Below are 72,089 nucleotides of genomic sequence, written 5' to 3' on the forward strand. Positions count from 1 at the left end.
TTTTGCTTAACTGTTTTGTTTGTTTATGTTTTTGTGTATGCATATATGTGTATGTTTTGATCCTTTCCCCTATTGCATTTGACCAACACCAAACCCTCTAGCTCATTAGTGTGGAATCTTCCACTCTGAAGAAATAGAACACCTTGCTCCCCTTAGCCTTTCTAGGCATTCTCAGGTGACTGAGAATCACATGAGGGTGTCTGGGAGAAATGCTCCCTAAGATGTGCAGTGGCTCTAAATAAGTTTCCCCCTCAGAAGAACATACTTAGGGTCTAATCTCAGCTGGCAGGTGCATGCAAGGAACTAATGCCTCCTGCACCTTGAGCCCCTGACACATTGTGCCTGGTAGCTGCAATATGTGTGGACCAAACCAGTTCAGGGTGTAATGGCCCTGAAAAGCTAGGTTTGCAAGCAGCATATTTTGGGTGTGACACATGTCCTGACTTGATCAAATCCAAAGAGGAACTCTAAATTATGGAGAACGAGGCCTCTAAGACCCCAGCAGCTGTGGAAGATAAACTTCCCCCATTAGAAACTCTGGCTGGGTATATGCAAAATACTTATGGTGAATCATCATGCAAATATTTAACCAAGTGGACCACTATAATTAAAGCAGATTCTAAATTACAGTGGCTTAAATGGGAATCTTTTGAGATGCCCAAATTAGTGTACTTGCAAACCAAGATGGAAAACGCAGGGACAAAAACTAAACAACCAGAATGGGAGAGCCATTTTTAGTGGTATCTGGAAAGTAGCAAAACTGGGGAAGGCCACCTCATCTCCCTACAGGAGGTGAACAAACAAGTTAGAAATGCTAGTCAAGAACTCTCTAATCTTTTATCTCCCTTAAATAAATCCTTGGGATCTCTTGCTTCCCCCTAGGCACCTCCCCCACCTCCACCTCCAACCCCACTCTACCCTGACCTCTCTGAAATTCCGGGACCAGATCTGTCCCCACCTTCTCCTGCATGTTTAACACTCACTTAACAGAAGGCAGTTGGGAATCTGACTTCAAAGACCCCACCCACGGATGATTACCCAACAGCCCCAATGCAGCATCTCATCTGGAAGTTGTGGAAAAGGGGAACTCCTCAGGGACTTCCCTCATGATAACCCCATTTTGGGAACAACCAATAACAGGTAGGGGAACCCCAGTGATTGTCTATGGACCCTATTCAAAGGCCGAATTACAAGGCATAAAGAATTTCCTGACCCTCATAAATATCCAATTGGGTTTGCCTGAGAATTTGAGCTCATTATATGAGCCAGGTTATTCAGACCTTTATCAGCTAGTCTACATCTTGATCTCAGAAGCTAAAGCTAAGGAATGGCTGGAAAAAGCATAATGGTCAGATCCTATAGCAGATTTGACCCCTGAAGGCCCAACAGAGTCACAAGAACCAGCCCCACCGAATTCAGAAGACAGGCATAAAAACATGCTGGAAAGAGTCACTGCTCTGTTAAATAGCATTCCTTCAGTGTTCCAAAGGGTTATGGATTGGAATAAAATCCAACAATGCTGCTAGAACCCAAATGAATCAGTTTTAGATTATTTCACACATTCTAATAAAACTTTAAGACAGTGTTGCAGTATGTCAGCTGATTGCTTTAAAAACAATAAAAATGATACATTATTAGATGCAAATTTCTTTATTAATTTTTTTTTTGAGACGGAGTCTCGCTGTGTCACCCTGGCTAGAGTGCAGTGGTGCCATCTCGGTTCACTGTAACCTCTGACTCCCTGGTTCAAGCGATTCTTCTGCCTCAGCCTCCTGAGTAGCTGGGAAGACAGTCACGCGCCACCATGCCTAGCTCATTTTTGTGCTTTTAGTAGAGACGGGATTTCACCATGTTGGCCAGATGGTCTCGATTTCCTGACCTTGTGATCCGCCTGCCTTGGCCTCCCAAAGTGCTGGAATTACAGGCGTGAGCCACTGCGCCCAGACAAAAAATTTTTCAATTAAATGGACTAGATCGTGATTTAGCCACCCTTGTAAAACACCACATGACAAGTTGGGCCATAGCCAGAACTAATGAACGAGTTAACCTAGCTGACAAATTAGCCCACACTATGATAAAAAAGGAAAAACAGAAGATTGCCCAAGTTATGCATTTACAGCTAAAGCAATTAACTTCTCTTGGCCCCAGGAAGAATCTAAGCTTCCTCAGTCTGAGAACTCTTCACTTCTAGTCTGTTACTACTATAAAAGACCGGGACACCTTAAGAGGGATTACCTTAGGCTGAAAGAAAAGGCAGGAAAATGCAACTCTGGAAGATGAGGGATGCTCCAAGGAAATGCAGGGGTTTCACCTCTCCAAATATTCTACCCTGACAAACAAATTGGAAGAGACTAATATAATAAACCGTAAGCTTACAACTGCCTTATTTGATGCAGGTGTGACCATATTGCTGATAACTCCTGTCTTAATTAGAAACCCCATTCTCTGGAGTAATGAAAGAATTTACATGGTGGGTGTGTCTAATAAAACAATCTTATGTTTTAAGTCCAAATCTGTACCTTACCGGTTCATCAGGTTCAGCTCCCCCGCTGAGAAGTCTCTAAGTGTGACATGCTCAGTAGGTCCCATATGTTTCTTACATGCCCTGGGTCCCCTGTCAATCTTTTGGGCTGTGACCTCCTCCACATCCATAATGTCTATATCTCTTTTTCATAAAAAAGTGAACCTTTTTTAGAATTGGAGCCAGGGTACCAAAAATACCAAATTAAAAAATGTCCTGACAATGTACCACAATTTACTACTAGTAATGTTAAAACATAAGCTTGTGACTGGGAAAATAAAATGGAGACAGAGAAGGAAATATTGGGGGGAAGAGAAAACACTGGAATAAAAAGCAGGAAACATTACAACTCTTTCTAGCTTCCCCAGTCTTCCTGTTAATGCCAGAAGCAGAGCACTTACTCAAGGATGTCCCCTCCCATTTATGGTCTCAGTCAAATACAGATATAGGAAAAATATTCTCAGCCACTCCAATAAAGGTGGAGATGAACCCAAAGAAACCCCTACCCAACCTTAAACAATATTCTCTACGACAGGAAGCCATAGATGGAATTGCCCCTATCATACACGATTATCTGAAAAAGGGGCTTATTATTCCCTGCACAAGCCCCTGCAACAGCCCTGTATTCCCTGTAAAGAAACTAAGCAGGAGAGGATGGAGAGTTGTGCAGGACTTGAGGGCAATAAGCAATACTGTAATACCCAGGCACCCAGTAGTCCCAACCCACATGCCCTTCTATCAGCTATACCCACTACCAGTCAGTATTTCTCAGTTGTGAATCTCTGTAATGCCTTCTTTAGTATTCCTGTAGATCCAAACAGTCAGTATTTGTTTGCTTTTGCTTGGAAAGAACAGCAATATATGTGGACTGTAATTTCCCAAAGGGTATACAGAAAGTCCCACTTACTTTTCCCAAATATTAAAAGCTGATTTAGAGTATTTAATTTTTCCCCAGGACTCAATACTCATTCAGTATGTGGATGACTTTCTCCTTTGTCCAGACACACTATCTATCCTTTCAGGAAGATAGTCTATATTTACTCAAACAGCCACCAAGGGACATAAAGTGTCCAAAGACAAACTTCTGCTATGCTTACTGCAAGTTAAGTATTTGGGGCATATTATCTTAGTCAAAAGACTGAGTATTAACCCCGACAGAGTGAGAGGAATTTTAGCTTTCCCAATGCCCATTGCTAAGAAAAAACTTAGAGGATTTTTAAGCCTGGATGGCTATTGTAGAAACTGGATACCATATTTCTCCCTTATATCTCAACCTCTGTATGCATACCTAAAAAATAAACAACCTGATCCCATCAGGTGGACTCCAGAGGCACAATCAGCTGTACAACAAATAAAGGAAATTCTAACTAATGCCCCAGCCTTAAGGTACCCAAACCACAAATTGCCTTTCTCCCTTTTCGTACATGAAACTGGAGGTACTGCATCCAGGGTACTGACCCAGAGACATGGTGATCATCAGAGACCTATAAGCTATTATAGTCAACACCTGTATCCTGTGGCTCAAGGGTTGCTTCCTTGTGTGACAGCAATAGCGGCCACGAACCTTCTGTACAAATCTTGAAGATACAATTATAGGTTCCCCTCTTACCATTTTTGTGCCATATTCTCTTGAAGCCCTTCTAAACTCTCATCATACTCAACATCTGTCTGTCAACTGGTTAGCCTCTTATGAAATTTTGCTTTTATCATCTCCCAATATTACCATTTCCTGCTGTAATAATCTTAATCCAGCCACTCTCTTGCCAGGCCCTTCCAACAAAACCCCCCATGACTGTGCTCTGATGACTGACTGACTTCTCTCTCCCAGGACAGACCTACAGGAGATGCCACTGGATAATGCTGAGACAGAATGGTATACAGATGGGTCTTATTTAAGAGGAGAGGATGAAAATTTTAGAGCAGGATATGCTGTGGTTTCCTTACTAGAGGTAATTAAAGCCAGTCCTCTTCTCCAGGCCAGATCAGCTCAAGTAGCCAAATTGATTGCCCTGACCCGAGCTTGCCAACTGGCAAAAAGACAAGGCTGCAACCATTTACACTGACTGCTGCTTTTGAGGTTGCTCATGACTTTGTTATGTTATGGAAAGAGAGAGGATATTTAACCTCCTTGGGGCAACCCATAAAAAATGGACAACAAGTATCAGAGCTGTTAGAAGCTATTCTAAAACCAAAATGTTTGGCAACTATGAAAATCCCAGGTCATTCAAAATTAGACACCATAGAAAGTTAGGGTAACCAACTGGCTGAAGCTACAGCTAAAAGAGCAGCATCCGAGCCACCAGTCCCCATCTGGGAAATGGCCATAAAACCCCAAATACTTAAAAACATGTTGAAAGAAACCCAGAGCATAGCTCCTACAGAAGAGAAATCTACTTGGAAACAGGCAGGGAGGTACTTGTCTCTTGAAAGTGAAATATGATGTGGACCTAATAATAAACCCATTATTCCAATGGGATGTCAGGTGTCCCTTATGGAATATGTTCATAATCTAACCCATTGGAATCTAGATAAAATAATATGCTGGTGTAAACAATATTACTGGAAACCATCCTTCACAGTGGCACAAAAAGGTTACTCTCGATGTGCTATTTGTCCCAAACAAAACTTAGGAAAGACCCTCCATGGGGCCCACAGTCATTTTTTCCTTCCGGCTGGACCCTTTGAGGTATGGCAGCTTGATTTTATCTGGCTGCCATCATCTCAAGGTTGTTAAGTATGTTTTTGTAATGGTCTGCATGTTTTCCCATTGGGTTGAAGCTTTTCCCTGCAGGCAAGCAACAGCCATGGCAGTTGGAAAATTCTTCTACAAAAAATTATCCCACTGTGGGGAGTCCCTTGTGAACTTCACAGTGACAGGGGAGCTCACTTTACCGGCCAGGTTATTCAAAATGTTTGTGAAATTTGGCCCATATTTCAACATTTCCATTGTGCCTACCACCCCCAGTCCTCAGGCCTGGTGGAAAGGACCAATGGAATAATTAAAACACAATTGGCTAAGTTCACAGAGGCATTTCACCTCCCCTGGTCCAAAGCTGCTTACGGTCTGATCCACCCCTTTTGGAAAACATCAACTTTCCCCTTATGAAATTATAACAGGAAGGCCATGTGTATGGGAATGAACATAACCAATCCAACTCTTCTCAAGGGAGATATATTGCAATATTGTGAGGGACTCATTTATTACCATAAAAAAATCAAGATTTGGGCCAGGCACAGTGGCTCATGCCTGTAATCCCAGCACTTTGGGAGGCCGAGGCAGGTGGATCATGAGGTCAGGAGTTCGAGACCAGCCTGGCCAATATGCTGAAAACTGTCCCTACTAAAAATACAAAAATTAGCTGGGTGTAGTGGCATGCACCTCTAGTTCCAGCTACTTGGGAGGGTGAGGCAGAAGAATCCCTTGAACCTGGGAGGCGGAGGTTGCAGTGAGCTGAGATCATGCCACTGCACTCCAGCCTGGGTGACAGAGTGAGACTCTGTCTCAAAAAAAAAAAAAAAAAAATTAAGATTTGGTAAATAATTCCTTTCACAGTATGCTCCCTGAAGATAAGGTGCCTGGCCATGATCTGCAACTAAGAGATTTTGTCTACTGGGAAGGACATCTAATAAAGGACTTCCTTCAACCCCAGTGGAAGGGGTACTATACCAGGTATTATTGACTAATCCATGTGCCACAAAATTAGAGGGTATAGACTCATGGATTCACATCTCTCATCTTAAAAAGGCACAATGTCCTGAGTAGACTGTAACTCCCACCAAAGACCTTTGCCTCCAGTTCATTAAACATCAACCTTTAATGCAGGATTAGAAGCAGACAACAGCTGTTGTGGACTGCTTAAACCCAAGACACAGAACCAGGCCTGTATACAAAGGAATGCCTATGCTTATTGTACAATAACCATTATAATTATTGTCCTAGATATGCTGTCAACAGCAGTCTTATAAAGAACAGAGCACTTACCTTGTCTGATTTAACACCCTTTAGTAACTAAATAAATTTCACAACCTTGAAATGAGACTTGTCTCATCATTTTCCTCCACTGACAACACTTCTTTGTTTTTACAAACAATATGACAATGAACATCTTTGTATAAATATCTTTGTACACATGACAATTTCTATAGAATAGACTCTGAGATACATAATTGTGTCAAAGGATACATGCATTTAAAATTATGCACGATATTGCCAAATTGCCCCCAAATGCATTTAATATCATTTTGATTCCACAATGACCACTTTCCTCCCCTAATGGCCTGGAATATGTCCCTTTGAGTCCTTTTATGTCTTGATATTATAGTATGGCTTTTGCAGAGGAGCATTTTGCTAACATGGATTCTCCTTTGCTGCCGGCATTTAAGATTAGCTCCTATTTCTAATCTCATATTGCACTCGCTCCTTCTCTGTTTACTAATCTGGCTATAACTCTAATAAGAAGCATACTCTTTATAAAGGCTGCTTATACGTCCACAAAAATGAATGTCTGAAATTAAAAAAAACACATAGTTAAGTAGTATAAGTTTTACTCTGTAGGAAAATTTGCTCAATAATAGAGGCTGATCTCATATTTTTCCTTTTGGCTTAAAATATTTAGGTCCACTTTAAAATGTCTAACAAAGTTTTTGTTTTTCAGAGAAAGAATTAAATGCAGTCTTCTTTCATTTTTAATCAAAGTGCTCTCAAGTTAGAATATTTTAAAATAATAATGTATTCTATCTCATGAGGGACAGGACAACTCTAAAAGATGTTGTTTTTCTCAGTTGTTTACAGCCCCCATGTGAAACTTCCTAAATTGGGAAGCAGTGATTGAGACAGCGACACTGAGGGTAGGAGAACATAAGAAGCTCTTCATTTTTATCTCCTCTTACTATGACTGCTTCTGAGAATGGCATCACCCACAAATTATTCTTGGGGAAGCAGGGAGACAGGGGTAGAGGGACTAAATGGTGGTAAGGGGACCAGGGAAGCCAGGTAGCACTAACCTAGGGAAGAAATTAAATGAGTCTAAACTAGCCAGTGAGGAAGAAGGGAGGGTAAGAGACAGATGAGTCTGTGAGATATTAATAGTTACCTTTAGGTAAGCACTGACCACATGCCAGGCACTGGCCTAATGCTTTACATGGATTATCTTCATTAATTCTCCGTTACAGCAATGCTAAAGTGTTACTTCCATATTTTATAGATAAAGGAACTGAAGTTAGAAGACATTAAATAACTAGCCCAAGGTTGTGCAGCAAAGTAGGATTCAACCCGGGCCATCTGACTCTACAGCCCATATGTTTGCACTCAGTACCACAGTGGTCTTTGCTCTGTGTTAGAGACACACTTGATAAGGCTCATAGGCTGTTGGATATGAGGTATGAGGGTTAGAGTGTCAAAGGTGATGTGTTTCAGTGGAAACATACCTATTGGTAAATGGTGTTGCTATTCCTTGGAAGAGTTAAAAGATAATTTTCAAAGAAGGTAGAATTGTGATTCATACAAATGTAAGATAGACACGTATTAGAGATTTTATTTCACTTGTTATTAAAAAGGAAATTGGTAAGATGTTACAATCAGTTCAAAAGAAAATTTAAAGATAAAATACACATGTATAAATCAGGAATGTTGAAATGAATGTGCAAATGGAGGCAAAACTAGTTTTTCGCACAGTGGGGAAGGGACGCCAATTAGACTTCTGCTGGACATTATCTACGTGTCTATAGACAAGAATTATTTTGCACTGCTATTAGTTATCTATAATTTACTGAGTTATAAAATAGTTACCATAGAATAAAAATCGAATAACCTCATTAATGTCCTTAGTCGATGTGTAATTATTCACGGAAATTGTTCATTTCCCTACAGAGGATAAGGATGATGACATTAGCAGTTAAGTAAGGACTGTTGGGGAAAATAAGGACTGTCGGGAAATGAGTTTAATTTTGAGCATACTGCGTTTGAGAGGCCTGTGACATACTGTGGTGTCAATGCCCTATGAGGAGCTAGGTCTATGGCCTAGAAAAAATAAATCAGGCGATAAAACATACATCTTGCTTAGGTAACATAGTAATAATAGCTATCATTTATTGAACACATATCTTGTACAGTATTTATGCTAAGTACTTTATGTGGATCATGCCATTTAATCCTCATAACATCCTTATGAGGCAAAATAAATTCTCAGAAGATAACTTCTATGTTATAGAAGGGAAAACTGTAGCTTAGGAAAAGTAAGTGACTTGCTCAAGGTCACACAGCTAGTAAGTGGCAGGGCCCTTGCTGGTTCTCCAAGCATCTCCACACGATGGGACATGTTGAAAGACCCAGAGCATTGGTACATGAGAAGATAGGTAACTTTACTTAAGACTGGTCTAGCAGGGGGTACTATTAATAGACATTAAAAATATTTTCAGAAAACATAAAATTACTCTTGGTGATGAAATGCCTCAGAAGCTCTTCTGATTTAAATAGTGTGCAAGAAACAGGAAATGCCTCAGAAGCTCTTCTGGTTTAAATAGTGTGCAAGAAACAGTAAGTAATGTAATGTCAAAATGTTTTAGGTATTTCCTATTTTGCTAGATTTATGAGAATTCACTCAACTTTTTTTTCTGAACAGAAAAAAATGATACTTTTTTCAGGAGTGTGCATGGAATAATTTCTAGACTAGAAATGAGTCTGTTCTATAACACAGTCTTAGAGACTTGTAGACTTTTGAGTCTGTTCTATAATATAGTCATAGAGTAGGCCTAGCACAGCCATAGTCAGGAAAAAAAAGGAATACACAGGGAAAAAGATGCATGTGGAGATTCAAACCCATGGATTCAGAAATTAAAGATATATATAAAGGGAAAGATATGAAATTCTAGGCACAGCATGAACGATTGACAATTGACAGGCAGACAGGTCCACACACACTCATAGGGAGAGTGGGAAAGGGAGAGAGACCTACAGATACTTTCATGGAGTAACATTCTTGTAATATGGCTTTTGCAATATCACTATTAAGGCTTCTGGAGTCATTTGAACATTGGAGACAGTGGGCTTAAATGGTAAAGAGCCTGTGATGTATGTTCTGGATTCTCATGTTCTGACTCAGCCACATTTTACCTGTTACCTGGGACAAATCAATTGACATCTCCTTATCTGAGTTTTCTTACTTGTCAAATTGTGTATGTAGTACAGTCGTCTTCCCAATCACATCATTATTGTGTGGATTAAGTGAGATAACAGTTGGCATTTTATTAATTTTAAAGTAGTATAAAATGTGCAGCATTATAATTACTGCTGTAGTCTTTACATAATATATGTTTTTTTTTGCTGGCACCACCACTAATGTTTGGCACAGATTCAAAGGCAGCAGGGGAGGTTTTGTGTGTGTGTGTGTGTGTGTGTGTGTGTGTTTATAGTGAAAGAAAGGGAAGGCTTCAGGTACTCTCACTGATGGTTGTTGGCATAGGGAAGGTGGAGGTAGGTTAACTAGAAGCAAGACATCAGATGGGACTGGTTTGAGAAGCTTATTTGGCTTTCTTTCGTCACTCCTGAGTTGGAAGCAGGGGCAACAAGTAGAGAAGCTGGCACTCATTAAACAAGTCCTGACTGTTCTGAGCTGATTGCTGCAGGGGTTGTAGGTTATAAATCTATTGCTGTAAATGGTCTGGTCATTGACCATATGTATATTCAGTCTCCCAGTGCAGTAGATATGATCAGGTTCAGGTGGCTGCTTGTGTCATGATTTGCCACTGTGGCCTGAGGAGTTTATCCTTCCTTGTTTCACCTTGGGCACTAAACTTCTCCCCAGCCAGCTTCATGAGGAAAGTTAAAATATCAGCTTTGTTTCAATGGAAAGAAAAGCATTTCCAGGAGTAATCTAGATTGTATGCAGTGGGGGCAATTCTTCATCATGTGTTTCTATGGTAAGAGTGAAACAGGTCACAAGGAAAAGTAAGAAATGGAACAATACTGAAGAGTTGGCAGAGCCAAACAAAGTTGGGGAGAAATGATCTGTATCTGTACTGGCCCTACAGAGATCACTCTTTTCCTGACGCCACAGTTTTTGAATCTTGTCCCTGCATCCAAACTGTGGACCTCTCTGTGAGGTGAGGTTTACCCACAGGGTTTTCCATATAAGCCACCAGATGAAGTGAAGCAAAGCCTTTCCTGATTATGAGTCATATCTTCATCAGCTGTAACTGTGAGATAGGCCGGGTCTAGTTTCATTGAAACTGCTGCTTTTGACACGATGTTTGCTTTTGTTCCTCTTTTTCTTTCCCTTTTTTCCTCTCCCTGCTTTCTCTCCATTAAAAGCTTCTTGGCTGTGCTCTTTATCTAATGAATTCCAATTGAATTTGGTTGGTTCTCATTGACTCTTTAAAAGGAGGCAGCTCCATTTGCCTCTTACAGCAGGGTTGTGAAGGAGGATCTAAGCAGGTAGGCTTTTTCCTTTGGCTGCTGGAGGCTGGTTCTAAGAGCCCATGGAGGTGGTGGTTTTCTATGGAATCTGATTTGGGTCTTTGGGAGGCCAGCTGGAGTAACAGCTTTGTTATAAAGAGTGTTCTGGAGAAATGAGCAGTCCCAGGCAGGTACAGTCCTTTGGGAAGCTCTCAAAGTAACTCATTGAACCCCCTATCCTTTTATGAGCTTTATTCATGGAATCCTCATCTTTTTCTCCCTTTTCCCAATCTTTAATAAGAGAACAAAAGATCACTTAAAACAATCAATTTTTAGGTTTATTTTTTACTTTTAATAAGCCAGTACTATAAGAGCACCATTTCAGCACAACACAATCATTTGTGAAGTAAGGGGTTTTAGTTGAGATCTGTGAAAATAGTTTATATGGGAAAGAGATATGATGGCTGAGTGCTGTCAAGAACAGCTTTCTTTCTAAAATGAACCTGTAACTTTCCAACAACCTTCAAATGCACAAAAATCTTAGTTATCATTCTTTAGCATTAGAAGTGGAGCTGGGAGAGGCTCAGGAATACCAGTGGTAGCCCTGGGGCCAGCCAGGGAAGCGAGAGGGTGGCCTTTACTATTTGAATACAGTTTATAACTGTGAAGGCAATATTGCTGTAAGAGAGGAATTGGAGCATTGTAAATCTACTCTGTGCATCTTCCATTTAGGAGATCTTTTACTTATAGGAAAATCAGAAAAATAGCCACAAGCAAAGCCAGAAAGCTAAAGACTTTAAGAAAACTTTCAAAGGGAGATGGAGACTCTTGTACAACTCGAGCTTTGATGACCTTGAATGTTCGGTCCCACTGGGTCATGATGGCATTTCTGGCTCCTTCCCATTTTCCTGGGCCAGTCAAGCGGAACTGGTATGGTGAGCATGGGCCAAAGAAGACAGTCAGAGCCAGATGTGGATCCGTTAGGAGCATAGAGAACAGGTTGGGTTTTGCATTGATATAGGTCAGGAGTTCATCTATGTATGTGATATAATCTGATTGTAAAGCCTTGCAGTAGCACAAGCCAAACCTTTATAAAAGGAAGATTGGGGAAAAAGGTGAAGACAAAAAAACTGATAATCTTAGAACAAGTACAAGTGCCCAAAGCAAACAAATACTGCTGCAGAATTTGGGATGGTTTCTGCATTTTCCCCTTTATTTCCCTACCTATCTAACGGTCTCCTTCTGTTTCTTAAATCAAGATGAGTCCCTTCAAAAGATACTTTATACATATGGCTTTTAATGGGTGCTCTGAGTGCTCATAATGCATCTTAGTTCTTTTGTGAAATAATTAGCAATTTCTAGAGGAAAATATATTTTAAAATTTCTAAATCTTTATAAAATTCCATTATTCAGTAATAACAAATCCAATGATTTATATAATGTGAAAAGCCACAAAAATCTATAGGGTAAAATTCCCTGAAATGCTGGTATTAGGCTTTAATTAATTAATTAATTTTTCTTTTCCTTTTCTTTTTTTTTTTTTACAAGGTCTTGCTCTGTCACCTAGGCTGGAGTGCAGTGGCATGATCATAGCTCACTGCAACCTTGAACTCCTTGGCTCAAGCGATCCTCCTGGTTTAGGAATAGGTGGGACTACAAGCATAAGCCACCATGCCTAAATAACTTTTATTTTTTTTGTAGGGATGGGGGCTTGCTATGTCGTCCAGGCTGGTCTCAAAGTCCTGAGCTCAAATGATCCTCTTGCCTTAGCCTCCCAAAGTGCTGGGATTACAGGCATGATCCACTGCACCTGGCCCCTAAAATTGTTTGCTGACATGCGTGACAAGAAGATTTTCATTTTATAGCAGTTCTAATTAGTTATGTATTTCACTGGAGTTCCATAATGAAGATCAAATCATATCCCAGGTTGAGGATAAAGAAGAGACACCTAAAATGCTATTATTGTTTTGGAATTTGGTACCTTGACAAGGATAGATCAACCCTTGAAGTTTGGGAATATATATGAACAAGAGAGTGATAATAAGTTCCTTAGATGCAATGATTTTAAAACTTGCTGTTTTTTTTTTTTTGCCACAGAACCTTTATTTCAAGTGAAAATGTATATCAAATGCAGAAACAGATGAACAGATAAAACAAAGTGGTTTTATCAAACCACAAAACAATCAGAAATGTTTTGGTTGGATTGAGAGTGAGAGGGGAGGGCCAAGACTCTTTACTTTGCTGGCCATCAGTCTTCCATTGTCTCTAGCCTTGAGTGGTAGCCACAGAGCACAGCATAAGTGAAAACCTTTCCCATAGAGAAGTGCTCAATAAACTTTATTCTGAAAAAGGCCAGACAGTAAATGCTCAGGCTTTGAGAGCCACATTACAGTTTCTATCTCAACTGCTAAACAACTTTGGTACTGTAACACAAAAACAGCCATTGACAATATGTAAATGAATAAACATGGCTGTGTTCTAATAAAATTTTATTTATGGCCAGTATGGTTTCCATTTCATATGATTTTTCACATACTACAAAATTTTGTTTTTCTTCTTCCTTTTTTCCAGCCAATTATAAATGAAGAGCAAAAGCCACACTCCGAATAAAAACAATAGAGCTGATAGAGACTTGTTCAGTGAATGAATGAGCAGACACTTCTAGTGTCAGAGTAAATAGGTACAACTGCTTGCCTGTTGATTATGGATAAGATATGGAATAATGTACCTGGTAGATTAGGGTTAATTATGTAGTACTTGATTTGGAATCCAAACTCTATGTGATACTAGAAAACCATGGGCTGAAGTGATGACTTTGGGGACATTAAAAATTCTAAATTCCCCTTTCCCTTCTCTCTTCTTAAATAGGCTCTCCTAGTATTTTTCTTGTAAGTCTCAGATGCTTCTTTTTTTCTCAAATGTAACTTTCATCTCTCTGCTATTGTTTTTTTTTTCTTTTTCGTTTCCTTTTTTTTTTTTTTTTTTTTTACCAATTTCAGTTATAATTTAAAAAGGGTGCAGTAAGTAGTTAACTTACCAACTGGGCTTGTTTTCTTTCCTTGCATTAATTTCCTCTATCATGACACTTGGTGGTGGTAACTTATTTACACCTGTAGGATTAAAATAAAAACCTCAAATGCAACTTAAGTTTAGATCTAGCTGTTGACTTATGGATAAAGATGCTTTACTATGGCTCTCCTTTCACGTCTAGTACCAGCTACTCATTGATCCTTATGGCAAAAATGTTAGCAGCCTGAGCTGACTGGTTGTATGCTCCTGGTAATAATGCCATCAGCTGAAAAGATAAGCATCTGGTCATTTCACTAATTATTTGATATAGCAGAATCTCACAACTAGTTTGGCTGAATGTTGTCACTCATTTGCTTGAGTTTAAAAATTTTAATTGAGCCAGTTGATTCAGTCAACTGACAGAACTGTTAACTGTCATTTTGTTTTAGTCAAAATAACAGGTAGCTGTGTGCAGTGTGCATGTCTGTAGTCTCCACTACTCAGGAGGCTGAGGTAGGAGGATTGCTTGAGACCAGGAGTTTGAGGCTGCAGTAATCTATGATCATGCCTATAAATAGCCACTGCGCACTAGTCTGGATGAGATAGTGAGACCCTGTGTCTTAAAAATAAAAAAGAAAAAATATCACAGTTGACATAGATACAGCCTATGTCAACTGTTATATTTTTGGTATATCAAAAAATATATATATTTTTGACCCCGATATACCATTTATGCAGTAATGGAACAAATCATTATGACAGTATAATTCAGCAAACAATAGAATGCATCCTGCTTTTAAAGATTCTGTTATTTTAAATAGAAGCAGGAGGAATAATAGTCTCAACATTTCCAGTATCCAGAATCACATGGCAAACCAAAAACACATGCCCTGCTATTTCTTACACTTACCTTTCAGGACTCGAACAGCCCACCGAGCTTGTGTTTCTCCTGTAGGTATCATGGAGCCCAAGGGTTTGATGAGGCCAATAATGGCCAGGGTTGGCTTTTGCAGATGTGCAGGGAAGATATACTTGTACAGTGAGGCCTGGCCATCTTCAACTTTCACTACAGACTCATCAAGGAAGGGGAAAGCAAATGTGTATCCAGTGGCAAAGACAATGATGTCAATAGGCTCTTCCTTTGAAGTATTGTTAAATATGACAGAGTTTTCCTTTACCTCTTTTATGCTTGGCCTGATGAACACTTTCCCAGTGATGATGCGTCCTGGGAGCTCATCATTTAGCACAAACTCTTTCAGTTGAGTCCTAAACAAAAACATGAACAGGGAGGAGACTTGTCAGTGAACAATTCAGCCAGCTCTCCCTTCTCTTTACCTTCCTCTCTCATTCTGGGGCTCTCTCCTTGGTTGGACAAGAATTGCTGCAAGTCTTGGGAGATGTTACTTCAGTGGAAGGGGATTCATGAATGTTCAAGAAGGATTATAAAATATGCTTGCCATTTACTAGAGTTTGGAAGCCTGAAGAGGAAGCCAGCACCTTCTCTAGCTTCTGTTTCTCTTGCTGATTTTTAGCATTCATCTATCACTGTCATTCTAGAGTGGGGCTGAGAGCTGAAGGGCTACAAGGGAAACCAGGGACTTCTAGAGTGGATGAGAACTTCTGAAAGCTCTAGTCTCTTCCTAGGAAAAACTTTTATAAGGGAAACATGCATGTATTTAAAGGAACAAGGGCAGAATTGTCTTTTTCTGGCTATACCTTTGGAATCACACGACAAACACTTTGTGAGCTGATCTTGTATAAGCTGAGCCATTTTTTGGGCCAAGGTCAATCTTGACAACGGGAAGAAGGCTCTACCATTAGAGAGATGGTGAGGGGCAACTATGGGATTCAGTTTTTCCCACACAGTGAAACTGGGCAAGTGTGTTTCTTTTATCAACAAAGTCATAGACAAATCATTCTCTTTTGGTTGCTACAGCTGAGGATCAAGTAACTTGCCAAGGTCACAGAGTTCACTTACTACTCAGTGAGCTTGGGTAAATGGCTGAATTTTGCTGTTTCAGTTTCTCCATAATAAAAGGATTATTATAATAATACGTAAAGTGTTGCTGACAAGGTGAAATACATAATTTCACTTTCTGAGTACTTAAGAACAGTTAGCTGTTATTATCAAGCAAATTTGTATCAAGTGTTCCCACACATTCAGCCATGTTGCTGTGGTACTGCCTGGCTCGTATAGGCTGCTGGACAGGCAGAGGCTCCTTCTTCCTAAAAGCCCTTGGCAGTCACATTATATTTACCTGTCTTCTGGTATTAAGCCGTAATTTGCATGATTGAGCCAGTTGTTTATCTTTCGCTCCATCAACCAAGTCACAATTGGAGTTGGGAGGGAATTTCTCAACATGTTCTGAAAGCGTGTCATGAACACCATGTCCCATGGGTAGCCCGAGTCAAAGATTCGGCTGATCACCCATCCCCCTCCGGTGGTGCTGAGGAACACCTGGAAGCAATCAAAGACATCCCTTCATTTGACACTGTGAACACGGCTGGCTGGTTCTGCCAGAGATTCAAGAAGTGTCATGAATGGAAAGGCACTGAAAAGTCTGCCACTCTCAAAATACACCCCTGACAAGATAGTCTTGGTTCTTCTAACTTCTATTTTAAAGTTAATCCTTTTGAGATTAGGATTCAGAGCATCTAGAGTATTAAAATGCCTTAAGACATATTATTGAATACTTATTATCTGCCAGCCTTTAGTAAACCATAGGGACCTAAAGTCTATGTAAGAAAACAATGAACAGGTGATTGCTACTTGGTGTGCTCACTATCATTGTAGGCAGTAAGAACAGGGAATGGCAGTATCAGAGTTGTCTACAGAGTTTCAGTGCAAACCATTGGCTTAAATGACAGCAAAATTCAGTACTACAATTACTTTTGGTATTTGTTCTTTTTAACATTGGCTGTTTGAATTTACCAGTTGACCGAATTCACAAAGCTAATAGTTTTAGTACTTACACAATAAGGAGTTTCCTGTACAATTGTTTACAAAGAAAATAATTAGTTAAGCAATCTGTTGCTTTGCTGATACAAAACAGCTGATTTAACAGATTGTTTCTTCCCCCACCAAACTGGGGAGCCAGCAACTAGTATATATTAGTTAGCTGAATGGCCCTCAATGAGTTTACAGCATAGTTGAAAAGAAGATATATATGATGAAAGGTAATTTGCAATATTAAGAATTTAAAAGTGAAAACTGAGGGGTGCAAATTACAATATTACTTACATTCTGAATAGGGAGAGATCACTTCGTGTTGGAGTGAGATATCTGGGAAGGTAAAGGTAGATTGTAATAGAAGAGAAAGGGGCTCTGAAGAAGAGAGAGGGGTAGCGTGAGCAAAGGGGAACTAAAGACAGGAACTGGAAAATGCTACAGTTGATTATCATGCAAGAAACAGAAGTTAAAATTAAAATGGCAGATTTGGTTCAGATTATAGAAAACTCTCTGATGCAGAGCTACTACATCTGCAATTTATTTTTTTCAGGTAAAGAGAATAATTAGAGGTTTTTCAGCATGAGAATGCTATAATGAGAGCAGGCTCTTCTGAGGATTTGTTTGTTGGTAGTTGGGGTCTAGATGGCTTGTTGTGGGTGGCAGTGACCTGTGGGTAGTGGTACAAGGCAAAAGTAAAGTGCAGGGCAAAACCCTTGAGAACCCTGAAGGTAGGAGGTAGAAGAGGATAGTTAGGAACGTAGGCTTTGAGTCAAAGAGACTTGGGTTTGAGAACTGGCTCTGCCACATGCTAGTGGTAAGATTTTAGGCAGGTTCTTTAACTTCTCTAAGCCTTGGTTTCCTCATGTGCAGTCAAGGATACTAACAGTACCTACTTCAGTGGCTTGTTTTGATGACTGGATAAAGTAGTGCAGTAAAAACACATTTAGTGCAGTGCCGGCCACAAAATAATCCTAATAAATATTAACTATTTCTACAACTATTATTAGGAGGACAATGCAATATCCTCAGTGTGAGGTAGCATGGACCTGATGAGGGTGTTGGTAATTAATAAGGAGAGGAATGGGCAAATGGGAGATAGTAGCAGGAAAAAGTTGGTAGAATTTTCTGACCTATGGGACTGAGTAGGGAAGAAATATGTCCTGTAGCTCTTGTTGAATGGCTGGGAAAATGACACAAAAAAAAAAAAAAAAAAAAAAAGTAAAAAGAAGTCAGAGAAGTTGGTTTTGGAGGGAAGATGACAACTGTAATTCATAGAAAAATTTGTGAACATTCAGTAAAAATTAAATTCCTTAGTAATCTGTTGTTTGCATGTGAGGCATTTTATTCCTTTAACATTTATCATGGTGTCAAACACCATTTGCTTGAGGCATGCATCTTAAGATAAAGCTCTTCACCCAGTAACATCAGGAATGTACCTTTTCCGCCAGGTGGCTGGCCTCCACAGCAATGTCTGTGCCAGAATTTCCCATTCCAATCACAAGGACTCTCTTGTCCTTAAATATATCTGGATGCTTATATTGCCGGCTATGAAAGTACTGGCCTTTAAAGGCATTAATACCTATAGAAAATAAAAGAGAAGTCACACAGAGAATTAACAGGATCAGTGAATGAAACATAAATATTTTTCAGTTGATAACATTCTTTTGACAGATGATTTTGGTCATTTTTACTAGTATTCTCAAGTTTGAGAAAATATGAATACATGACTTTACAAGACATTGGCAGGTAATTATTTAAGGGGGGTTATTACTCCATCTCACTAGATAGGCCTCCAGTTTTACTTACTAGATAGTTAACTACTGAGCTGAAATATTATGGCATAAAGATATATTAAGCAAAAGTATAAGGAGTCATTATCATTTTAAAGGTTGATAAAAGTCAACAGGGCAATAATATTCTGTTGATTAATACTTGATTTATATAAGCTTTTCATAAGCAAGGAGCAAGGACAAGGAAGCTTAAGGGAACTGTGAGTCAGTATCTCTTTTCAGAAAACTTTTTGATCTCTGCTTTGTGCCTGGTACTGTGCTAGATGGTATGGGGGGAATAAGATAAATAAAATGTTGTCCCTATTCACAAAGTTTCATGTTAGTTGGGGAAGTTCACTTGGTGACTGACTGTAACTCAGGCTGAGTTTGCTGGGTTGGCCAGAGTTGGCTCAGAGAAAAAAGGAGTGATGTCAGTTACACCAGGATTCAATCTACTGGGCTAACTTGATAGGATACCTTAGGCAGTGATGCTGAATCTTACTGAAACATCACATGAATGGAGAAGGTTTGAAAATACTCTTTTTCTTTTTTAACAGCAATAACTTAAGCAGAAAATACTCTTAAGACAACATTACATAATCAGAAGTAACATGTGCTAAACAAAGAACTTCTTTTTTCCTAAAAAAAGTAATAAGACCTCTACATTCTCAGGGGAAAAATGTATATACTTGTGGGGAGTGGCCTTACAAGGCCTGTTGGCTCTTTAGCTCACCTTGAATTAGTAGAAATCTAACACGAATCCAAGTTAAAACCTAACCACAACACAGAGCATTTGGAATTTAGCAAGGATGCAACCAAGTTCCAATATTTACTCAGCACAGGAACCCAATATGGATCAGAGAACTGTTGCGAAGAAAGAGCTGGAAAGCCTAAGCAGAAAATACAATTATCTCTGGATCTCATGTTGTTTTAGATTCTCTTTGGATAGGCTTTGTTTTGGGGGGTCACAAATGGACAAAAATGAGACTCTGTGGCTGTCTCTTAACAGACTAATACTTTCTCTTATCTCACAGGAAGACAGAGTAAGAACTTATATTAGGTAAATGTGGCTGTGTTAGTAAGTAGCAGAATGTCCTATCTAAGACAAAAATTTATAATATAACAAAGAAAAAAGGTAAATAGCAGAATGTATATATGTGAATAATAAAAGTAGTCATCTTGGGAAATCATACGTTTATTCTAACTGTGATACCTATTATTTTTACTACGACTTTTTAGTGCACCTTCTCTGGAATTGCTTCTAGAGCTTGTGATACATATTTTTAAATACCTTCAGTGAATTTGAATTTTTTTTGACAGTTAACAACCATCGCAAGGAGTGTGTGCCATCTAAGCAAGTCTGCTGTTAGTCAGGAGATAGAGAGGTTGGGAGAACTGCTCTTCAACTCTAAAATCACAGAATTTTAGAGCTCAAAGACTCCTTAATCATTTAGCCAGGGATTTTAAATTGGTAGTGGTTGATAAGATGGGTTTTAAGAAAGACTGCAAGCCTTGTAGAGCTCTTCTTGCTTGATTTGTGACGTGTACTGTTGGTTAAAGTAATCCAAGCTCTTCAATTTGTGAGTGAATTTGAGGCTTAGAAAAGTTAAGTGGGCGACCCAAGACTATCAGCTAGGTGGTTGTATATGCTAGAATTCATAGCTGCTGGGTCCCTACCTCTTCTACTCAAACTGAGCATATTGGCTCAATTGCTTTCAGGTATGCTTTATTATTTTAATCTGATGTAAACTTGTGTGACTTTGGGGGGCAAATCCAGGACCATGAGAGGTGTATGTTTAGGGTATTGGAATCACTACAGGTCATATGCAGACTGTGATTTCTCCACTGGACTCCATAAAACTGTATTCATTCCTCCAATACAGGTTACATGTTGCCTTATTCACCTCGATATTCTTAGCACCTAGTGCAATATACTGTAAGTGCTGAATGAATGTAGTTTACTCCCTATGCCATGGAACTTTCTGGATTCTTGCAGTGACTAGGTACTCCTTTCTGGAATTTTGGAGTGGATGGCTGCTCAGAGCCTTGCTCTGCAGGCAAGAATGACAAAAAATTGGGTTGTCTTCTGTGATGGTGAGATTCCATTGTTGAATGGGTTCAAGAAGAGGCTATGGAGCCTCTCTCAGAATTGCTGAAAAATAATTTCCTGCATTGGGAAGAAGACTGAACTTGGTTCTTTCCAATTCAATGATTCTATTCTCTGGCAATTTTCAGGATATGCTTTATCCTAATCTAACCTGATCTGAGTGACCTCTGGGGGCAGATCCAGAACCATAGCATGCTCCTAAATTTATTGTGGTAAGATGAGTCTTGGGATCATTCTAGGCAATCATTAGATGATTTGGAGAAAAGTTTCTTAAAGTTTTAACTTTTTGAATGCTTGTTACAGATGAAATAAACCAAACCATTTCATTTTCTGTTCCATTGAGTTAAAATCCAGTTAAAATTTGGCATAGATTAACATGACTATGGTTGCAAAAGGCAGATAAGAAAACTGAGACCCAAAGATGTCTTAAGTTGTCTCCCAAGACTAATCTCCCTCTTGACTATTGACCAGTGCCGTAAACTTCTAATCTAATTGCTATCGCTCACATAAGAGGAACAAATAGAAAAAATTACTTTTTTCTTTATTCACAGATTGACTTTTGTGGCCTCTAAACTCAACTTTGGCAATGTGTACCTGCTGCTGAAGTTAATGACTTGTGTAAGCATCCCATGTCTCAGAAGACTTTCTGAGTGCTACCAGTCACTTGAGGGACATTGAATCTTGATAAAGCATAAAACTGCTTATAAAGTTATCCATTTTGCTCTTATGTATTCACAGATTGTTTGGAACAAATGAAAGCCAAAAACTGGCCAGAAAATGCTGGCTAGAAAAAAACAAAACAAAACAAAACAAGCCTCCTCCTACCTCCCAACTTTAACTATTTAATGGAACAGCCATAGGAATTCATTCCCAGACCAATCAAGCATCAGAATGGCTCCCACGAGAAAACTTAAAGTTAGTTACAGAAAATGCTGTACCTGGAAAGGAGTCCAGTGGCAGATAAGGATTAGTAAGAAAGCCAGTGCAGACCATGACAGCATCAAAGATGGCTGACTCTTGCTTCTCTTCATGCATAGTGACCACCTCCCATTGGCCAGAGACAGCAAAATCTGAGCATTTTGTTACACTGCAGACTTTGGACTGAAAAAGGAATCACAGATATGATTAGCAGTTGTCAATGTTCCATTAAGCACTTGCCAGTTGATGTACCATTGATATTTTAAAAGTTCTAGAACACAGAATAAACATAATTAATAAGTATAACCCTAGAAACCTAATCAGGTTACCAGACTAATCATGATTCCCTAGACGGAGGTAGTCTAAGCTTGGAGAGATATCTAAGACAAGTGGTGGCATCCAAAAATTTTAAGTGATTTGCTCAAATTCTCACAGAAAGTGACAGAATCAGAATTAGAACCTAAGTTTCTGATGCCTTTTTCATTATCCTTTCTGTTATGCAACCTCATTTCTCACAGGGCTGTCTCTTTAACAAAAATTTCTTTGACAGATACATGGGTAAGATATAATTGAAAACCTGAATTTGGTCCTGTGTATATTAGCTTATGAGGTTTTATAGAATATGTTGCTGAAGTTTTTCCAGAACTAGAAAGCAATTGAAAAGTGCTAACATTATGGCCTGAATTTTTTTGAGAGTAGTCCACATTTCAAAGAATCTATTTTTTGCTGTTAGTGAGTACATACACGTCCATGATTACCAGGCTTTGGTTCAGGAAATATATGTACAATAAATCTCAGACAAGTCAAATTTAAAAGGATAAATTATTCACTGACCAAGTGGCTTGCTATCTTTCTTTCTTTTTTAAAGTTTTTAAAGAATATAGGCTTCTTAAGTCCCTCTTAATGGGTTCGCTATTTGATTTATACTATTTGAAGTGCTTATTGTGTTTCTACATTTGTAGTGCAACTGTCTTTTCTAAAAGTAAATTTTCAGTTAGTTTAAAATCTTTCAAAATAGATTTATTTTTAATCATAAAAATAATAAATATGTAGCCTGGGCAACATGGCAAAATCCCATCTTTACAAAAAAAATACAAAAAATTAGCCAGGTGTGGTGGCCCATGCCTGTAGTCCCAGCTACTCAGGAGGCTGATTTGGGAGAATCACCTGTGCTTGGGAAGTCAAGGCTTCAGTGAGCCATGATAGTGTCATTGCACTCCAGCCTGGGCAACAGAGTGAGACCTTGTCTCAAAAAAAAAAAAGCTTGTCATTAAAAATTTGGAATATATACAGAGGAATGAGAAGCAAAACCAAACAAAATCAACTACAGATCACAGTTGAGTAATAGCTGTTTGTGTTTACTTTTTTTTTTTTTTTTTTGAGATGGAGTCTCGCTCTGTTGCCCAGGCTGGAGTGCAGTGGTGCAATCTTGGCTCACCGCAACCTCCGCTTCCCTGGTTCAAGAGATTCTCCTGCCTCAGCCTTCTGAGTAGCTGAGACTACAGGCCCATGCCACCATGCCTGGCTAATTTTTTGTATTTTTAGTAGAGATGGGGTTTCGCCGTGTTAGCCAGGATGGTCTTGATCCACCCACCTTGGCCCCCGAAAGTGCTGGGATTACAGGTGTGGGCCACTGCACCTGGCCTTGTGTTTACTTTTTAAAACTTTGGTGAACATCTAGCTTTTTAAAAATTGTTCTAAAATGGCCTTGTGCCTGACAACAGTGGCTCATGCCTATAATCCCCACCCTTTGGGAGGCCAAGGCAGGAGGATAGCTTGAGCTCAGGAGTTCAAGACCACCCTGGGTGGCATAGTGAGACCTTATCTCTACTAAAAATTAAAAAAAATATAGCCAGGCATGGTAGTATGTGCCTATAGTCCCAGCTATTAATAGTGGGGAGGCTGAAGTGGGAGGATTTCTTGAGCCTAGGAGGTGGAGGCTGCAGTGAGATAAGATCCTGCCACTGTACTCCAGCCTGGGTGACAGAAACTTTGTTTCAAACAACAACAACAAAATAAAAAAGGTCTTGGGCAGCATGTGGTAAAGGAAATGCTTCAAATTCAGAAATTTTGATGCATTAAAAAGAAGATTTTTATGTGTTGTATATATTCATTATGATAATGCTTTCCTTACTGTGTCCATTGCAAAATAAGGAAGTGGAATAAAATACTCTTTGGAAATCTGTTTAGGAGGATGTATTAGTCCATTTTCACACTGCTGATAAAGACAGACTAGAGACTGGGCAATTTACAAAGGAAAAAGTTCTAATGGAGAACTCACAGTTCCATGTGGCTGGGGAAGCATCACAATCATGGCAGGAGCAAAGAGGAGCAAGTCATATCTTACATGGATGATGTCAGGCAAAAAGAGAGCTTGTGCAGGGAAATTCTGCCTTATAAAACCATCAGATCTTGTGAGGCTTATTCACTATCACTAGAACAGCATGGGAAAGACCTACCCTCATGATTCGGTTACCTCCCACTGGACCCCTCTCACAACATGTGAGAATTCAAGATGACATTTGGGTGGGGACACAGACAAACCATATTACTCTACCCCTGGCCCATCCCAAATCTCATGTCCTCACATTTCAAAAGCAATTATGCCTTCCCAACAGTTCCCCCCCAAAGTCTTAACTCATTTCAGCATTAACTCAAAAGTCCACAGTCCAAAGTCTCAACTGAGACATGGCAAGTCCCTTCCACCTATGAGCCTGTAAAATCAAAAGTTGGTTAGTTACTTCCTAGATACAGTGGGGGTACAGGCATTGGGTAAATACAGCCATTCCAAATGGGAGAAATTGGTCAAAACAGAGGGGCTACAGGCCCCATGCAAGTCCGAAATCCAGCAGGGCAGTCAAATCTTAAAGCTCCAAAATGAACTCCTTTGACTCCATGTCTCACATCCAGGTCACACTGTTGCAAGAGGTGGGTTCCCATGGTCTTGGGCAGCTCTGCTCCTGTGGCTTTGCAGGGTACAGTTTCCCTCCTGGCTGCTTTCACAGGCTGGCATTGAGTGTCTGCAGCTTTTCCAGGCACATGCAAGCTGTCAGTGGATCTAACATTCTGGGGTCTGAAGGATGGTGGCCCTCTTCTCACAGCTCCACTAGGCAGTGCCCCAGTAGAGACTCTGTGTGGGGGCTCTGACCCCACATTTCCCTTCTGCACTGCCCTAGCAGAGGTTTTCCACGAGATCCCTGCCCCTGCAGCAAACTTCTGCCTGCACATCCAGGCATTTCCATACATCCTGTGAAATCTAGGTGAAGGTTCCCAAACCTCAATTCTTGACTTCTGTGTATTGCAGGCTCAACACAATGTGGAGGCTGCCAGGTCTTGGGGCTTGCACCCTCTAAAACCACTGCCTGAGCTCTATGTTGGCCCCTTTTAGCCACAGCTGGAGCAGCTGGGATGCAGGGCACCAAGTCCCTTGGCTGCACACAGCATGGGGGCTCTGGGCCTGGCCCATGAAACTACTTTTTCCTCCTAGGCCTCCAGGCCTGTGATGGGAAGGGCTGTGGTGAACACCTTTGACATGCCCTGGAGACATTTTCACCATTGTTTTGGGAATTAACATTCGGCTCCTCGTTATTTATGCAAATTTCTGCAGTTGGCTTGGATTTCTTCTCCAGAAAATAAGATTTTCTTTTCTATTGCATTGTCAGGCTGCAGATTTTCTGAACTTTTATGCTGATTCCCTTTTAAAACTGAATGCCTTTAACAGCACCCCAGTCACCTCTTTATTGCTTTGCTGCTTAGACATTTCTTCTGCCAGATACCCTAAATCATCTCTCAAGTCCAAAGTTCCATGAATCTCTAGGACAGGAGTAAAATGCCACCAGTCTCATTGCTAGAACATAAGAAGAGGCAGTACATTGAGCTCCATAGAGACAGCATTGGGGCAAGTGAGAGCCGGATGGGCACTGGGCAACTCTGTGCCTCACTGAGGAAAAATAACTAAACATTGGCAAAGGAGATTCTAAGAAGCCAAGAGACAAAATGTCATCATATGCATTTTTTGTGCAAACTTGTCGGGAAGAGCATAAGAAGCAGCACCCAGATGCTTCAGTCAACTTCTCAGGGTTTTCTAAGAAAGGCTCAGAGAGGTGGAAGACCATGTCTGCTAAAGAGAAAGGAAAATTTGAAGATATGGCAAAGGCGACAAGGCCCATTATGAAAGAGAAATGAAAACCTAAATCCCTCCCAAAGGGGAGACAAAAAAGAAGTTCAAGGATCCCAATGCACCCAAGAGGCCTCCTTCAGCCTTTTTCCTGTTCTGCTCTAAGTATCACCCAAAAATTAAAGGAGAACATCTTGGCCTTCCCATTAGTGATGTTCTGAAGAAACTGGGAGAGATGTGGAATAACACTGCTGCAGATGACAAGCAGCCTTGTGAAAAGAAGGCTGCAAAGCTGAAGGAAAAATACAAAAAGGATATTGCTGCATATTGAGCTAAAGGAAAGCCTGATGCAGCAAAAAAGGGATTTATCAAGGCTGAAGAAAGCAAGAAAAAGAAGGAAGAGGAGGAAGATGAGGAAGATGAAAGAAGATGAGGAGGTAGATGAAGAAGATGAAGATGAAGAAGATGATGAATAAATTGGTTCTAGCGCAGTTTTTTTTCTCGTCTATAAAGCATTTAACCCTTCTGTACACAAGTCACTCCTTTTAAAGAAAAAAATGGAAATGTAAGTCTGTGTAGGATTTGTTTTTAAACTGTACAGTGTCTTTTTTTATAAAGTTAACACACTACCGAATGTGTCTTTAGATAGCCCTCTCCTGGTGGTGTTTTCAATAGCCACTAACCTTGCCTGGTGCAGTATGGGGGTTGTAAATTGGCATGGAAATTTAAAGCATGTTCTTGTTGGTGCACAGCACAAATTAGTTATATATGGGGATGGTAGTTTTTTCATCTTCAGCTGTCTCTGATGCAGCTTATAGGAAATAATTGTTGTTCTGTTAACTGAATACCACTCTGTAATTGCAAAAAAAAAAAAGTTGCAGCTGTTTTGTTTACATTCTGAATGCTTCTAAGTAAATACAAATTTTTTATTAGTATTGTTGTCCTTTTCATAGGTCTGAAATTTTTCTTTTTGAGGGGAAGCTAGTCTTTGCTTTTGCCCATTTTGAATCACATGAATTATTACAGTGTTTATCCTTTCATATAGTTAGCTAATAAAAAGCTTTTGTCTACACACCCTGCATATCATATGGGGGTAAAGTTAAGTTGAGATAGTTTTCATCCATAACCGAACATCCAAAATCTTGATCAGTTAAGAAATTTCACATAGCCCACTTACATTTACAAACTGAAGAGTAATCAATCTACTCAAAGCATGGGATTACTAGAATCAAACATTTTGAAAGTCTGTCCTTGAAGGACTAATAGAAAAGTATGTTGTAACCTTTACATGAGGACTCTATTCTTTAACTCCCATTACCATGTAATGGCAGTTATATTTTACAGTTCCCACATTAAAGAAGACCTGAGAATGTATCCCCAAAAGCGTGAGCTTAAAATACAAGACTGCTGTATTAAATTTTTTGTTGACATTAGTCTCAGTGAAGACTATGAAAATGCTGGTTATAGATGTCTTTTCCCATTTATCTAAATATGGACTGCTCAGGGAATGAGACTTTCCATTAAAAGTATTTTTAATTAATTGGGCCAGCTTTTAAAACAAAGATGCCACATTCAAAATAGCGTATATTTTCCTATATTATGGTTTGCCCCCTCATAAATCCAAATAGGAGGAAAGAAGACACTTAAATTTTTCATCTCAGTATGAATTATTCAATTTATTTGAATGATTTTTCTTTACAAAACAAACTCATCCATTAGTCATGTTTATCTGCTTAGCAGTTCAGGGAACAATTTGGCAATTTTGTGATTTTCAAGATTATCGTTTTCTTAAGATGCCAGTATTTTAAAATAGTGTTATTGTAATTTTACATGCTTTTGTGATGGAGTGCTGTTTTGTTATATAATTTTGACTTGGATCCTTTCCATTTGCATTTGTTTATGTAATTTCAGGAGGAATACTGAACATCTAAGTCCCGGATGATACTAATAAACTAGTAACTGCAGAGGTTTTTTTTAAAACAAAAAACCAAACAAGAGTCACCTTTGCTCCAGTTCCCAACAAGTTCCTCCTCTCCATCTGAGACCATCTCAGCCTGGACCTTATTGTTCATATCACTATCAGCATTTTTGTCAAAGCCATTCAACAAGTCTCTAGGAAGTTCCAAAGTTTCCTACATTTTCCTTTCTTCTTCTGAGCCCTCCAAACTGTTCTAACCTCTGACGTTTCCACAGTTCCAAAGTCACTTCTACATTTTTTGATATCTTTTCACCAGCTCCCCACTCTACTGGTACCAATTTACTGTATTGGTTTTCATGCTGCTGATAAAGACATACCAGAGACCTGGCAATTTACAAGGGAAAGAGGTTTGATGGAGAACTCACAGTTCCTTGTGGCTGGGGAAGCCTCACAATCATGGTGGAAGATAAAGAAGAGCAAATCACATCTTACGTGCATGGCAGCAAGCAGAGAGAGAGCTTGTGCAGGGAAGCTCCGCCTTATAAAGCCATCAGATCTCATGAGACTTATTCACTATCAGGAGAATAGCATGGGAAAGACCTGCCCCCATGGTTCAATTACCTCCCACTGAGTTCCTCCCACAACATGTGGAAATTCAAGATGAGATTTGGATGGCGACACAGCCAAACCATATCAGAGGACTTTTAAGGTCATGAATGTGAATGCAAATTTTATTTTCCACTTGTTTTGGTCAATGTCTCCATTTGTGTTGTTTTCTGTGTATAATTCTCTGTGAATTCCTCATCATCCTTACCTCTGATAAGGGAGGGAGAAAGGAGAAGGGAAACATAGATTTTCATATGTTTCTTGGAGAGGAAACAGAGAAAAAAAGGAAAAAAAAAGGACAAAAAGGATATATTATTCATTTGTCCCTGTCCTACTACCTTCCTCCTGTCTCCAACCTCTGAAATGGGAGAGGAAGGGGGCATTGTAGAATAACAATATTCAAAGATTTTTCTATTCTCAAGAATATCTAGAAAAGATTTCTTTCACATAGCAAGGTTCTCTTGTGTATGGGCCACTGCACGTGTCCATTCCTATAAAAGGATAGTCAAGAAGAGAGTGGGAGCTGGGAGCAGTGGCTCATGCCTGTAATCCCAGCACTTTGGGAGGCCAAGGCAGGAGGATTGCTTGAGCCCAGGTGTTTGAGACTGCATGGCCAACATGGTGAGACCCCATTGCTAAAAAATATAAAAAGCTAGCTGGGTGTGGTGGTGTGCACCTGTGTTCCCAGCTACTTGGGAGGCTGAGGTGGGAGAATCACCTGAGCTTAGGAAGTCCAGGCTGCAGTGAGCCATGATCATGCCACTGCACTCCAGCCTGGGCAACAAAGTGAGACCCTGTCTCAAAAACAAACAAACAGACAAAAAACCAAACAGGAGACTGGGGAAGGGGGCTGGTGGTTCTCAGTGTCCATGTGGGCAGGCATTTGGCCCAAGCTGAAAATGTGGCTTGATATTTTTTAGGTTCCCTAAGATACTTGGATATAAGTATTGCAAACTAAAATTTTATACTTGTGAATATTTACACAAAGTATCCTCCCCCACCTCCAGATTTACTTGAAGTGGGGAGTGAGTATAGGGAGAAAATAAATACAGCCAGGTGTCATTAATATTGCCAGTTTAGTGTCTCATCTACAGAGCCCAGGGCTAGGCTGGAGAGATAAGAGAAAATAGGTAGGAAATACTTTCTGACTACTAACTGATGTTTTGTGTCTTACCTTGAATTGAATGTGTTTCAGAAGGTCAAAGTGGTTTGCATACATTTTGAGATATTCCAGGAATTGAGAATTTGGCACATAGTTTGGATAATCTTCTGGGAATGGAAAGTCTGAGTAACAAGACATCTCCTTGCAGCTGTTGGAAACCACAGACTTGTAGAGACTGGCTCTGCCTTCTTCAACATGTTCCTGTACAAACAGTGCACACACATGAACATTCATTGCATGCTCATAAATAAGCCTGGGAAGAACTCACCGGTCCAGATGCACACAGTATCATTGCCAAGCACAGGAGAATATAGAAATACATGAGAATCAGGAAGTAGTCTTTATTTGAATGATGGACAATTGCTAGGTAATTTGGTTTTATGGGGTATTCTGGAAATGATTATGGAGAAGATGGTTCAGAGTATGAAGGATCTTGTATCCAAAGTTAAGGAATTTGGATTTTACAGGAAGGTTATGCCAATCTACTGAACGTTCTAAATATAGAAGTGATTCATATCACTTCTAAATTTTGGAAAGATAACTCTGGTTCTACAAAAGGTGAATTAGAGGGAGCTGGGAAGGAAGGAAGGGGGTGCTAGCCAGGAGCCTAATACACAAATCCACTTGATTGCTAATGAGGGCATGAGCAGAGGCAATGACAGCTGGAACCCAGAAAGGTGAGATTTGTGAGATGGCAGTAAGGTAGAACACATAGGATTGCAAAACCAATTAGATTTAGGGGTTGAGAGAGGAAGCAGTCAAAGTTTTCCAGATTGGACAACTGTGTGTGGCAAAGCACTAACAAATTTCCCATCCCCAGTTTTTACTCACATAACTAGCAAATACCAATATCTCATAAGACTACTGCAAAGTTGAATGATAAACAGTTTTAGTAATGTCTTTAATATACATTGCCTCTGTCTTTTGGGGAGTAGTATGGAGGATTATTCTAATTTCAGTGGCAAGGTTCTTGTATTTTAACATTATTTACCATCTTGCATATGTATAGTTCATTTTTCCTGTGAAATAAAAATTATTTAATTTATGTGAACAAGTAGAAACATGAACATAAATCTCACATATGGAGAGGGCTTTCTCTGTTTCTGCAAAGGATGTGAATTGATATCATATATAGATTCCTGTATCTGTCTGAAATATACAGCAATCACAGATAACAAAATTATAAACATATCTCTGTGGTTTAAATTAATGTTATTTATCTCATTGACTGATAAGAGTTGATTACAACCTGCTTGTCTGTGGCCCACCTGTCACACAGACTCAGCTAAAATGCTTGCGAAAGATGACTATTTAAATCTTGATATTTTATTCAGCTGGAATATCTAAAGCAGTGTTATTCAAACATAGTCTGCAGAGCAATACTGATATGAATGGTTTGTTACTAGTCTGTTACAGGATAAATACAGAAATCAAGAGTAAGCATTTAGAAACTTTTATAGCAATAATTTGACATTGCTCAATATGTAAGCATGTGGACACCGTTTTGTTGAACAGGATATAAATCAGTCTTGTTTTTGTCTAATTTGTGTGATGAGTTTGAGTTGTGTACTAGTCATATGCCATAGGACTGTATTATCATGTGCGATGTTTTAAGGTTATTTTGAAAACTGTTATGCAAAAGTGCATAAAATCTGGAATCATTTTCTTTCATTGAAAGATTATTTATATTTAATCGTACAGTATAAGTTACTTGAACTGGCTACGGATAAAAGACTGAAGATATAATAAAAAAAAGTAGCACTATCAGCTTCATTTTGGATAGCAGTTAAAAAAAATACACTGAACTTGCTGAGACTGGTTTAAAAATCTCTTCCTCATTTCAATCAACATACCTCTGTGAGCCTCCTTTCTCTACTTTGACTGCTGTTAAGCAATGTTTAGAAATAGTTTAGATACACATTATCCCCTGCAAAGAGCATTGCCATCCATTCAAACCAGATTAGGTAAATTGACAACCAGGAAGCAAGATTAATTGTCATATTAAAAACCTTAAATAGTAATATAAAAAATGTGTATTTAAAATGTGTCTACCAGTGTTTAACATGGAGAACTGCAATTTCATACAAAATATTTGTTTGGCAAAAAGTTACAAAGGTAATGATGACTCTCTGTGTCAATTGCCTATGTACTCACTTTCAAAGAACAATGTGTTCATTTTTTTGTAATTGTTTTCCTTTATATCTATGTTGTTTAATGACACTTACTGAAATTAATTTTATAATTTCTGACTCTATAAATTTCAAATTTACATTTTGTATTTTTTGTTTGTGTCATTTTCATTTTTCTAAGGTTCTTTTTTTTTCTTTTTCTTTTTTATTTTTCTTTTTTTGAGACGGAGCCTCGCTCTGTCGCCCAGGCTAGCGTGCAGTGGCTTAATCTCTGCTCACTGCAAGCTCTCCCTCCCGGGTTCATGCCATTCTCCTGCCTCAGCCTCCCGAGTAGCTGGGACTACAGGCGCCCGCCACCACGCCCAGCTAATTTTTTTGTATTTTTAGTAGAGACGGGGTTTCACCGTGTTAGCCAGGATGGCCTCAATCTCCTGACCTCATGATCCACCTGCCTCGGCCTCCCAAAGTGCTGTGATTACAGGCATGAGCCACCTCGCCCGGCCGGATTCTTTTTTATTATATTTGACAACAGTCTACAATTAATTGGAAAAAAACTTGATTGTTCTTCACTGTTTGAGACCACAGCTCTGTAGCTCAGCGCCTTTTAATTTTGTTAGGAATTGCTTGGGTAGTCTTATTAACATGTGGATGCTGACTCTGTAAGTCAGGGTGAGCCTGAGATTGTGCATTTCTTTCTTTCTTTTTTTTTTGAGATGGAGTCTCGCTCTGTCGCCCAGGAAGGAGTGCAGTGACCCGATCTTGGCTCACTGCAAGCTCCGCCTCCTGGGTTCACGACTTTCTCCTGCCTCGGCCTCCCGAGTAGCTGGGACTACAGGCGCCGGCCACCACGCCCTGCTAATTTTTTTTTTTTTTTTTGTATTTTTTTTGTATTTTTAGTAGAGACGGGGTTTCACCATGTTAGCCAGGATGGTCTCCATCTCCTGACCTCGTGATCCGCCCTTCTCAGCCTCCCAAATTGCTGAGATTACAGGCGTGAGCCACTGCCCCTGTCCGAGATTGTGCATTTATAAGAAGCTCCTATGCAGACGCTGCTGGCCCATGGACCATATTTTGAGTGAGAGTGCTTTAGGATGCCCAATAGGATGTATAGACGCCACATAAACACTTTTGAATTTACCAGTGGCCACATTAAAAAAGAAAGAAGAAACAAGTGAAATTAATTTTAAGAGTATATTTTATTTAACTCAATATACCCAAAATATAATTTTTCTCTCTATATATAAATATAAATTTAATATATATATAAATTTGTGTGTGTGTGTATATATATATATATATACAAATTAAAAATTTTAAAGCATTTTGTAATGGCATATTTAAATATCAGCAATTCATTGGAACTGGATAAGCCAGGGAACCATTTATTTTATGAGAACTTAAGGCCAATGAACTAACAAAAATAGAGGGAAAAATAACCCTTCTGTTTCTCAAAACGTAGGAAGATAATTTTCAAGGCAGAAAGATGAAGCGCTTCCAGGAAACACTGAAGCCTGTTGTGAAATAATGTATCACAGATGTTAACATATGAGAAACTGTAGCTTACAGAGGAAACTTAGCCCTTAGGATAAAATCTAAGACCAATACTTACTCTTGTCTCTCTTTCCTTCTATTGATTGTTTCTCCTGGAAATAGAAAAGGTCTGGAGTATTTAGCATATATACAGGGAGTATGAGTCCATGCCCCTTCTGAATGGTGTTGGTGGGACCTGACCCCTCACCTCCAGTGTTTGCCTCACTGTGCAATCTGCCCCAGTGATTCCCAAGCCCTGCCAGGCTTCAATACCCACCCTGCACCCTCCCACCCGTGCTGCAGACACTCTGGGAATTGTACCTGGTGGGGGGTCCACCAGTTGCCTTGAACTCCGAGTGTGGAAGCACGTGCCCTCTAAAAATGGATGGGGCGACTTAGGAGAAGATTTTTGTTTTCATGAAGAGAAAATGAGTGAGTAGAGAAAAAAGGAGAGGAGGGTTGAATCATGGAAAGAGGGAAGAGACTAAGAGTATGAGCAGAGGGGTTTCTGTCCTTCTGGTCCACTTTGGTCCTGCAGCACAGTTGGGAGGTCACCATCACCACTGGGACACTTGCTGGGACTCCTTGAGATGCAGCCCAGGATTTGCCTGATTCTTGAGCTGTGAAACAGACTCCAGAAATGCATGCAATGTAGTTCTTAACAGAATAGGCCTCAATGTCAGACTGCCTAGGTTCATACTCAAGCTCTACCTTTTTAGCTGGCTGATCTGGGAATTTTCTTAACTTCTCTCAGTTTCCATATCTATATGCTGGAACCGCAATATTACATAGACCCTGGGAGAAATTGGAGTGATAGCTATCATGCTAATGGAACAATGAAGCAATCGTATCATGCTAATGGTACTAATGGAACAATGCCTCTAGGCTGTCAATAATTTTAATCATTATTTGTATTATTCTTTCACAGCTACCATGGAAATTTACTTTCTTGAGCTTGCATCCTTCAGGCAGGAGTGTAGGCAATGGGAAGAAAATTTTGTCAGGTCAGTTCTTTTCTTTCTCATTTTAAAAACAGATATAAAGTGATAATAAAATTCACTCCTAGATAGAGACCTTCTCTCTATATGCACAACATTCACGTCTCCTGTTCTCCAAGAATGTTAATTTCTTCCTTCTTTTCATTTCCTTAAAACATCTGGCACCCATTTTACTTTGTTGCCCCTTCTGCCTAGTGAGAGTCAGACTCTCACTGGAGGACAGGGTCCAGTTTCTGGGTCTATATCGCAGGAGAGCTGTGGAAACCTCAGAGGAAATTTGGGGAACCTCCAAGAATGCAAGCTCCATGAGGATAGGGGCCTGTCAGGGGTACCCCACTAGGATGATAGTAATTAAAAAATGTTTATTGAATATACGAATAGACGTTTTAGAAATAAGGCTTTTAATGAAAGGTTACAGGAATCAGATTTACCAAACCTAAAGAAGAAATAGTTGAGGAACTATTCTTGTGATTTAAAAGGGTGAAGTATTTTTACACTTCATCATTGCCCTCACTGAATGTAAAAAATGTGGTATGTAAGGCATATAGTAGGGTTTCAATCAATATTTGTTGAATAAATGAAAGCGTGCATGTGCCGAGGAAAAGAACTGGATGCACATGAGGAAAATATCATTCTAGGGAGGGTTACTGGGCCCCAGCAAATGTTACAGGGAGGTGAAGGATGAAGCACAGTGTATTTTTACCCCACAGTACTGTTAGTCACCTCTAGATGATGTCTGTGTGCTTTTACCTGAAGACTGGGTAGCTGGGATTACAGGCGCACGCCACTATGCCTGGCTAATTTTCATATTTTTAGTAGAGATGGGGTTTCGTCATGTTGACCAGGCTGGTCTCGAACTCCTGACCTCAGGTGATCTGTCCACCTCAGCCTTCCAAAGTGCTGGGATTACAGGCGTGAGCCACTGTGCCTGGCTGACCTTCTCTATTTTTCTAATTCTCCAACCCCATTTGCCACCCCCACACCCTCTTCACCCTCGCAGACGCCATATTTTCTCGATAGAATTGAGGCCTCTGGTGTGCGTGCTCTTATATCTTCTTCCTCTACCTCAAAATTTCTCTTTCATGTTCACCTTCCCTTCCCCTCCAATCTCTGGGGAGGGTGTATCTCTTGTCTCCCCACCTTGCCAGGGCTAACCCTTCCACTGGTACCTACAATTCCACTCCTCCCTTTTCCTGCCAGGATTGTGTCTCAATTTGGATTTATGTGCTCAGTTATTTCCGGTCATCCAGATAGTTTCTATTTGCCTACAAAAATCTTTGGGTCTTCCTATCATGCAAACAAAACAAACACAATGACCAGGAAATCTCCTTAATTTTGTTCCTCATTACCTATTGCTTTTAAAACTGAGTATAAACCCCTTGCCCAAACATGCAGCCACCCTTTTCCCTCCCATTCTTCCTCTTACGTGTACCTTATGCACCAAAAAGCTATTTTTATTTTCTGAATATGCCCAGTACTTTTTCTTTACTGTCCCTACCCTCCCTGGTGTCTTCTGCTCAATCTTGTCTACCTGTTGAAATTTTTCAAAGTCCATCACACACTACCTCTTCAGTGAAGCCTTTTCTGGCTTCCTAAATGTGGCTATCATCCTGCTCTCAATGAAATGCTCACAGCACTATTTCTGACTTGCAGAATCCTAGCCTTCTTCCATCTACCTGACAACTCCTGAGGGCAGGGTGAATCCTTCTCATTTTTGTGTCCCCCACTGTATTTTGTGCTTTGTGCACTGGTGTTTGACCTACCTGCATCACACGGCTGGAAATGGGCCCAGCTGGATCCAGACTCATTTCTCTTGATTCTTAGATCAATGATTTTTAGTGTTAATGATTAGGTGCCTGTGACCTATACAAGGAGCATTTATGTGTGGTGCTGCAAGAGACTAAGTACTGCTTTTGATCTTTAGGTTTAGTTTTTGTTTTGACTGAGATTACTTTAGTCAAATAACTCGGCTAATTTAGTTAGGCAGTTTCATCTTTCAAGCCAACTCCTGACCCTGACTGATTAGGTATGCTTGTTTGGAATAATGTTAAGAAGGATTCTGAGGCTCCCTAGGGGAAAGGCATCATGTTTGATTAGTAATGTCTTCGATGGACATGGGAGTGGGGAGATTTTTGGCCTAGGTGTCAGGTTTCTGCCATCCTGTTGGAACATATGTGGTTTGATTCCTGAGAAGAGGCATGCTCTTTTACCTTGTCCTCTTTGGCAGTCTCCATGCATTGATGATCACATTTGGTGGGTACACTTTAAGATATGCAGTTCTTTATGTGAGCCAAGCCGCCTATGCTGGAGGACTGTGACTAAACTAGTAACCTTGGCCTCTCTGGAGTTTTACTCACTGAGCTAGAAAATAATTACTTTATTTCAGTTCCAGATTCTACCCTTCTGTAACAGAGAAATGCTGTGTCTTTCTCTCAGCCCCTCAGGGGATCTGAGGCAGGGCTATCTGATACCTTGCTTCTTTTCACTCTTTCTGACAGCTTTCTCCTCAGCAAATTTAAAGCTCATGGGAAATGTTTTTGCTCAAAAGGAGGGAAAATAGAAACTCTGGAAAGATTTGATGCAAATGTTTCCCTGACTGAGCCATGGAGTTCAGAGAACGTTTTCCCTGCCTGGCTTCAGGGTTTCAATGGCTTTAAGAAGGGCCCTTGTGATCTCGTGGGGCCCCAGGCCAGGCAAGGGTGGGCTTTATAGTCCCCTTTCCTCGGTCCTCACCCCTTCATTCCTTTCTCCGATCCAGGCAGTAACCCTGCTGAGACTTGAGTATATTACTTTTCTTCTGCTCAGGGAATTAAAAAAAGACTCAAAACTCACATTCTTTACTTCTGTTTGTTCTTGGCCTGCACTGGGATTGCCAGGTCAGCAGGACCTTGATTATGGAGCTCATCCTACACAGAGCCCTGAGTCTGTAATGCAGACAGAGCCAGGCTGGGAAAAGAAGCAGGTAAAAGCAGCTCAGTCTTGCAGGCAGAGGCTGAAATTCTTGCTCTTGCTCCTAACACTGCCATCTCTGGCCCTGCTTCAGACGCCCTGGTCCTGCTCCTTTGCTCCTAGGCTTTCCTGGCCTGGCCCAGTTACTCCATTCTCTTCCATACTTCTTGGGCATCTTTGGAAACACTTCTTCCCCTTGGCTCTAGATAAAGTGTACAAGTCTGTTCTGACTTCCACCCTAGCTCACCCATGTCCTGTTTCTTTTACAATTTCAGTGGCTCCTCATGGCCCCCTGTTCAGCAGACATTTCTAACCTTCCTCAAGACCACCAACCCTTGTGAAAGAAGCACAGATATAATTTCCCAGCTGCCAAGCCATTCTCCAATAGACAGATAAAGTTGTTGAAACCCCACTTACGGTGAATCTCCACAGCCCCCCAACCCTTGTGAAAGAAGCACAGATATAATTTCCCAGCTGCCAAGCCATTCTCCAATAGACAGATAAAGTTGTTGAAACCCCACTTACGGTGAATCTCCACAGCCCCCCAAGGTCGTCGCTCCTCTCAAAGCAGGTGGGCTCCAGTCCTTCTTCCAGACAGCACTTGATGGAGGCCAGGCCACTGACCCCAGCTCCCACAATGGCAACTCGCTTGGCCATGTTCTCCTGCGTGAGGAAAATGAAGCAGGCTTTTTATTCACAAGCTCCACCCCACCCTTGGCTGCTCTAACAAGCCAGGAAAAAGAATTTGGAAGATTAGGCGTTTTGCTCAGTTTGAATCTTCTGTAGCGGGTCTCTGGTGTGTGAATGTGAGAAGGAAAATGTTCAGGTCACTGGTTAACCCTGTGCTTGGTATGTTCCCGCCCCTCATGCAGCACCGGTGCCAAACGTTCGTACAGTTGTCAAGGCTGTAGCTTCTGGCAGAGCTGCTGGAATTGGACCTTTTACTGGATAAAGTCTTGCACTTGAGACTGTGCTGCTGCCTCTAGTCTCCATTCTGTGGCCCTAGAACTGCATAGATCAGCAGATTAGGAAAAGGTCACCTTGTCAGACACAATCTCTTTATCACATACAAAACTGAAGCTCCGATTGGTGTGGTGACCTGACACAACACCACACAGCAGCTGGTGGGGTGGAGTTGGGACCAGGAGCCACCACACCTGTGGCACCACAGGTGCTACTGCGGCACTGCCCTGTGTGATCCTGCCCCTGGCACAATGCCAGGGCCCCAGCTGTGCTGTTGGTGTGTCCCTTTCACAGGTCACCAGTGATGGTCACCAGTGGGAGAGAGAGAGGGTGGCTGCCAGGGAGGGTTTGTGGTAGAAAGGTAGGCATGCAAAGCCATCCCTCCCCTCTCAATTGGATACTGATTCACCTCCAGGGCACATGGCACAGTCACCACTGGGATGGGCCAGAGAATCTTCTGGCACCAGGCCATGTGTTAATAACACACATGTGTAAGAACACCGAGAGGCAATAGAGTGCATTGATTAAGCAACCAGGCTCTGGATCCAGGCTGCCTGAGATAAAGCGCGGCTCTATCAGTTACGACGGTGTAATCTCGGACAGATTAACCCTTCTGTGCATCACAAATATAAAGAAAACAATAGTAGCTTCCTTGAAGTGTTTTGTGAGAATCAAGTGAGTTAATAATGTAAGGTGTCTCAGAATAGCTCCTGGCACATAGTAAGTGCTCAGTAGCTGTAAGTTATTGAAACTTTAAAAGCATTTCCAAGAATTGGTATCTGCCTTTTACATCAATGAGCCTCTGTTCTTTTAATTCCTATAGCATTTCTGGTCAGTAGCACACACATTTGTCACTAAATTATGTGATGTTAGCTTTTCCCCCAATATATTTTTGTGACAGTTTTATCTCCCTAAGTTTGTTAAGTGCAATGCCCCCAAAGACATAATTTTTCTAAAAATTTGCTATTTTTTATTTCACAGGTGAATTCTCTTCTCAAAGCTGGATATGCATCTTTTTTTTTTTTGGATTAGGAACCTGAGAGAAGCAGCTCAACTGTAGAGACTAAAATGCTCAATTTTTTTTTAATGAAATAAAAAGGTCCTCTTTTTTCAAGCAACATGTAAAAGTGTTGCAGGGCTGGTTGATTCCCATAGCACCTGGATATAATTTACTGGGGAAGAACTAGTAGATTCCTTCTACGGGAAGTCATGTTTTAGGCCCTGAAGGACACTATAAAATCAAAAACCTTGTATAATTTTCCCCTCTCTGGGCCCAACAGGAGTAAGGTGACCCCACATTTAGAGAGGCAGTTGTGAAGTATGGGTATTGGGGGTAGACACATGTGTTTCAGAATCCTATCATGAATCAACTTGGTGATATAGGAAAATGACTTACCCCTTTTGAGCCTCAGTTTACTCACTCGCAAGATGGGATAGAATGCTACTCTTTTTTTTTTTTTTTCAGATGGAGTCTTGCACTGTTGCCCAGGCTGGAGTGCAGTGGTGAGATCTCGGCTCACTGCAAGCTCTGCCTCCTAGGTTCACACCATTCTCCTGCCTCAGCCTCCTGAATAGCTGGGACTGCAGGCGCCCGCCACCATGCCCAGCTGATTTTTTGTATTTTTAGTAGAGACGGGGTTTCACAGTGTTAGCCAGGATGGTCTAGATCTCCTGACCTCGTGATCCGCCTGCCTTGGCCTCCCAAAGTGCTGGGATTACAGGCGTGAGCCACTGTGCCCGGCCGAATGCTACTCATCTTTGTACGACATAGTAGCCATTCGATAAAGAATATCCACTTTTATGAGAAAAACAATTCCAGGAAAAAGGAAAGAGTATTGCATATATATATATGATATTGGCAGTTGTGCACAGAAGCATGCTGGCTCTATAAAGACAGCAGGTCTGCCCATAGCATGACATTAGTGCCCACAGCAGGACAGCAGGAAAGAAAGCAGGTTCTTTGTGTTAGGGGAGGGTGAGGAGCCATTTCCATGAGCTGGGTTGAGAAAGAGGGTGAGGCAATTTTCCTATCTCCCCTGAAACTAGAGAGGAGGCCAGTAGAGGGGGGTGTTATTTCCCTGGAGAAAGGCTAGTAGTGTTTATCCTGCCAGGGTGTCCAGAAGGGTGTCCCAGACAGAAGGAATGGGCTCCTAGTGTAGAAAGGACCAGTGTTATATATTTCCTTGACTAGAATGTAGTTTCAGGTACCCACTGCTGACTGAAAGCACCTGGCTGGTTTAGTAAGAAGGAACTACCTACTCCAAGTGCCTGGAGCAGAGGGAAGTACAGCTGGAGACCTGGATCTGCTGTGAGCTAGCTGTGGAGACCTTGAGCAGGAGACTGAACTGCCGTGGGCTCACTTTGCAAAAGAGGATCTAAGTAGTCTCTTAATCTAAGCACCTGACTCAGTAATGTAAACATTTGCCTTTAAACATTTGAAGGATCAACATGGAGAGAAAGATTAGAATTATGGCCAGCGGTGGAACTGAAAAGGCACATTTTTGCTTATAGCACCTTCCAGCATTTCAAGCTCTAAAATTGGCTTTATTCAAGCAGCATCTAGATGACAAATATTTGGAGGTATTATAAGCAGATTAACACATTATATAGAGGGTGAAACGAAATGCCCTATAACATTCTATCAACTCAGATCTGTGATTCATTCTCTGATGAGCTCAGGCATCAAACACTCAGTGGTTTCTATATTGCTAAGCCCAAGGTTGTGTATTGGGATTGCAAAGGAAGAATAAGGCATGACGCTTTCTCTAGAGCAGCAATCAGTCTGGTAGGGAAGTCAGACGTGAAAATATATAATTACAAGATTCTGTGTAAGATGCTAAGACAGAAGTATGTCTTATGTACAAATTGCAATAAGAGCACAAAGAAAGAGGTGCCAATTCTGACAATGGGTTGGTAGGAAAACAACACAGAGGATTACTATTTGCTCCAGATTTTGAAGGATGAATAGACTTCAGTGGGCAGAGAAGGGAAGAAAGTGGGCTCTAGAGTTAGGGAGCACTGAGAGTAGGGGCTGGAGGTGGTCACAGAGGTGTGTGAAGCTGCTTGACCCCACAGTAAGCTTGCCTTACTCTTGAGTACTAGACCAACGACAGTGTATCATCCATAAGGCATTGTTGATGAACTGATCATGTCTATTAGTCTTCTGTATATATAAGGTATATGTTTCCCCAAAGTAGGCATTTTCTTTGGCTCATCTCTTATTTTCTTGTAGCTCCTAACAACACACTTGGTCTATAATAGCTGTTGTGTAACTATTTGGCAATGGGTTGATTTTGTGATGGGTAAAATGAATTCATTTATCATCTATATCCATTTCAATTTAAAAATTAACTCGGGCCGGGGTGGTGGTTCATGCCTATAATCCTAGCACTTTGGGAGGCCGAGATGGGCAGATCACTTAAGGTCAGAAGTTCAAAACCAGCTGGCCAACATGGTGAAACCCTGTCTCTACCAAAAATACAAAAAAGTTAGCTGGGCATGGTGGTGTGCACCTGTAATCCCAGCTACTTGGGAGGCTGAGGCAGGGGAATTGCTTGAACCTGGGAAGTGGAGGTTGCAGTGAGCCAAGATTGTGCCACTGCACTCCAGCCTGGGTGACAGAGCAAGACTCCATTTAAAAAAAAAAAGTTAACTCAGTAAAAATTTGCTGTAAGCTAATATCCTAGGTCAAAGATTCCTTCCTCAAAATTACCTTTTATTGGCTAGTCCAAAGGTAGTGCGCTAACTCGATTGATTGTTTACAGTTACAGAGTTACAGATTGAACTCCTTGTTCTACTTTTTCCCCCTTTCTCACTACTGTACTTGACTAGTCTTAAAAAATACACAACTTTTTGTTAAACATCCAATATACAGAAGCCTTCTACCTGGGCCACCACCATACCTCAGCTGGACCAATGTAGTCAGACTTCTCTGAGCAGTAAATCTCCCTGGGGCTTTTCCTTATTATTATTATTATTATTTTTGAGATGGAGTTTCACTGTTGTTGCCCAGGCTGGAGTGTAATTGCATGATCTTGGCTCACTGCAACCTCCGCCTCCTGGGTTTGAGCGATTCTCCTGCCTCAGCCTCCCGAGTAGCTGGGATTACAAGTGCGCACCACCACGCCTGGCTACTTTTGTATTTTTAGTAGAGATGGGGTTTCTCCATGTCGGTTAGGCTGGTCTCGAACTCCCGACCTCAGATGATCCACCCGCCTCGGCCTCCCTTATTATTATTTTTTAAGGAGATGAGGTCTCACTATGTTGCCCAGGTTAGTTTTGAATGTCTGGGCTCAAGTGATCCTCCTGCCTCTGCATCCCAAGCTAGCTGGGACCATAGCCATGAGCCACCATGCCTGGCAGTCTTTTGAGCTTTTCATGGTACAGGTAGAGGGTTTAATTTGATATTTTTGTGGATATCTGACTTGAAAATTTCAGGTTTATTTATGAAGACAAAGTCACAGTATATCTGGAATCAGAGCCATGGGGTAAACTAGAAATGTGTGTTTAATGATTGTGTTTTAGAAAGTGAAGGAAATGAGTAGGGGAATATAAGAATGATGATAGAAGAAAGAGAGGGAAAGAAAAAAGGACACAAAGTCGGTTTCAAAGTCACCCTGAAAGGTTTTTTGTTTTTTTCTTTTAAGTTTTCAGTTCAGATCTGCTTGGTGTATCACCATGTTCCCATATGAGTTGTTGTCAAACGTGAGAAAAGCCAACATGAGAGCACATGAATGTCAAGGCGCACAATATCAATATCAGCTTCACTCTCAGATCAAAATTCATGCTTCCAACCACTCCTTCAAGTATTGACAATTATATGAAATCAAACTGATTTTTTATTTTTTATTTGAAAGACTGAGATTCATTTAAATAAACAAACTCATATTCCTGAAGCCCCAGACCGTGGTAGGCAGCCCTCCCTCTTCTGTCCCCTCACCCCCACCCGTTAGCCACAGTGAGAGGAATGGAAAATGAGAAAACACAAGAGCCTCTGCCAGAAAAGGCTGCACCAGATGTGTGGTGAGCACAGTGCACCTGTGGCTGTGGTGGCAGCTGCCACAGGCCCCTCCCTGTAAGTTAAGTCCCTGCAGCCACAGCTGTGGGAGAAGCGTACTTGTAGAAACAAGGCCAGTTCAGCATCAGAAGGCAGAGGCAGCATCACCGACTCTCAGCCATGGAATGGATGGAGAGCACAGGGCTCAGGGACAGAACAGGCCAGGTGGAAAGAGGAGAGGCATGGTGGGGGGCTGAGGCCCCTAAATTTTGGCCCTAGGGAAAGAGATGAGGGCAGTTGGTCCAGTTTTGATGGGTATGGGGAAGGGACTGTATTAGTAAGCACAGGGGGAGAGGATGCCAATAGGCACCCCAGAGGTGACAGGACAGTCTGAACCCCCACCCTGGCAGAAGGGAGCTTGACAGCTCTGGGGCTCTCTGGGAATGTCGCTGCTAAAATGGATATTTATATATATATTAACCATTCATGGGAGGGCAGGGGCAGGGCCTGGGGTGGGATTGGAGGATCTGGCATCGCATCCTGTAGCTGGTCATGCCTACCTGAGAGGGCTGGAGGAAACCAAAGTGGTTTAAAACATTTAAGTGTGCTTCTTCAGAAAAAGTTTTGTCTCCCCACGCCACTTTTTATTTAAACTAAAAATAATTTCTTGTTAGTGACTGCTTTGCATTTAGACAGAGTGATTGATAACAATTTATAGGAGATTTTGTTGGGGTGAAAAGCACACTGACATGCCACCGCTGTTTATTGGAGTGCGATTTCACGTGCAAATGCAAAAACATTAAAAATGTTATTGCTCCTTATGTGCATATGCGGCAGCGCTCCTCGAGGGGGCACCAGCTGCGGGAAGTCTGTTCCTTGCAGACCCCTGACCACGCGATGAATGAATAAAGTACACTGACACACAGATATTCTGCTCTGCCAGTCCAGCTGAGGGTCCAAGCCACTTACAGGCTCCCTGCTGAGCCCTGTAAACAGTTGCGACTCGGCAGGGAGCCTGTAAGCACCTGGGACCCTCAGAATATCTGTGTGTCAGCGTACTTTATTCACCGGTCATTGGGTCAGGGGTCTGCAAGGGACAGACTCCCCACAGCTGGTGACCCCTCGAGAGGAGCGCTGCCCCCAGCTGGTGCCCCATGTGAGGCGCTGTGTGAGGAACTGTGCGAGGAATGCTGTGAAGGAAACGCGACGAACCGCCCGAAAACGAAGGTAAGAAAAGAACCCGCGCGGTCAAGTCAGTGAGTAATCAGTAAGTCATTACTGCGGCAGCGCCTCTCACACGGGGTACCAACTGCGGCAGCGCTCCTCTCGAGGGGGCACCAGCTGCGGGGAGCCTGTCCCTTGCAGACCCCTGACCCAGCAATGGATGAATAAACGTACATTGACACACAGATATTCTGCTCTGCCAGTCCAGCTGAGGGTCCAAGCCACTTACAGGCTCCCTGCTGAGCCCTGTAAACAGTTGCGACTTGGCCCTGATCAGCTAGTCAGACTCACATTTATTCGGTAAGATTAATTAACAGAAGCTTGAGTCAACACCGTTAGAGGGTAATTGATATTATGGACTTCCCAAGTAAAAAGCACTTAAGCACCTGCCGTACATCAAAGATTAGTTTTAAGATCACATGAGTAAACAAACTAGGTAGGTAAACTACTCTGCCTTCCTTTGTTACTACTTTAATTTGTTTAACTAAAGGTAAAGATCAGGTTGCCTTCAACCATATCTATTACTGAAGTTATGCAAACTTCTCGGCCTTCCAAGAAGATTTGTGTCTATCTCCATAACTATCTTTAATATTTTTCCCACCAGCCTGATTGAACCCCAGCATAGATATTTAATAAAAATTTGGCCATTCCTTTGTTGGAAGTTTTAAGATAAATTTATTATTATTATTTTAATGAGAAAAGCCTCAGTAAAGCTGACTAAATATAAAAGAAATAAGAGATAAAAATAAGAAAATAGGACTAAATTAGGAAAGTAGATGCCAATGGGTGAAAATTGAGTGAAAAAAACAAGTAAAATAACTTAAGCAACATAAAATTACTAAATGAGTTGGGAACTCGCTATTGGTTGTATAAAAGTGACTGATTTTTAACTACAGGGTTAGAAACTACTATGCTTTTTTGTGAATTTTATACTGCTTCCTCTTCTTGAAAGTTGTAAAATGCAAATATATAATTTACTGAAGTCAGATTGAGTGTCCGCTTTGGTTTAGTAGGACAGTAGATCATGAGAGGTCAAAACATGAGGTGACGCCTGTCATTACCAAACTGCAGCGGCACTCTGAGCTATTTTAAAATTTTGAAGAAGCACAGTGATTCTTGATGTCAGTTGAACACTATGCTAAGTATTAGCTGAAAGTAGTTAACAGTTTTAATATTATAAAAGACTGTGTTCCATTTGCTGACGTCATATCTTTGCAAAGCTGGGTGTTTGACAGTTGCTATGACAAAAAGCAAGTATTGCATGGAAACTGAGGTAGAATAGAAATGAAGGGTTCATGTCTGATCTGATTCCAAGGTTTGAGAAGTTGTGCAGTGCTCAGCAGGCACATAAACCTTATTATTAAGTAATTGGGATTAAGAATGAAATAAAAATATTATTTTTCTTTTAGTTTGTATATTGTTCAAAAAACTACAAAGTTGTTAGAACATAAATAGTTATTAAGTTTTTGTCTACTTAATAGGAGAAACTATGGTCTGGGGGCACCTTGAAGAAATTGCACACCAAGGGCTCCTTGAACCTAGAAAGTTGAAAACTTCTGGGCAAGAGTCTTATTTTCCGAGTTTGTTTTATTCACCCGGAGATTTTATTTGTTGGTGTCAAGAAAATGCATATTATACTATATTTGAGGCTAGCATTGTATCAATTAGCCAATGTTTAACTGTTTCCAGTGTGACTCACCTATGCATTTACTAGGAAGCCACTGGCACTGTCAGATTTGTATCCAGCCCTCTATTTATGCATTCCCCATCTTCTCCTCCTTCCCTACTCCCTCTGTCTCTCTCTCACACACACACATACACACACTCCTACACCTTAGTGCATGAAAATACTTCAGAATACTGGTTGGCACAGACTGCACAATGATACCCTATCCTCAAGTGGGTTGTGACATTTCAGGAGTAATCAGAGAGAGATTCAGCTGGATGGCAGTTGGGGTGGGTGAAGGTGCCTACTTAGCCCCTGGGAACAAAGGAGCACAGCTGGTAAGAAACTTGGGTCCAAGGAGGGCCATACTCTGGGATTTCTGTCCTCTAGCAGCAGCTCCTCATTTACTCAAATGTTCCTAACCACAACAAGCAAATAAAAATTCTCCCAGGCTTTAGGTCCTCTGTGCCAGTTACAAGGCCATAGCAGGTTCCCTAGGATGCAGGGGAAACTCTAAGAAATAACCAAGGACTCAGTTTCTCCATCTGCAGAACAGATGGCATAGACCTGAATATCTAAAAATGATTTTCAAACCCTTAATGTTTATGATCTTGTGAATTTAGCTGGAGCAGGATTAGTAAAAAAGATGTGCCAATCACATGGAAATCAATAAATTTTGACATAATGCATAGAATGAAGCATGAAACACTTTTAACAACAGAAAAAAAGATGACATGACAGAACAGATTAGTCAAATTCTAAAGGGGCTTGCCTTTTGCTTCCCACTTGTGCCAAATGCCAACATTTGGTAGTCACCCTTCAAAAACTATGATCTCAGACAATGTTAGAAGCTGCTGATGGAAGCACTAAAAAAAAAAAAAGACTTTTCCTCTTGCATTAGAAATCCAAGTTTTTCCCATTTGATTCAACCACTTAATAATCTACCCAGCAGTATACTTACTTGTCTTCCATGTACACAGGTAAGTATACTGCTGGGTAGATTATTAAGTGGTTGAATCAATGATATTGTCCCATTATAAGTATCCAAACATTTACTACTCCTATACTTTGGGCCAAGGAGTAGCTTTATAGCTCCTCCAGAGTTGGACAGAGAAAGCTGCTTTCTGATAAGGTGGTTCTTCCCTGGAGCACAATAACAAAACAGGAAAACTCCAGGCCCCACTTTCCTCATCCAAAGAAATCAGAGATTATATCTGGTTACTTACTTTACGTACTTGTAATTTCTGGTGCCAATGGCTCTGCCACACAGGACTCTGGTATTAGCAGAGATCAAAATGCATCAGTATGAGCCAGTGCTGGCTTGGGAGTCCCCAGCACAGTGGATAAACCTGGTCTAAGAGATAAGGAATGTTAAATTTGAAACCCAAGGTTAGCCGTTGTTTATATTTTAACTTGTTGATTAATGCAACAGCGAAATGCTAGGAGAAACACTGTCTGGTGATATGTACTTTAGACTCACTCTTCTGTTTACAGACTATAAACTAAGTTAGGGAGTTACACCAGCATCCTCACTTGTTCATCAGTTTTATTCTTTAAGGGGATGAGAATAAAATAAGACAATTATGTTAACAGTTACTACACCACAGATTCACTTTTAAGGGCTTTGATCCATTTCACCTTTAGGGACAATTATTATTTTTAAAAAATCATGTATTACTCACATTAGTAAACTCAATTTGTAAAGGCTTTTTAAGTGCAGCTGATTGCCCAAGCACTTGGGAAATAAAAGACAGGTATATGGGAGGAGTCTGACCTTGGGAATCACAAGTCCTGGGTTCGAGTATTGTGTTCACCAGCTATTATCAGAGTCATGTTGGAAAAATTGTATAACTTTTCTCAGCTTTAGTTTCCTCAATTTAAAATAGGCATGATCGAGTGACTGCCAGGGGCTGGGGAAAGAAGGGAATGGGGAAGGATTGCTAATGAGTATGGAGTTTTCTTTTGGGTGTGATGAAAGTGTTTTGAAACTGGATAGAGGTTGTGGTTACACAGCATTATGAATGTACTAAATGCCACTGAATTCTATACTTTGAAATGGTTAATGACAGATTGTTGGAAAATGGTGGATAGGAGGCAGGACTAACTTGCAGTTTCCACGCAGACAGACAGAACAGCATGTGGAGACTCACACAGTGAAATTTTCCTCCAAGAAGTACTGCATGAACATACCAGGAAAACCAAAAGAATTCACAGAACCTTTGAAAGAAGTGGCTTGCCGCTGCAAACTCCATGAGACAGCTGAAAAACTGTGAGTGCCCAAAGTGTGAGTGGGGGAAAAAATCTGCCTCCAAACACGCAAACCCACTAGGGAACCTAAAAATCCAGATCACAGGAGAAGGATTTAACCTTACCTAGAGCTGAGATGAATTTAGAGAGCAAAACGAAATATAAAAGTAGAAGCAGTGGGAAGAGCCCTGTAGGTACTGTTGGTGCCCAGGGAAGTCATTTCTGACTTTATCTCACAGGGGTCCTTGAGGAGGGCTGCCAGTGAAATTGAGGAAGGACCACAGGGAGAAGGAAACTTCCAGCTGAACTTTGTAATAGTTTTGACTATTAGCCTGAGAAACACGAATACTTATCCAGGAGACCTTAGGGCAATCTTGCATTCTCCTTATACTACCGCAGCTGATGCTGTCTTGAAAATGAGGAAAAGGAGTCATTATACAAAAAAGATACTTGAACACACTTGTTTATAGCAGCACAATTTGCAATTGCAAAAAATGAAACCAGCCAAAATGCCCATCAATCAATGAGTGGATAAATAATTCGTGGTATATACATACCATGGAATACTACTCAGCCATAAAAAGGGATGAAATAATGGCATTCACAGCAACCTGGATGGAGTTGCAGACCATTATCCTAAGTGAAGTAACTTGGGAGTGGAAAACTGAACATTCTATGTTCTCACTCATAAGTTGGAGCTAGGCTATGAGAATACAAAGGCATAAAATGATACAATGGACTTTGGGGACTTGGGGGTAAGGGTTGGAGTGATGCATAAAAGACTACACATTGGGTATAGTGTACACTGCTCAGATGATGGGTGCACCAAAACCCACAAATCACCATTAAAGAACTTATCCAGGTAACAAAACACCACCTGCTCCCCCAAAAGCTATTGAAATAAATAAAATAAAAAATTCTAAAAAATAAATAAAACAGGCATAATAACATCTGCATCAGATAGTTGTGGTGGGGATTAGATGAGATAATCTATGTCAAGAGATTTATGTATACATAGTAAATACTGTGTATGATTGTAATGATGATAATGATGATGATGATGAATGATGGACCAGATAAGGTGTCTTGATTGCTGGTTCATAACACTGAAATGACTCCCACAGGTACAGAGAATAAATTCCATGAGAGGTTGGTGGACTGAAGCAGAGAGAAATTTCTGAAAGAATATGTCTTTTTCCTTGATTTTCAACATGGTATAACCCTTTGACCTGGAGGTCCTGTGTATCACTGAGTATACTGCTTGCTCATTGGGCTCACCTTTTGCCTCATTTCTGGCTTATTAAGTATTCAGCACAGAGACAGCATTGTTAGCTCTGTGAAATTCAGCTGCTTTGCTGCAGCTATGAAAATAATAATATTTGGATGATTTCAAGCTTAATTATACCCAGAGAGTAAGCCTTTAAAATGACTATTAGTTCAAGTATGTTTTCAAAAATCAGAATATGTTTGATTTGTAATTTACCTTGGTGTGCAGCATATACACATCAAGGTAAGTATGTAAGTACTGGGATTTGGTACACTAATGGTGGGACTTGTCCCTGGGCCTTACCAGGCGTGCTGCTAACATAAGGAGAATCATAGGACTTTAAACTGTTGGTTGAGAATAAGATGATGATTTTATTATATCATCTCATTTTCCATAATCAGCAAGAGACTTGTAGTAATTAAAAATGAGAAGACCGGACTTCGGTGGCAACTTCAGTTTCTGCTATTTTTAGGGATTTTTGTTAGTCAGTTATACTCTAGGCCATGGGATAAGGAAGGATATGTAGTCCCCTTATTCGAGTGGACCTAGACCCTAAGAAGCTGAATTGGTAGACAATAATGCTCTTTAGGAAATATTCTGGACCTCCTACCTTCAGGGAAGATGAATGGTAGGATTGTTCTTCTTGGCCCTCTAGCGGTTGGTTGGGAGGAATGTGACTCGTTCTGGTCAAAGAACTGTGAGCTAGAGTAAAGTGTCCTTTCTGGGCTAGAGCACTTAATTGCCAGTAAGATTCCATAGAACTTTCTTTTCCTTCAGTGTGGTAATCAGCAACTTTCAAGATGGCTCTTCTGTTAGTCCGAATACCTGGTGAATGTGATGAGCAGGGCCTACATTAATGGACACATACATGAAATAATCTTTGTTTTATTTCAAGGTATCGAGGTTTGGGGATTGGTTGTTAATGCATCATACCAAGTCTTTATTGATCAATGCACTAGAGGGATGTTTCTTGGCTCCTTCATTGTATTTCTCAATCATCTTCTTTTTTAAAAAGTATATTTTTTATTTCGATAGGTTTTTAGGGAGCAGGTGGTGTTTGGTTACATGAAAAAGTTCTTTAGTGGTGATTTGCGAGGTTTTGGTGCACTCATCACCCAAGCAGTGTACACTGTACGCAATGTGTAGTCTTTTATGCCTCATCTCCCTCCTGCCCTTTCCCCTAAGTCCCCAAAGTCCATCGTATCATTCTTATGCCTTTGCATTCTCATAACTTAGCTCCCACTTATGAATGAGAACATACAATGTTTGGTTTTCCATTCCTGGGTTACTTTACTTAGAATAATGGTCTCTAACTCCATCCAGGTTGCTGCAAATGCCATTATTTTGTTCCTTTTTATGGTTGAGTAGTGTTCCATGGTGTGTGTGTGTGTATATATATATGTATATATATATATGTATTACAAATTATTATCCACTCATTGATTGATAGGCATTTGAGCTGGTTCTATATTTTGGCAATTGCAAATTGTGGTGATGTAAACATGCTTGTGCAAGTATCTTTCTTGTGTAATGACTTCTTTTCCTCTGGTTAGATACCCAGTAGTGGGATTGCTGAATCAAATGGTAGAACTACTTTCAATTCTTTAAGAAATCTCCACACTGTTTTCCATAGTGGTTGTACTAGTTTAAATTCACACCAGCAGTGTAAAAGTTTTCCCTTTTCACCACATTCATGCCAACATCTATAATTTTATATTTTTAAAATTATGGACATTCTTGCAGGAGTAAGGTGGTATTGCATTGTGGTTTTGATTTGCATTTCCCTGATCATTAGTGATGTTGAACATTTTTCCATATGCTTGTTGGCCATTTGTATATTTTCTTTTGAGAATTGTCTATTCATGTCTTTAGCCCACTTTTTGATGAGATTGTTCGTTTTTTCTTGCTGATTTGTTTGAGTTCCTTGTAGATTCTGGATATTAGTCTTTTGTTTTATGTATAGATTGCAAAGATTTTCTCCCACTCTGTGGGTTGTCCATTAACTCTGCTAATTATTTCATTTGTTGTGCAGAAGCTTTTTAATTTAATTAAGTCCAATCTATTTATCTTTGTTTTTGTTGCATTTGCGTTTGGCTTCTTGGTCATGAAGTCTTTGCTTAAGTCAATGTCTAGAAGAGTTTTTCTGATGTTATCGTCTAGTATTTTTATGGTTTCAGGTGTTAGATTTGTCTTTCATTCATCTTGAGTTGTCAACCATCTTCTTCAGTCTCACTTCCATTACTCTATTTCACTTCTCTGATTCACAGTTAGAGCCACAGAATTTTAGAGCTGAAAGAGAGCACGGAATTTACTTAGTCTGAAAATTGGACCCACCCCGTGCAATTGTTTTTCTCTCTACAAAAAACAAAGTTAAGACAAACACAATTCCCTAACTCACAACTTCCCGCTACACTCGAAGCATCAAAGGTCCCCTACCTACACAGATCTTCCCCACAGATGCCTGTAACTCTAAAATGTGAGTGTTTGTTTTTTAATGCCACACATTAAAGGAAGTAATTCCCTCTGTTCCTTACACCTCGAGGTTATTATTTTTCTTTTCCTGAGAACCCACCTTTAGAATGAAAGCACTGAAAGTGGAGTTGGAGGGAGAACCAAGACTACTTAAGGCCAATTATTATGCTTGAAATGAGTTTGCTAGTGTCAGTAGTGGTGATTCAGTGACTCACATATCCACCATCTGAAGATTGGAGGAAATAGCCACTTTTATGTTTTTCTTTTTTAGAATTTCTTTAAACATCTTTATAGCTTGATAAACATTTGTGACAAAGCCTGCAACTGTACGTTAGAAAGTATCATATCTATCATATCACTTAGAATTCTATCTTGAGTCTGCCTAAGGGGTTTGTAATTAATACAAAAGGTATTACATGGTATCATTTTAAAAAATTTTTTCTAAAAAAATGGGTACATGTGCAGAATGCGTGGGTTTGTTACATAGGTATATATGCGCCATGGTGGTTTGCTGCATCGATTGACTCATCGTCTAAGTTCCCTTCCCTCACTCCTCACCCCCAACAGGCCCTGGTGTCTGTTGTTGCCCTCTCTGTGTCCATATGTTCTTATTGTTCAACTCCCACTTATGAGAGAGAACAAATGGTATTTGGTTTTCTTTTCCTGTGTTAGCTTGCTGAGGATGATAGCTTTCAGCATCATCCATGTCCCTGCAAAGGATATGATCTCATTCCTTTTATAGTATCCCATGGTGTATATATGCCACATTTTCATTATCCAGTCTATCATTGATGGGCATTTGGTTTGGTTCCATGTCTTTGCTATTGTAAATGGTGCTGCAATAAATGTGTGCATGTGTCTTTACAGTAGAATAATTTATATTCCTTTGGGTATATATCCAGTATTGGAATTCTAGGTCAAATGTTATTTCTGGTCCTAGATCCTTGAGGAATCACCGTACTGTCTTCCACAATGGTTGAACTAACTTACATTCCCACCAACAATGTAAAAGCATTCCTATTTCTCCACAGACTCACCAGTATCTATTGTTTCTTGACTTTTTAATAATTACCATTCTGACTAGTGTGAGATGGTATCTCTTTGTGGTTTTGATTTGTATTTCTCTAATGATCAGTGATGTGGAGATTGTTTTCATGTTTGTTAGCTGCATAAATGTCTTCTTTTGAGAAGTGTCTGTTCATATCCTTTGCCCACTTTTTGATGGGGTTGTTTTTTTTCTTGTAAATTTGTTTAAGTTTCTCATAGATTCTGGATGTTAGATCTTTGTCAGTGGATAGATTGCAGAAATTTTCTCCCATTCTCTAGGTTACCTGTTCACTCTGATAATAGTTTCTTTTGTTGTGCAGAAGCTCTTTAGTTTAATTAGATCCCATTTATCAATTTTGGCTTTTGTTGCAATTGCTTTTGGCGTCTTAGTCATGAGGTCTTTGCCCATGCCTATGTCTTGTATGGTATTGCCTAGGTTTTCTTCTAGGGTTTTTAAGGTTTGTGGTTTTACATTTAAGTATTTAATCCAACTTGAGTTAATTTTTGTATAAGGCTTAAGAAGTGTCCACTTTCTGTTTTCTGCGTATGGCTAGCCAGTTTTCCCAGCACCGTTTACTGAATAGGAGATCCTTTCCCCATTGCTTGTTGTTGGCAGGTTTGTCAAAGATCCGATGGTTGTAGATGTGTGGTGTTATTTCTGAGGTCTCTGTTCTACTCCATTGGTCTATATGCCTGTTTTGGTACCAATACCATGCTATTTTGGTTACTGTAGCCTTGTAGTATAGTTTGAAGTCAGGTAGTGTGTTTCTTCTAGCTTTGTTGTTTTTGCTTACAATTGTCTTGGCTATACCGGGTCTTCTTTGATTTCATATAAAGTTTAAAATAATTTTTTAAATTCGTGAAGAATATCAATGGGAATAGCGTTGAATCTGTAAGTTATTTTGGGTGGTATGGCCATTTTCATGATAGTGATTCCTCCTATCCATGAGGATGGAATGTTTTTCCATTTGTTTGTGTCCTCTCTTATTTCCTTGAGCAGTAGTTTGTATTTCTCCTTGAAGAGGTCCTTTACATCCCTTGTTAGCTGTATTCCTAGGTATTTTATTCTCTTTGTAGCTATTGTGAATGGGAGTTTGTTCATGATTTGGCTCCCTGCTTGTCTATTGTTGGTGTAAAGGCATGCTTGTGATTTTTGCACATTGATTTTGTATCCTGAGATTGCTGAAGTTGCTTATCAGTTTAAAGAGTTTTGGAGTTGAGATCATGAGTTTTCTAAATGTACAATTATGTCATCTGCAAACAGAGACAATTTGACTTCCTCTCTTCCTATCTGAATACACTCTATTTCTTTTTCTTTCCTGATTGCCCTGGCCAGAACTTCCAATACTCTGTTGAATAGAAGTGGTGAGAGAGGGCACTCTTGTCTTGTACCAGTTTTCAAAGGGAATGGTTCCATCTTTTACCCATTCAATATGATATTGACTGTGGGTTTGTCATAAATAGCTCTTATTTTGAAATATGTTCCATCAATACCTATTTTATTGAGAGTTTTAACATGAAAGGATGTTGAATTTCATCAAAGGCTTTTTCTACATCTATTGAGACAATCATGCGGTTTTGTCTTTGGTTCTGTTTATGTGATGATACCTTTATTGATTTGCACATGTTGAACCAGCACTACCTCCCAGGAATGAAGCTGGCTTGATCGTGGTGGATAAGTTTTTTGATGTATTGCTGGATTCAGCTTGCCAGTATTTTATTGAGGATTTTTGCATTGATGTTCATCAGGGATATTGGCCTGAAGTTTTCTCTTTTTGTTGTGTCTCTGCCAGGCTTGGTATCAGGATGATGCTGGCCTCAAAATATGGGTTAGGGAGGAGTCCTTCCTTTTCAATTGTTCAGAATAGTTTCAGAAGGAATGGTACCAGCTCCACTTTGTGTTTCTGGTAGAACTCAGCTGTGAATCTATCTGGTCCTGGGCTTTTTTTGGTTAGCAGGCTATTAATTACTGCCTCAATTTCAGAACTTGTTATTAGACTATTCAAGGATTCAACTTCTTCCTGGTTAGGAGGGTGTATGTGTCCAGGAATTTATCCATTTCTTCTAGATTTTCCTGTTTATTTGCATAGAGGTGTTTATATTATTCTCTGATGGTAGTTTGTATTTCTGTGGGGTCAGTGGTGATATCCGCTTTATCATTTTTTATTGTGTCTATTTGATTTTTCTCTCTTTTCTTCTTTATTGGTCTAGCTAGCAGTCTATTTACTTTGTTAATCTTTTCAAAAAACCAGCTCCTGGATTCATTGATTTTTTTTTTTGAAGGTTTTTTTTTGTGTCTGTATCTCATTCAGTTCTTCTCTGATCTTAGTTATTTCTTGTCATCTGCTAGCTGTTGGATTAGTTTGTTCTTGCCTTTCTAGCTCTTGTAAGTGTGGTGTTAGGGTGTTTTTTTGAGATCTTTAAACTTTCTGATGTGGGCATTTAGTGCTATAAATTTTCCTCTTAACACTGCTTTAGCTGTGTCCCAGAGATTCTGGTACATTTTCTCTTTGTGCTCATTGGTTTCAAAGAGCTTCTTGATTCTACCTTAATTTCATTATTTACCCAGGAGTCATTCAGGAGCACGTTGTTGAATTTCCATGTAACTGTGTAGTTGAGTGAGTTTCTTAATTCTGAGATCTAATTTGATTGCACTTTGGTTTGAGAGACTGTTATGATTTCAATTCTTTTGCATTTGCTGAGGAGTGTTTTACTTCCAATTATGTGGTTGATTTTAGAATAAGTGCTATGTGGCACTGAGAAGAATGTATATTCCATTGATTTGGGGTAGAGAATTCTTTAGACATCTACTAGGTCCACTTGATCCAGAGCTGAGTTCAAGTCCTGGATATCCTTGTTAATTTTCTGTCTTGTTGATATGTCTAATACTGACAGTGGGATGTTAAAATCTCCCACTATTATGGTATGGGAGTCTAAGTCTCTTTGTAGGTCTTTGAGAACTTGTTTTATGAATCTGGGTGCTCCTGTATTGGGTGCATATATATTTAGAATAGTTAGCTCTTCGTGTTGAATTATTCCCTTTACCATTATGTAATGCCCTTCTTTATCTTTTTTGATCTTTATTGGTTTAAAGTCTGTTTTGTTAGAGACTAGGATTGCAATCCTTGCTTTTTTTCACTTTTCATTTGCTTGGTAAATTTTCCTCCATCCCTTTATTTTGAGCCTGTGTGTGTCTTTACATGTGAGATGGGTCTCCTGAATATAGTACACAAATGGGTCTTGACTCTTTATCCAATTTGCCAGTCTGTGTCTTTCAATGGGGCATTAGGCCATTTACATTTAAGGCTAGTATTGTTATGTGTGAATTTGATCCTGTCATTATGCCGCTATTTGGTTATTTTGCACACTAATTGATGTAGTTTCTTCATAGTGTCATTGGTTTTTATATTTTGGTTTGTTTTTGCATTGGCTGGTACTGGTTTCTCCTTTCCATATTTAGTGCTTCTTTCAGGAACTCTTGCAGGGCAGGCCTGGTGGTAACAAAATCCCTCAGCATTTGTTTGTCTGGAAAGGATTTTATTTCTCCTTTGCTTGTGAAGCTTAGTTTGGCTGGATATGAAATTCTCAGTTGAAAATTCTTTTATTTAAGAATGTTAAATATTGGCCCCCAATCTCTTCTGGCTTGCAGAGTTTCTGCTGAGAGGTCCACTGTTAGTCTGATGGGCTTCTCTTTGTAGGTGACCTGGCCTTTCTCTCTGGCTGCCCTTAACAGTTTTTCCTTCATTTCGACCTTGGAGAATCTGATGATTATGTGTCTTGGGGTTGGTCTTCTCATGGAGTATCTTTGTGGTGTTCTCTGTATTTCCTGAATTCGCATGTTGTCCTGTCTTGCTAGATTTGGTAAGTTTTCCTGGATAATATCTTGAAGTGTGTTTTCCAGCTTGTTTCCATTCTCCTCGTCTCCCTCTGGTACTCCAATCAATTGTAGCTTTGCTCTTTTTATAAAGTCCCATTTTTTTTGAGGGTTCGTTTATTCATTTTCATTCTCTTCCTCTAGTCTTGTCTGCATGCCTTATTTCAGCAAGGTGGTCTTCAAACTCTGATATCCTTTCTTCTGCTTCATCTATTTGGCTATTGATACTTGTGTATGCTTCATGAAGTTCTCATCGTATGTTTTTCAGCTCCATCAGATTGTTCATGTTCCTCTCTAAACTGATTATTCTAGTTAGCAATTCCTCTAACCTTTTATCGAGGTTCTTAGCTTCTTTGCATTGGGTTAGAACATACTCCTTTAGCTCAGTGTAGTTTTTTATTACCCATCTTCTGAAGCCTAATTCTGTCAATTCATTCAGCTTATCTTCTGTCCAGTTCTGTGCCCTTGATGGAGAGACGTTGTGATTATTTGGAGGAGAAGAGGCACTCTGGCCTTTTGGGTTTTCAGCATTTTTTTGTTGATTATTTCTCATCTTTGTGAGTTTGTCTAGTTTTGGTCTTTGAGGCCGCTGACCCTTGAATGGGGTTTTTGTGGGGGCTTTTTGTTGTTGTTGTGATTCGGTTGTTGTTGCTTTCTGCTTGTTTGTTTTTCTTTCAATGGTCAGGTTCCTCTTCTGTAGGGTTGCTGCAGTTTGCTGGGGGTTCACTTCAGGTCTTATTCATCTGATTCGCTCCTGTGCCTGGAGATATCACTCAAGGAGGCTGGAAAACAGCAAAGATGGGTGCCTGCTCCTTCATCTGGGACCTCTGACCTCTAGGGGCACCAACCTGATGCCAGTAGGATTGCTCCTGTATGGGGTGTCTGACAACTGCTGTTGGAGAGTCTCACTCATGTGGGTGGCATGGGGAACAGGACCCCTTTAATGGAGCACTTTGTCCCTTGGTGGAGGGGGTGTGCCTCACTGGGGGAAACCCAGTCATCTAGACTGTATGGATTCCTCAGAACTACCAGGAAGAAAGGCTGTCTTCTGGTTTAGGGAGACTGTAGCCACATCTCCTGCTAGTGGCTAAGGCCCCAGGGAATCTGCATTCTGTCTCTGAGCCTCTGGCTGGAGTTATTGGAGTTCCTGCAAGGAAGCCCCACCCATTGAAGAAGGATGGGTCAGGGTCAGGCCTGAAGAGGCACTCTGCCTGCAGACTGCCACAGCTGGTGTGTTGGGCTGTGGGGGACAAGTCTTGGGAGCAAGCTGTCCAGCCTCCCTGGCTCCAGCAGGGGACAAGCACAGCCTGGGGCTATAGAGATGGGTGCTGCCCTTCCCTCTGCCAGGGAGCTCAGCGTGTTAGGCAGTTGTGAGTCCCAGTGCTGGCTGCTGCCCCTCCTGCAAGGAGCTCAAATGGCTTAGACAGCAGGCAGATGCAGCCATGATGCTGATCGGCCCTCCCCCTGGGAGCTCCATAGGCTTAAGCAGATTCCAGCTGCAAGGCTGTTAAGAGTCTGCATGTCCTGGGGTTGGGATGCTAGGCCCAGGTGATGTGTGTTCATGAGTGAAATTCTTTGATCCATGGGTCGCACAGTTCCATGGGAAAAGCACAGTTTTCCCAGCTGAGTAATATGCTCACCACCCCCCTTGGCTAGGCAGAGGGGGCTCCCCAGCCCCATGTGGCTCTCAGGTGGGCCGCCATACTACACTGTTCTTCCTTCTCTCAGTGGGTCAAACCAGCATCCTAATCAGTTCTGGTGAGAGAACCTGGATACCTTGGTTGCCAGTGAAGGATTCACATGCATATTTGTTGTGTGAAGTCAGGGACCCTGAACAGAGGGACCAGCTGGATCAGCAACAGAGGGACATAAATTGTGATTTCATGGACATTTATCAGTTCCCAAATCATACTTTTATAATTTCTTATGCCTGTGTTTACTTTAATCACTTATATCTTCATAAGCTGAGGATGTACATCACCTCAGGACCACTGTGATAATTGTGTTAACTGTACAAATTGATAGTAAAACATGTGTGTTTGAACAATATGAAATCAGTGCACCTTGAAAAAGAACAGTATAACAGCGATTTTTATGGAACAAGGGAAGACATACATAAGGTCTGACCGCCTGTGGGATCTGGCAAAAACAGCCATATTTTTCTTCTTGCAGAGAGGCTATAAATGGATGTGCAAGTAGGAGAGACATCACTAAATTCTTTTCCTAGCAAGGAATATTAATATTAATACCCTGGGAGAGGAATGCATTCCTGGGGGAAGTTCTATAAATGGCCACCTGGGGAATGTCTGTCTTATGCAGTTGAGATAAGGACTGAGATACACCCTGGTCTCCTGCAGTACCCTCAGGCTTACTAGGGTGGGGAAAAACTCCCCCCTGGTAAATTTGTGGTCAGACTTGTTCTCTGCTCTTGAATCCTGTTTTCTGTTGTTTAAGATGTTTATCAAGACAATACATGCACCGCTGAACATAGACCCTTATCAGTGGTTCTGCTTTTTCCAGAAAGTGTCCTGTCCCCTCAGAAGCATGTGATCTTTGTTAGACCCTTATTAGTAGTTCTGCTTTTTGCCCTTTGAAGCATGTGATCTTTGTACCTACTCTCTGTTCTTATACCCCCTCCCCTTTTGAAACCCTTAATCAAAACTTGCTGGTCTGAGACTCAGGTGGGCATCATGGTCCTACCAATATGTGATGTCACCCCCCACGGCCCAGCTGTAAAATTCCTCTCTTTGTACTGTCTCTCTTTATTTCTCAGCTGACTGACACTTACGGAAAATAGAAAGAACCTACGTTGAAATATTGGGGGCAGATTCCCCCAATACATATTATGGTTTTTTCAATGGGAGCCTTCAAATGCCACTGTTTCTTGTTGTCCATCTTGGTCCCACAGCCTTGTTATATTTAGAATAGTATAGTATAGTGGAGTGAAGCAGAAAGGATACTAGTGAGGAATCAAAGTTCCTTAACATCCTTATCTGTAGAGGGGGTTAATCATTTTTGCTTTGCCTAACCCACAATGTTGCGGTGGGGATCAGGTAGGATAATATTTATAGAAGTTCTTTGTAAATAGTTGCAGAACTCTATTAACTAAAGCTCAAAAGTTTGCATTTGTTTTTTTCTTGTGCCTCTTGGTATTCCCAGACATAGCACAGTGCCTGGCATGTAGTAGGTGCTTTATAAATGTTTAATAAATGAATAAACTGTAAGCCATATATCCTTGCGTGAAGAGGATATTTAGGTCTTTCTATGATACTATGAGTCTTGTAAAAGTAACAACTCCAAGCTGGTCTCTTATGTGATACACAGAGTTTTTAGCAACTTTTCTAAGGCTCAGGCAACCTGAGGACTTTTTTAAGATTTATGTAACTTGGATAGCAGCTGGGGTCTCCCTGTACCCAGGCACATACCATCAATTTCACAGCTCTGTCCATGACTTCTGCTTACTACTTCATGGCTTCGTCCATGTCTGCATTGGCCTCAGATTGTGCTGTTATTGTTTTGCCTCCTATCAATCTATGTATAAAGCTTAGCTCCTTTTCAATTCCACAAAAAATCCACCTCCACTACATATTTTTTGTGTTTAATAACTTTACTGAATATACAAAGGGCCACAGGGAGACATCACTTTGAACCTACACAGCATTCTGTTATCCCACTGTCTCTATTCTTTCTTTTTGTTCTTAATTTTTTCCTTCATTCCTCTTCTAAATTGTTTGAAAGTTCTTTCTGTTATCCTGAGGAATGCAATTCTGCCCAAAACAAGGTCCTTCAAAGTATCTACTTTTTTCTTCAGGCACTTATGAGGATATTTTTAGTGAACAAATGCAGTTCCCTTTTTTATACAGATACCTTAATACCTAAATCATTACAATATTTATGAATGTGGACACAAACAAATTAAAACCATTCTTTGAGGGGGAAACAGGGTCTCACTCTCTTGCCCAGGCTGGAGTGCAGTGGCACAACCATGGCTTACTGCAGCCTCAGCCTCCCTGGGCTCAGGTGATCCTCTTACCTCAGCCTCACAACTAACTGTGATTACAGGCGTGCACTACCAAACCTATCTTAAAATCATTTCTGAAATTTCTTTGACAACCTCTAGTTTGTCAACTTTTCAATACTGTTGAGGATCACTTGTAATTTTTGTATATAAACAGGGAACAAAACATTAACATAATATTCCATCTGGGATATAAGATGCACACTGAAGAATTCAGAGATAAAACATGATTTAAAAAAATAGTTTAATCATCCTATATGCCAGCATTTAGCACAGGGCCGAGAGTCAGACAGTCCTGGCAGTAAACCCCATCTGGGCCCACTTGTAGGCCATATAACTTGGGAAAGTTGTTTACTCTGTGTATTAGTCCATTTTCACACTGCTATAAAGATACTACCTGAGACTGGGTAATTTATAAAGACAGGAAGTTTAATTAACTCACAGTTCCATGTGGCTGGGGAAACCTCAGGAAACCTATAATCCATGCAGAGGGTGAAGGGGAAGCAAGGCACATCTTACATGGTGGCAGGATACATGGTGGCAGGAAAGAGAGAGAAGGGGGAAGCACCAGGCACCTATCAAACAACCAGATCTTGTGAGAACTCATTCACTCTCACAAAAACAGCATGGGGGAACCATCCCCATGATCCAATCACCTCCCATCAGGTGCCTCCCTCAACATGTGGAGATTACAATTTGGATTACAATCTGAGATGAGATTTGGGTGGGGACACAGCCAAACCATATCACTCTGACTCTCTGAGTTTCCTGATGCACAAAAGAGGTTGTCAGAATTAAATATAATTAAATAAAATTGGATTGTTTATAATGTGTAGTGGCTTTTAGTATTTTATCCAGGTTACTTAAGTTGCTAAAACTTGAAATAGCTCAACATCTAGAGAAATTGATGCTCTTTAATAATCAATTACTCTATTAGCCAGCAGCTCAAAGTGCAGGGATGTCTAACAATAAAACTCTTTTTATTAGTTATAATTAAAATCCTTCTCCCAGAATATGAGAGCATATAGATGGAAACCTAAGTATTAAAGCACAAGTTTTAGATATACAACTGTCATCTACATGATTTGAGTAGCCAGTTATTACAATGGTTTGTTTGGACTGGTAGTAGAAGAAGCAATACACGATATTCAGAAGACTTGACCAGTCATGTGACCCTGGGCAGTGCCTTGATTTCTCTCAGCCTGTTTTCTTATCTAAGAACATTCTGTTCAGTCCCTTCCACACCTAAAATGATCCAATGACTTGTGGTAATGCTTTGATTGCAAAGTATAATTGCTATTACTGTATTGTTGAAATTAATAAGTTATTTATCTAATAAATTAATTTAATCAATAAATTTAGTTAATTAAATTGGCCTAAAGATGCCTCTGTAGGAAACTATATTCTAACTTAAAATGTAAACAAACTATGACCTAACTCGAGAGTGCATTTTTGTAATTGAGTTTTGGCCAATTATAGTAGCTGAACTTTCAGCCAATCACAGGTGAAAACTTCTCAGACATGTCCAAATAAGGCAAATGCTGTGCTGTGACCAATCAGGCTCTTTCTGTGTATAACTTCCTTTTTCCATCTGTAAATACTGCCTGCCCATCTGGACCTTTCTGCCAGAAGCATTCTGGACCTTTAGTGGTTCAGGCAGCTGCCTGATTAATACATTTTTTTCTTTGTTAAAATAAACTCTGCTAAATTTAATTTGTCTACAGCTTTTCTTTGAGCAATTGGTGTCAGAAGTTGGATTTGGAGTAGACCTTCAGGGACCCCCAGGAGCACTGAATGACAAAATAAAAGTACTCACCAGGGCTCATTGTGCCCATTGATCTCTTGTAACAACTGGAGTCATGGGTGAATTCTGTCCTGAATTTGAGCTCCATGGATTTGTGTGATAAACTCTCTAACTTTACTTGAGCACTTTTTAGTTGACTGGGTCTAGGATCAAATTGGACTTCATAATTAACTAGACTGGATCTAGTTAGAGGCCTCATGTAGGTACCTTTCAAATCAAAAAGGAGTCTGGGACTCTAGGAGTCTGAGACTCCACTTTCTGCCACACTGGCTACCTTTATGTGCACAAATTCTGGGCCCAGAACCTGTATGTTCTGGGGAAAATGGGTTAACTTTACTAGTGACTACAGTGGGGATGTTTTAACCTAGATAAAATTGTTCACTTGCAAAGTGCATTAGAAAACAAATGCAAAAAGCCAAAAAAAAAAAAATGGAATGCATTCTGTAAGTGGTACAAAGAGGCATCTAAAAGATTAAATGAATCAAAGATTCTCTCTTTAAAAGGTTCTTTACAGAAGGCAAATGAAAAGCATCTTAAAAGTATTTTTCAAAAATGCCAGTCAAAATCTTTAGCCATTGGGCAAAAAATCCTAGTTCTAATGAACAGAAAATATTTGGATTCAGATGTTCTTTAAAAAAAATTGTGTAATTTAAAAAATTCATTTGTAGAGATAGTGTCTTGCCATGTTACCCAGGCTGGTTTTGAATGCCTGGTCTCAAGTGATCCTCCCACCTCAACCTCCCAAAGTGCTGGGATTATGTGCATGAGCCGCTGTTCCAAGCCTAGATCCAGATATTCTTTAATAAATTAGTGAGCTTGTATTATTGCACTGGCACACGGCTAAAATATCAGAATGAAAGCTGTAAGATCTGTTTCTGTCTATATGTTTATATATGTCTCTATATATGATATCTATGTGTGATGTTTTTCTATCTACTTATGATATTGCTAAATTAAGTGCTAAAAGAACTCTAATTGGCTTTAAGAAAAATAAGTGTTTACATAAATGAAGTATTTGTTTAGAAAAATAAGAACTAACCCAAGTAGTTTTCAAGTTCACATGATTTGGGTAATCTTTGATAAATTAGGATACTGTTGGTTTAATTAAAACAGGCATGTCTTCAGATTTTTCAGTACTAAATATAATACAGATGCATGACTTTTCCTGCCTAGGGTTACCAATAAAATAAATTTATTTTATGTCTATATTACAAAACTTGTCAGCAAGAAAAATAAGATGATGACTAGCTGCTTAATATTTAACCTTTACAAGCAATCCAAGTGAAATTGTTAAAAAAGTGAGTTAAATGGATGTAAGATAAAGTTCTCATGTAAAAAAATTCTTTCTGTACCAGAAAGTTTTGACATTCTTATCAAGAAAGAAAAGTTGAGGCTGAGGGTAATCTGTAATAACAACAATTTAATTCTCAGGCCTAGCAAACAAACAAACACACAAACAAACAAAAACAAACCCTTAGGAGGACAGACATGCAATTTTGCCTCCTCTACAGTTTCTTATTGCAGAGAGACTAAGGATATTTGGGAATGTTAGTAAATATCTTCTATGCCACACTGACAAATTGTACTATGAGAAAGGATGTGCTTCTAGAAACTATGATCATACATTTGCCAATTTACAGATTGCTGGTGTGACAGACAGTTCACAGCTGCTTGCTTCCTAATGTTCACTGGAAATTAAAGTCACTAGAGATTAAGAATTCTAATTAATACATGTAAGTAAGATCACTAGAACTAATAATGGAAACAACTCTGTATGCAAGAATACAAGGAAAGTAAGATTTACTTTTGATAAGGAAAAGCTATAAGATATGAGAATGTTATGTTTTGTTAAGGAAAAAAGAATAATTTTTGTACTAAAGTAGAATGACTGTTTTTTCCAAAACGAGAAGAGGTAAAGTACAGGACAAAAACTGAATGATGAAAAAGTTGTAGAGAGTCTGTGGAAGATAAATCTTTTTTTTTTTCTTGTATGTTCTTTCAATGTAGAAGATGAATCATGTGGAATAAATTTCATGTGTGACCAGGCTAGCTAGGATTAGAAAGAACTATTTACAAGTTTTTCTAAAAATTCAGTATTAGTATGAGAACTACACTGATACAAAACTAGAATTTGGTGTTTCTGTTAAAACAACATTTTCTTGGTCTACTTCTAACAGGAAATTGTGAAAGGTTTTTCTTTCCATTTTAGATAATTGGTGTAGGAGATAAATATTCTGTATTTTACTAAGATAATGTCCAGTGCTTCATGCTGTCTTTATTAGGTTTTTTATTTCATAAGAGAACTGAGTCTTCTCTATTAAGAGAGCTAAAGTTTTTCTACAACTATGTAGCTTTCTATATTTGCCTTTGAAGTGTTTTAATTATCACTTTGGTTAAATAAATTACTACTATTCACAGTGACCTGTGATCCTATTAAATATTTTGCTCAAGTGTTTCAAACCTTTGATATTTTGGACAGACTTCCCAAATATAAAATGTAAAATTAAACCTTTTTCTTGACCTTGAATTAACTTTGAGATTTTCCACATGGGCCCTTGGAACACATCAAAAGGATATCCATCCTTACAAAAGATAGATAATAAGTATTTGGGCTTATCTGATACATTAAATTATATGAATAGTACTGTCAAAAATAAGTAATGCTTAACTTTCTTTGGGTTATTTTCGTGTGTATGTGTTATTACTATATGGTTTGGAAATTGTATGAAATTCATAGACATCAAGTTGTCCTCATATAATGCTGGTATTCATAATTCTAGTTATTATCTTAAAATGTTGTATGAAACAGAAGTAACTTCATTTCCTTATCAATTCCATCATTATTGTAGTGAATTTTCATTAGGTCTTTTTATTTTTCTTTTCTTGTCTGTCTTTTCTTGCTTTTTCTTATCTTCTTTTCTTTTCTGTTCTTTTCTTTTTTCAGAGGCAGAGTCTCACTCTGTCACACAGACTGGAGTGCAGTAGTATGGTCACGTCTCACTGAAGCCTTGGGCTCTTGGGCTCAAGCAATCCTCCCACCTCAGTCTCCCAAGTAGCTGGACTACTATGCACAACAACACCTGGCTAATTATTTTATTCTTCGTAGAGACAGGGTTTCACTATGTTGCTCAGGCTGGTCTTGAACTCCTAGGCTCAAGCAATCATCCTGCCTCAGCCTTCCAAGGTGCTGGGATTAGAGTCATGTACCACCATGCCTGGTCTCATCAGGTTTTTAACCATGGCAATTTTAAGTCTTGTCATTCACAGATGGTTAATTGTTTACTATGGTACTTTCCTGGGCAACTATAAGCCTGAAGTGTTTCATCTTCAAGAAGATTCATGAAAAGGACACTGACAAATATAGTTTTCTGATAACTTTAAGATCATACCATTGGACTGGCTAAGAATTCTACAATGAAAAAATTGACTGGTTCATAAAACTGTGAACCCAATATATGTCAGGACAAGAATTAATTAGATATCAGTGAAATGATTTGGCAGACTTTTATGCTAAGTCAGCCAGTACTGAAATTGTTAAGATATGCAATTTGAATAAACTTTAAAAGATTGATCACTGTCAAATTACCTGTGATAACCTATTTAATGAGCAGTACTATTCACCTGAATTGGAGAAACAAAATTGGTATTTAAAAAGACGTAAATGCAATATTAAGCATTAACTCATGAAGAGTCTGGACAGCTGCTTGGTCCTTCCTGAGTCCTTAAAGCTTCCATTATTAAGAGCTCTGAATTCCATATTCATCATGACAGAGATAAAATGATTCAAATTATGAAAAAATATTGATGGCATGACTTTTAAAATTGCTAAAATTTATAACCAATTTTGGTTATAAATTGTCAAACTCATAGTTCTGATAAGAAAATAAAAACTTCAGGTGATACACACCTGCTGGATCATTTGAACACTTAAAAATGGAGTTCCTTCAAGTGACACATTAAACGTATGTTTTCTGGTTGTATAGAAGCTTTCCCATGCAGGAAGGCTGATGCCATAATAATAGCTAAAGTTTATTAGAAAATGTGTTTCCCTTGGCTGGGCACAGTGGCTTACACCTGTAATCCCAGCACTTTGGGAGGCCGAGGTGGGTGGATCATGTCAGGAGATCGAGATCATCCTGGCCAACATGGTGAAACCCCGTCTCTCCTAAAAATACAAAAATTAGCTGGGCGTGGTGGTGCGTGCCTGTAATCCCAGCTACTGGGTGGGCTGAGGCAGGAGAATTGCTTGAACCAGGGAGACAGAGGTTGCAGTGAACCGAGATTGCGCCATTGCACTCCAGCCTGGTGACAGAGTGAGACTCCGTCTCAAAAAAAATAAAAAAATAAAAAGGAAAAAAGAAAATGTGTTTCCCTTATTATTCATTCCTGGAGAAATCTTCAGTGATAGAGGTACTCATTTTGTGTCTGGAATTGGTTCCTTCCGGTGGGTTCTTGGTCTCGCTGGCTTCAAGAATGAAGCCATGGACACTCGCGGTGAGTGTTACAGCTCTTAAAGATGGTGTATCCGGAGTTATTTGTTCCTCCCAGTGGGTTTGTAGTCTCGCTGACTTCAGGAATGAAGCTGCAGACCCTCCCGGTGAGTGTTACAGCTCATAAAGGTAGTGCGGATCCAAAGAGTGAGCAGCAGTAAGATTTATTGTGAAGAGTGAAAGAAGAAAGCTTCCACAGCGTGGAAGGGGACCCAAGCGGGTTGCCACTGCTGGTTTGGGTGGCAAGCTTTTATTCCCTTATTTGGCTCCACTCACATCCTGCTGATTGGTCCATTTTACAGAGTGCTGATTAGTCCTTTTTTACAGAGTGCTGATTGGTGCGTTTACAAACCATTAGCTAGACACAGAGCACTGATTGGTGTGTTTACAATCCTTTAGCTAGACAGAAAAGTTCTCCAAGTCCCCACCCAACCCAGAAGCCTAGCCTGCTTCACCTTTGAATTTCACTGGACAAGTTTTAAAACAGTTAAATAAGATATTATAAATGCAATGGCATTAGGCGAAGCTAACTACATTGATTGGATTGCCTTAGTCAAAGGCAATTATCAACTGATGGCAATCACACTCATCCTCACTAGAAATCTAGGTTGACTGCTTATGAAATTAAATATTTGAAATTATGAAATAGTTACTTCAAGGCTTATTCCGTTAATAATAAAACCTATGGATCTTTTGCTTTTGTAAACTCTGACATGACTCAATAGTGCCATGCTTTGACGCATTATGCCAAAGCATATTTTCACCAGGTAAGAAAAGCCCTTTGTGACTCACAAATTGATGACAAACAGACCTTTCATGATTTAGAGCAATGAGGTTGGGTCTTTTGGAAATGACACCAGAGGAAGACTGCCCTTGATAGGGACTATACCAAGTTCTTCCTTGCAGCAAAACCTCAGGGTTTTGAGTCTCGTATTCACATCTTTTTACTAAGAAGGGCTCCTCCAGACTCCTGGTGTATACTTGTTGGAGGCCTTAAGGTAAAGATGACCGGGGAAGTTTTTCCCCAGAAGCAGATGGTATCCTAGACATAGACACTTTCCTAAGACCATGGAATAACATTTCTCTGTCATCACGAAAGCCTTATTTCTCCCCTTTCCCCCTAGTTTTCTGCTGTCTGAATCACTTCCTTTTCCTTAAAGGAAAATCCACGGGACCATAATCTGTGTGTGGCTTTATCAAGAGCTTATGCCCTAAAAAGAAATGAGAGCAATTTTTGGGTTCGTAGGCTAATGCCACCATATCAGAAAACAATTTCTCTCATGCCAATGTCTGTGTTCCCATTGAGAGTCATCATGAAGCCCTAGAGGAAGAGTGGAAAGCTTTCCTTAAAATTCTAGACATTACTGCTACTTACTTTTCTACACTCACTAGAAATAGTACCATGAACTTTCCAATTAATAACCTAATTGTTACCAAATATAGAAAACATATCTGAGTGATGTCTGTAAAAGGTATATCACATATTCAAGACCTGGGGACTACCAATGCAGGTATGAGTAATTGCTTGTATGATGTCACTGAATTAAATCTGGAAGCTCCTTTTCCACTAAATGTGGTTATGCACCCTTACAGCATACCCTTTGAGTAAGTTTCTCACTATACCTTACTCAGGAGCTATGTGAACTTGTGGACAAATTTAATTGACTTCTGCTCAAACACCACTAGGTGGCCATCTTTCCTAGCCCCTGAGGGCCTACATTGGGACTGCAGAGAATTTACTTTCCTCTTCCTCACTGGTTCAGATTTTGCTATATGGCCTGGCTCCCTCCTACCTTCTGAATAGCTTTTCCTGAAAGTTCCCATTGTATCTTTCATAACCAGAGGCCAAAGCAATCAATAACCAAAATTAGCACAAACCTTGAAATAGATGGAGATAAGTTAGTTTCCTTGGAGGAAATGTTCCTGTGGGGTTATTGGGGGCACACTCTTGGCAGTATTGGGGTGCTGGTTGTATAGAATTTGAAGATAGTCTGTAAATTAGGAAAAATCTTAGATTTTGTAGCCAATGTGACCACCCAAAAGTTCAGATGCATAGAAGCTGCTCTTTGAAAGGTGTATGAAAACATTCATGTTCAACAAAAATACTTAATGGAGCATCACGCAGATCTTCTCTTTGCCTACATTGAGGACTTGTGTATAGTGCTAAACGAAACTGAATGTTGTACTTACCTTTCTCCTGATTTTACTACTACAAAAAGCTTAATTTAAAATGTGGCTGATACTGATGTTTCTCTAGACACTGCCACCAAATACATTAAGGAAATTTCTCACGGGAAAGGAACACATGATGTGTTTACAGGAGAAGCTAACGGTTGATTTGCAGGTATCCAGAATGGTGGAATGGTGGATGGCAGACTTGGCTATTGGAAGGTTTTTTATTGTTTATTTTTAGCCTAATCATTTGGGGCTAATATTCCAAGGTTTTAAAATCTTTATGTGTCTTTTAGTAGGTCTTCAGACTAGTATGACTTGTGTTACCAGGCTAACTACAGAATCAGGCACCTCTTTAAAGGAGGGCATTTTACTACTAACTATGGCCCTTAATCACCGTCATGCCCTGAACAAAGACTATAACCAATAGGACTTGAATACTGTTGAATTGTCTTTATTATTGCTTGAACTTTAAATGGCTTAATTTAGATTATTTTGGTTTGTAGAGACTCCTGTTAAGTAGTGTACTTTAATTTTTTAATTTTTTGTATTTTTCCTCCTGATAACCATTATAATATTCTTCCTAATGTATTGTATCCCTTAAGAGTCTTTCTCTCTCTTTTCTTTTATTTTCTTTTCTTTTGACAGGGTCTGGCTCTATCACCTAAGCTGGAGTGCAGTGGTATGAGTGGTATGATCTCCATTCACTGCAACCTCCACCTCCTGGACCCAAGCTATCCTTTCACCTCAGCCTCCAGAGTAGCTGGGACTATAGGTGTGCACCACCATGCCCAGCTAATTTTTGTATATTTTTGTAAAGAAGGGGTTTTGCCATGTTACCCAGGATGGTCTTGAACTCCTGGGCTCAAGCAATCCACCTACCTTGGCCTTCCAAAGTGTTGGAATTACAGGCATAAGCCTCCATGCCTGGTCCCTTAAGAGTCTCAAATGCTCATATGGAGCCATCCGTTGTACGTCAACTAATCTCATTATAGTTAGAAAAACAAAAATATCAGGAAAACATAAAGAATAATCCAACAAATTCGACATTGTGAATTGTGAATTTTATACTGAGACCAAACAAGTCCATTATGATGGTGAAAAAAATTGGACCTAGGTTATGGTCAATTTCTCAAAATTCAAAGGCTGATAAAAGAGGGGAATTGTTAAATTAAACTTTGGCCTAATGCTGTCTCTAAATGAAGCAAACTATAACCTAATATATATAAATAAAGCATAATATATGTTATATATATGTTTTATATATATACATTATATATGTGTATAAACATATATATATATATAAACCTACCTTGAGACTACATTCTTGTAACAAGCAACTGAGTCTCAGTTAACTGTAGCAGCTGAGCTTTTGGCCAATCACAGGCTGCAAACTGCTCAGACATGTCCAAATAAAGCAAGTGCTAAACTGTAACAAATCAGGCTATTTTGGTATGTCACTTCCTTTTTCTATCTATAAATATGGACTGCCCACATTGCCAGGTAGAGTCTTCTGAACCTTTACTGGTTCAGGGTAATGCCCAATTCATGAATCATTTGTTTGCTCAAATAAATTATGTTAAACTTAACTTGTCTAAAGTTTTTATTTTAATAGCACCACGCTCTTTGAAATGCCTGTTCCTTGGTGCTGTAAAGAAATAGCACTTGAACGTAAATTCAATTTCCTCAGCAAGGCCATTTCTATACTTTCTGCAGAAAGGGTACACTCACCAGCAGTTTTGCCATGAGAGTACACAGAACAAAGGAGACAGGGTCATTTATAACTTGATGCGTCCACCTTACCACCTTACTGCTGTGTCCGGTTTCCATTGGCTAGAACAGGACCTCACATTCTGTATTTGTCCCGATTGGCTAGCAACTTAGAACTTTTTAAAAGAGGCAAAAGCAGAGGAGAACAAAGGAAGGAGGAAGTAACTTGTAGAATGCTGAGAAAAGTAAAAACACCTTCAAATAAGGAAGAGAAACAGGCTATGACCTAATGCTTGCTTGGACTAGTATGAGCACGCCAAGGCAAATATTTAGGCTAAATTGTAAGAGCTAAGAACATAAAGTACATTGATTTCTTTATTATGGCTAGCAGATATTTAAGAATGTTACTATAGGTCTTTCAATAAATTTTGCTTTTAAGGGAAGTTACTATTTATTCCTAATTAAATGGGGAGACAAGTCTTTCCAGAGGAACTTCTACTTTACTTTTTACAATTCCTCCTCTTATTTCATAATTCTTCTTCAAACTTGTTTAATATGTTTTGACTTAATTGCTTTGTTTGTCCTTTTAAGAGAAGTAATTTTTCTGAATAGGGTGGAGGAGAGTTAGGAATTAACTCTGTAAGCATGGCAGAGACAGGTTTTTGTGTAAAACTTCGACGGTAGGGAATAATATAACAGCCTACAAGAATAAGTACACCAATAACAACAGCAAATGAGGTGAGAATTGAAGTTAAAATTTCTTTTTATCTACTGAACAAATGTTTTATTACTTTAGAAAAAGGGTTATTTATTTTATTATTTTTGGCAAGTTTATTGGATAGGGCTTTTAATTCTTGTAGCACTTTTGTTATAATTCTGTCAGGGGCAGTATTTTTAGGAACAAAGGTATAACATTAAATTTTAAGTATGACACAAACATCTTCTTTTTCTGCTAATACTATATTTAAAGTTATTTTATTTTTCTAGGCCATCTGGCTGATAGGTCCTAATTGCTTAGGTATCTCTTTGATGGTGTCCTCAGTGTAATTTATGAATCGTTGCTG

At 39.8% G+C, this 72,089-nt stretch overlaps 1 protein-coding gene and 1 pseudogene across 3 annotated transcripts; one reads left to right on the plus strand and one right to left on the minus strand.

Annotated features, from left to right (window-relative positions):
* Window positions 1–11,232: 11,232 nt before the first annotated feature.
* Window positions 11,233–37,897, minus strand: FMO1 (flavin containing dimethylaniline monoxygenase 1). 3 transcript variants are annotated; one of them, XM_008978300.5, is made up of 8 exons: window positions 37,601–37,897; window positions 29,482–29,670; window positions 21,687–21,849; window positions 18,309–18,451; window positions 16,181–16,380; window positions 14,833–15,188; window positions 13,951–14,023; window positions 11,233–12,000 (listed from the first exon to the last, which is right to left on the minus strand). In XM_008978300.5, the coding sequence occupies exons 1-8, from the start codon at window positions 37,730–37,732 to the stop codon at window positions 11,658–11,660; spliced, it is 1,599 nt and encodes a 532-aa protein (XP_008976548.2). In that variant the 5' UTR covers window positions 37,733–37,897; the 3' UTR covers window positions 11,233–11,657. The 3 variants fall into 3 exon arrangements, with proteins under 3 accessions (XP_008976548.2, XP_054967640.2, XP_063460039.1); XM_055111665.3 differs by lacking the exon at window positions 29,482–29,670 and having other exon boundaries at window positions 37,601–37,851; XM_063603969.1 differs by lacking the exons at window positions 29,482–29,670; window positions 37,601–37,897 and adding an exon at window positions 28,127–28,250.
* Window positions 25,621–26,259, plus strand: LOC106633871 (high mobility group protein B1-like; annotated as a pseudogene).
* Window positions 37,898–72,089: the final 34,192 nt, after the last annotated feature.

This window comes from Pan paniscus, chromosome 1, assembly GCF_029289425.2.
Source record: "Pan paniscus chromosome 1, NHGRI_mPanPan1-v2.0_pri, whole genome shotgun sequence".
Lineage (NCBI taxonomy): Eukaryota > Metazoa > Chordata > Mammalia > Primates > Hominidae > Pan > Pan paniscus.

Bases quoted from the DNA above. Each gene is read 5' to 3' on its own strand.
- FMO1 (XM_008978300.5), bottom strand. From the start codon at position 37,732: ATGGCCAAGCGAGTTGCCATTGTGGGAGCTGGGGTCAGTGGCCTGGCC. The intron at 16,381-18,308 runs GTACATTCCTGA...GATTGCTTCCAG, and splicing joins CCAGCCACCTGGCGGAAAAG to GTGTTCCTCAGCACCACCGG. The intron at 14,024-14,832 runs GTAAGTGTAAGA...TTAATCCTACAG, and splicing joins GGCTGTTCGAGTCCTGAAAG to GTGTAAATAAGTTACCACCA.